General features: G+C 42.1%; 2 protein-coding genes across 4 annotated transcripts; one reads left to right on the forward strand and one right to left on the reverse strand.

Moving 5' to 3' along the window:
- The first annotated feature begins 795 nt into the window (after positions 1-795).
- Positions 796-14,576, forward strand: LOC111152337 (glutathione S-transferase-like). Its single transcript, XM_022510837.1, has 6 exons — positions 796-894; positions 5,655-5,706; positions 7,958-8,090; positions 10,737-10,878; positions 12,770-12,901; positions 14,253-14,576. Exons 1-6 carry the CDS (start codon positions 808-810, stop codon positions 14,421-14,423), a joined length of 717 nt encoding a protein of 238 aa, XP_022366545.1. The 5' UTR covers positions 796-807; the 3' UTR covers positions 14,424-14,576.
- A 1,523-nt stretch (positions 14,577-16,099) lies between these two features.
- On the reverse strand, positions 16,100-27,758 carry LOC111152398 (transmembrane protein 14A). Of its 3 annotated transcripts, none has more exons than XM_022510927.1 (5): positions 27,698-27,758; positions 24,298-24,389; positions 19,478-19,579; positions 17,886-17,973; positions 16,100-16,388 (listed from the first exon to the last, which is right to left on the reverse strand). In XM_022510927.1, exons 2-5 carry the CDS (start codon positions 24,365-24,367, stop codon positions 16,349-16,351), a joined length of 300 nt encoding a protein of 99 aa, XP_022366635.1. In that variant the 5' UTR covers positions 24,368-24,389; positions 27,698-27,758; the 3' UTR covers positions 16,100-16,348. The 3 variants fall into 3 exon arrangements, with proteins under 3 accessions (XP_022366635.1, XP_022366636.1, XP_022366634.1); XM_022510928.1 differs by having other exon boundaries at positions 24,298-24,386; positions 27,698-27,720; XM_022510926.1 differs by lacking the exon at positions 27,698-27,758 and adding an exon at positions 27,286-27,403.
- Positions 27,759-71,849: the final 44,091 nt, after the last annotated feature.

Genomic DNA, 71,849 nt, shown 5'->3' on the forward strand with positions numbered 1-71,849 from the left:
GCCTCCCGTGCTCCCAGGGACCCACCTCTCCAGGGACCCCAAGCTACTTTTGAATGTCCAGAGCCTGTCTCCCCACCAAGGCCACTCCCTCATGTCCCACAAGCCTCACAGGTGATCCTGGGGGTGACGTGGATGGGCTTTTAATTTCTGTACTACTTCACCTTTTTTAAGCAAGCGACGGTTTTCTTCTAAAAAAGCTATTTTCATTTTCGGAGGAAAAAGAAAGTGTGAAAAAACCCACCGTGCCTAACTCTGCACTTTTGCCTTAAATCCTAATGAGTCATCGAAAATCCTCTCGAATCCTGTCTCCAGGTTCCGGAGGACACCTGAATTAAAGTCCCAAGATTAATTTGGAAAGGGAAAAGCATCAGCCTCCCCTAATCTCACCCAGTTTTGCCAGTCTGGGCTGTGCTGGCAAGAGGAGGGAGGAGGATCTGTCTGGATAAAAAGGGAAAGGATTGGAAAGCTAGAAGGTCATCACATGCTACAGGAGGAAAAGCTGGTCAGAGTCTTCTTTTTGAATTCTTTCTATCTGGCTTCCTCACTTATCCTCTCTCTATATTTAAAAATGTATTGGTTATTCCATTCGGTGTTGAGAACTCCAATGTGTGACGATAAACTCCATTTGTGAGACGGAACACGGAACATGGGCAGCCTTGGGGATGAGGAACAGCTGTGATTTGGGGCACAAGTCCAAAGCACGACTTCGCACTGCTCTGTCCGGTTGCATTTCTCTCCCCTCGCTCGCTGTCTGTGAAGAAGAGTCTTCATCAGTCTTTCTCTGTCGGTTCGCAGGAAGCCGTAAGCATGGCGGGGAAACCCAAGCTTCACTACTTCAATGGCCAAGGCCGAATGGAGTCCATCCGGTGGCTCTTGGCTGCAGCAGGAATAGAGGTAAGACGCTGGATTTATTCGTATTATTTTCATCATGGGGTCGTTGAGCACTTCCTTGGGGAGCAGGTGTAGGAAACGCCTATGATTCCTGACCAAAAAGCCAATTTTGCCACCTGCCCTTTAGATACTAGGCTGTGAGTGAATGAGTTAGTTCTTTTAAGTACGCACTCACATATCGTGGAAACTGGTTGTGGGGACTGAGCGGACCCACGGTGAAGTAATCATGACTAATAAAGAAAGGAAGGGAGGGAGGAAGGAGACAAGGAAGGAAGGAAGGAAGGAAGGGACTCGTTCTAGCAAACAGCCTCTTTTCATTTCATCCTTGTCAGCCAAGTGTTGGATTTATTTAACTACATTTGTCTCATGAATATTGAGAAACAGGTAGTTTTCTTTAAATGCACAGAAGGGTCTCAGAGATACTGATGTAAGAACATATCATTCATTACCAAAAATATAACCATCCTATACTTTAATGAATTTTAAAAAGACTATTTTCAGGGTGCCTGGGTGGCTCAGTGGGTTAAAGCCTGTGCCTTCAGCTCAGGTCATGATCTCAGGATCCTGGGATCGAGCCCTGCGTCAGGCTCTCTGCTCAGCAGGGAGCCTGCTTCCCCCTCTCTCTGCCTGCCTCTCTGCCTACTTGTGATCTCTGTCTATGTGTTAAATAAATAAATAAAATCTTTTAAAAAAATTCTATTCTCAACGTACTTCAAAGCTGCTATTGAAGTTTATACTGACCTTTCAAAGATAAATATTTGTATCTGTATACACATTCACTGTGAATATAAAACAATTAGCCTCTTCTGTAACCCATGCAGAATTTTTTTTTTCTAGTCACTCCTAAGTGGTTTCTTAGACCCAAAGATGAAAGAACAGGGAGTTTTCTTCACACTCAGTGGTTTAACGTGCAAATAGCATGTAATCCCACTCACTTGGTACTTGTTAGGATGCTCTGTGTTCTGTTTGGGCCCTGACAGTAGACATAACATTCATTTGTTCACTAGGAGTGCAGATACCGTATATGAACGCAGCTTAGGACACAGTTTATTATTTAAATATTTTATGAAACATACCATTTTATGGTATCTGGTGGTACAGAGGAATGAAGACATTTTAGGAGAAGAGAACAGATGTTTTATACTAGAATCTGAAGAAAGCCATGAAGCTGCTTCCCAGGAAAACGCCCCATGTGCATATAATTGTAGGGACTCCAAGAAGCCACAAAATACACAACTGTATCCTAGGCCCCCAGGTTAAGAATTTCGGCTATAATAAAGCAGCAAATCCTTGTGAAAAGCTCATTATTACTTTTTTCAAAAATTATTTTGTTAGGAATTTTCTTAAACTTTAAATTAAAATTTTGAAAATATGTAAAGTATAAAGAATGTTATAATAAACAAACATGATGCCATTATGTGGAATGAGAAATTACTGTTATTTTGTCATATTTGCCTTCAGTCTTTTTTTTTTTTTAAAGATTTTTATTTATTTGACAGAGAGAGAGACAGGGAGAGAGGGATACACAAGCAGGGGGAGTTGGAGAGGGAGAAGCAGGCTTACCACCTATCAAGGAGCCTGATGTGGGGCTCCACTCCAGCACCCTGGGATCATGACCTGAGCCAAAGGCAGATGCTTAATGACTGAGCCACCCAGGTGCCCATTGCCTTCAGTCTTAAAAAAAAGGGGGGGGTAATATATTCATATACTCTTAACAGATAAAGCTAAAATTCGTTCATTCATTCTTTTTTTTTTTTTTAAGATTTTATTTATTCATTTGACAGACAGAGATCACAAGCAGGCAGAGAGGCAGGCAGAGAGAGAGGAAGGGAAGCAGGCTCCCCGCTGGGCAGAGAGCCCGATGCGGTGCTTGCTCCCAAGACCCCGAGATCATGACCTGAGCTGAAGGCAGAGGCTTTAACCCACTGAGCCACCCAGGCGCCCCCAGATAAAGCTAAAATTCAGTCCAGCCATCACACCCATGTCCACTTAAATAACCGCTATCCAGTTAGTCCAGCCTTTATATTTTTACATTTATGTGTGTCCTCACCAAACACTGACTTCTGTGCCTTTTGAAAGAATTTATGTGTTTCCCTTTGTGAATTCTATATTTTCCTCCTTGCACTCAATATTATGTCTTTGAGATCCATCCATACTGAGATGGATAAAAGAGAGAGGAATAAATGATGGCAGCGGGGAATAAGGGTCATTCCTTGATAATTATTTTATAAATCCCAATTTTTTTTTATAAATCCCAATTTTTATGTATTGTTGCATTAGCATTAGATCTGGATAAAATATTGCAAAGTACACAGGAGACAACGTGAACTCAAAACCCACCTATCAAAAACATTCTAATTTCTCCAGAGGGCGCACTATTTTTTAGTATATAATAATTTAAAAAAATTTTTGAACTTGTCATTTCTTCAAAACAATAAAAGGACAATTCTTTCTGAACCATATGAAGGTCCTTCCTGGATCTTCTGACTCCTCACAGTTTTTATATTCAGAGTTGATATTGTAGCTGGTCATAATTAGAAGAAAATTCTATAGTCAATATTGACCTTCCGTGCCTGATTTTTCCTTTTGATGTGAGTCATGGCAAATTTTCAAAAGTGAAATCCACATGCTCTCACATACACAACTTTGTTAAAATGGCCCTGCTTCATTTACTCTTAGAGCCCAGGGCCCCTCTTACAGTAAGCTTTCCAGCAAAAGCTATCGCTGAGGAAGACACACCCTTCAAAACAAAAACATTCAGGGGCGCCTGGGTGGCTCAGTGGGTTAAAGCCTCTGCCTTCAGCTCAGGTCATGATCCCAGGGTCCTGGGATTGAGCCCTCTGTCCAGCTCTCTGCTCCGCAGGGAGCCTACCTCCTCCCCTCTCTCTCTCTGCCTGCCTCTCTGCCTACTTGTGATCTCTCTCTGTCAAATAAATAAAATCTTTAAAAAACAAAACAAAACAAAACAAAATTCAGGTGGGAAACCTTTGCTGTGTGATCTGGTCAAACTCAGTCTAAACCTACCAGAAAATTCCCCGGATGGTATGTGGTCTGTGGAGCTTTGCTGTATCCCATGCTGGTCCATGGCCGCACCCAGATTATGAGTTCCTGGGTGCGGCCCTCTCCCCGGCCTTCTCTCAGGGATTGACCTGGTAACGCCTGGCTTGGAATTGGAGTTTGGGCTCCAAGTCCTGATCTTTTACAGCTTGGCCAAAGCAGATGGTAAAAGTTACCCTGGAGCACCTGACATGAGGTATTCGAGGAGAAATTGAAACCATAAAGTTATACTCCCCCCCCCATCACACTATATGAAAGTCGTAAGTAATATTCAAATTTAGGAAAAATGCTTTTTGGGAAGGTTTTATACCCTTGTTATCCCTATCTGTATTCTCATATTTGCTGTCAACTTTGGGGTGACTTTTTCCTATAAAAATTATCGAAATACAAATTACACAGTTAGCAAAATGATGCTATCTTTAAAATGTAGTGGGTTTGGAGGGAAGGGATTCTAGCCCTGGTTCTTCCACCTTTTAGCTGAGGGACTTTAGGGAAGTCACTTAACCTCTCTGGGCTTCATAAGCATCATGTGAAGGCTTGGAAAAGAAGAGCACCAAGAGTTATAGTTAATGCTGGTCTTCAAGGTTTAGGAATGAGGGTGATCTGCTATCTTGGTTTAATTTTAAATATCCAGGAACACCACCAGGGAACCACATTATCAATATCTTTTCTTAATATTTTTTCATCATTCCAAATTATACATGTAAAATTTAAAAATTATTTTTGTGACAATAGGGGTAGAATAGAATCTTTGGGGGAAAAAACTGTTTTCCAAGTACATGTTGGGTTTTCCATCTCTAATAATGATGACAGAAAGAATACAGAAAACTCATTTCATTTAAATTTTCTATTAAAATTATACTGTACAAAATGCACATGTCCAATCTATGGATGTGTTTTAAAGATAGATTTTAAAGTATCCAGAAGTTAACTGGTAATAATTTAACAAAACAGACATCTAAGACAAGATGTTGAAAGCAACAAGATACAAACTACACCTCGATTTTTGTTTCCTTAATGCCACAAAGTGTCTTTTGAGTTTACTCAGTACTATTGTTCCATTGCCACCACGTAGTTCCTGAGATTTGAGGCAATTTTATTTTTCTGTGTCTAAGCCTCTTGGGTTTAAAAAGAGAATATAGAATAGAATGATCAAACTAACACTTGCTTGTTCTCGAACCCTGGAAATGAGGGACAACAAACACCACCCAAGGGAAAGTTCTGAGGCAAACAGTAACAACGTTCAATATTGAGCCAAAGGTGAGAGTTAGTCTTCCTTAGATAGGATCTCTTTTAGCCATCATGACAACATCATGCGTAGGCAGTAGCTTCATTTTCACACATTAGGAAACTGAAATTAGAAGAGAGTAACTTATCTGAGCCAATGAAGGGGAGTAGTAGCCTGCTTTCAGATTGTGATCTGGGAAGTCTACCTGAAAGGCTCCGGCCACACAACAGGTGGTATCAGTATTACTCAGTCACCTGAATTCAGTAAACCCTTCACTTTGGTTTTATATAAAAACATCCTTAGGTCCATCGAACCCGGAAAAGGCCAGTATGCATTCAATAATTACTTGAAACATTGGTTTCCTTGGTGGTTAGACCTTTTACTTCTACTCAACTCTTTTTCCATGATATCAAAAGTAAGAATAACAATAAAAATGATAGTAGCAACATATTCTTATATTCTTTCTTTCGTTCTTTAGTTTGAAGAAGAACTTTTTGAAACACGTGAAGAATTTGAGAGATTAATCCAAGGTGAGGGAAAAAAAGGCTTGCATGTTAGCTACATTTGACCAAGGATGAGATCTCTGAGAGGCATGTGCGCACCCACACACACACACACACACACTCTAAGAGTGGAGAAAATTAGGCAGACAATATCTACGATATCTGTCAGGAAGGCAGCACTTGGGTCTTGAAACAAGCAAATGGGTGTTCACAGCAGGAGGAGCCCTGCCCCCAAGCTAAATTGTAATAATTTCAGCACCATCTCCTTGTTTCCTTAGCCCTAGGGATGATACTTTCTGCAGCTGTCACCATCATGATACTGTACTGTCCCTTTGTTGCCTCTCAGGTCTCCAGGACCTAGTCATCTTCTTTGTAACTCGGTATGCTTCAAGTAACTTCTGCCTCCCCCTGGGTCCTGGCTGATGTAATTTGGGGGCAGGAAGTGTCCTGATAGTGAAACCTGGAGGCAATTGCAGAAAAACCAGAATGTTCTTGCCATGGATTCAGTCCAGAGAACTGGCTCAACTTAAGGAAAAGTGGGAAAAGTGCTATCTTTACTGTTGCCTTTCTGAGGAAGCGTCAGACAGACTCAGACGGACGGAGGGAGGGAAGGATGGGGCAGAGAGTGGAATTCTTTTAAATTAAACCACTGCCCTTTTAAGTTGCCATTGTTGTGTAATGCAAGGATTCCCTGGAAGACTGAACAAGAAAGACAAAACAAAGAGCTGTCTCTCTGATGGGAGGCCGCTGGGACTCAGGTTCATGTAGGAGAGTTGGCATGGAACAACATGAGAAAAGTACATGGAGGGAAATGTCAAGGAGTGCTTTGAATTCCAGGTTGAGGTTAAATGTTATTGTCTTCTAAGTGAAGAGGAGTAATGGAAAGGCTTAAGCCGGTGTTATGACTCCAGGAAAACAAGCAGGCAGTGCATGTGGGAGAGATAAGAAGGGCCCATCTGCTCAGCATCACTCGTCATCTGGAAATGCAAATCAAAACCACAATGAGGGGTCACCTCACACCTGTCAGAATGGCTAAAACCAGTACCACGAGAAAAGACAAGTGTTGGTGAGGATGTGGAGAAAAAGGAACCCTCGTGCACTGTTGGAGGGAATGCAAGCTCCTGCAGCCACTATGGAAAACAGACTGGAGGTTCCTCAAAAAGTTAAAAATAGAGCTACCCTCTGATCGAGGAATCCCACTCTTTGGGTATTGACCCAAAGAATATGAAAACAGTAATCCGAAGAGATATATGCACTCTATGTTTATCGCAGCACTATTTGCAATAGCCAAATGATGGCAGCGGTCCAAGTGTCCACCAGTAGATGAATAGATAAAGAAGATGTGGTATCTGTATACCACGGAATATAACTCAGCGAAAAAAGGAATGAAATCTTGTCATTTGCAACGACATGGACCGACCTAGAGGGTACAATGCTAAGCAAAACAAGCCAGCCAGAGAAAGACAAATATGATATGACTTCACTCGTACGTGGAATTCAAGAAACAAGACCAATGAACAATGAAAACAAGAGACAAGCCAAAAAACAAAAACAAAAACCAAGCACAAAAAAAACCCCACCAGACTCTTAACTATAGAGAACAAACTGGGAGGAGGGTGGGGGATGGGTGAAATAGGTGAAGGGGGTTAAAGAGCGCACTCACCTTGGTGAGCGTGGAGGAATGCACAGAATTGGTGAATCCTTATATTGTATGCCTGGAACTAATAGAACACCGTATGTTAACTGTCCTGGAATTAAAATTAAAAAGCTTAATTAAAAAAAAAAAAGGGACATGGGAGCACTGGGTGTAGGGCATAAACAATGAATTTTGGAACACACACACACACAATTAAATTAAATTAAATTAAATTAAATTAAATTTAATTTAATTTAATTTAATTAAAAAAAAAAGAGGGCCCTGTGAGGGTTGAGTTAACAGCTAGGACATTATTAACAATGGTTTGGAGGGAAAGAGAGTCTCACCAGCAGGGTGGCCACAGGAATGGAGAATAAGTGATGAGAAAGGGACATTCTTGGCTAGAGAGAAAGCTTCTCTGCACTTTGTTGTATCTCCCAGAGGACTCAGCCATAAGTCTTGCCCTCCGCATGTCTTTCTGTGAATAAATGCATAAATATTTCTCCTTTTGGAGAAGTCTCTAATATATTTTAATCCTATTCAATTACGTAGTCCCATCTGTAGCACCTTAAGAGTTAAAGAAGACTCCGTTGCTTCCATCAGGGACAGTAAAGAGCCCAACTTTCCTTTGTACCTTTAAAGGTGGAACCCTGATGTATGAACAAGTGCCCATGGTCCAAATGGATGGAATGAATTTGGTAGAAACCAGAGCTATCCTACGATACCTAGCTGCAAAATACAACTTGTACGGAAGGAACCTACAGGAACAAGCCTGGTAACAACAACTACTTCTTACTTAAAACGAAATTTAAAAAAAAAAAAAAAGGAAATTCTAACCTTTAGTCATGTTAGCAATCCTATGTAGCTCTTGATGGAATGAAAATTCTTTTCTTGTTTTTTAATATCTTATTATGGAAAACTCTAACACATCAAAGGAGAGATAATGGTGAAATAAACTGTATGAACACATTTACTTTAAACAATTATCGATTTATGGCCAATTACCCAGTTTATTTCATTTTCTGATTCTGTATTGAGAACAAAGCAAGGACAAAAACCAGTGAAGGAAGTCTGCCTCTTCCTGTTGCAATCTTTGTTTCTCTCCACTAGGTGGGAGTAAAGCACAGGGTAAATCACAAGAACAAACTCAAAATTTGGAGTGGGAAGTTGGGAAACTGATTCAGGAAGTAGCCTTTGGAAACCACCTCCTTAGTCTCTGGTTCACCAGATAGCCCCCCTGCCCCCGCCGGCCCCCCAGTGTCCCACACATTCTTAATTTTCACATGTACACACTTGTCCCTTTGCAATGGGCAGACCTGTCTACAAACCAGCAAACAGTCTTGTCTTAACTGAATTTTAAAACAGCAACACTCAATTACAAATTATTGCACAGAATTAGAAAACTATTAGTTGGTAAACAACAAATAGTCCATTTTTACCAAAGGGGGTGTGTTTTAAATAAATTTCTCATGGTTTTAAAGAATATATATATATCTTCAGAAACAACTTTAAAATGCTTAAAGCAGTAAAATTTTTGAAATAGATCTTGTATTTTTAAATTTTAACATAAGCTTTCTCTTGCTTTCTAACCGAATCTAATTGCCAAATTTCTGCTGATTGCATCCCAGCAGTGTAGTTTAACCCATTCTTCTGTCTCTGTGTTTCCTGTCATTTGGTCGTTAGATATAGAGGTCTTATCAGACTCAAGTTCTAGTGGTTTTTGCAGCACTATTTCATAGGTATTGGTGCATTCCCCAATCAGGAAGCAAAAAATGTCTGCTTGTCCTTTCTTTATGATAGTAACAGCCATTGGTGTTCAGTGCTATCATTCCTTCTGCATTTATTATCTGGGATACTTCTACAAAGAAAAACTTTCCTTCATCTACCATCTGGTTATCTGGAATACAATTTCCTCTAGGAAAGACATGGTAGACTTTTGTTTACCAGTTTTCCAGATGAGTTGGTTCATCTGTGTCCTACCAATTAATTGTTATTGTTCTAGTGTCACTATGGGCTCTTCATTTTATGTATCTTTGATGCGTTTCAATTCACTTCAGTTGTTACTCTTATTTATGCTCAAATTGTCCTACCCCTGGCCAGTGGGAGCGAAGTGGCTCCTGGAATGTTTGACCTTTAGTGGTCTCTGATACTCCTTATTACCTCTTGGATAACCCAGATTAACCCGCTACATCTCTTTCCTTTTCTTTTTTTAAAAATTTAATTATTTGACAGAGGGAGAGAGAGATCACAAGTAGGCAGAGAGGCAGGGGGAAGCAAGCTCCCTGATGAGCAGAGAGCCCGATGTGGGGCCCGATCCCAGGACCCTGAGATCATGACCTGAGCTATTTGCTGCAGATACCACATCTGAGGGTTCTGTGAGCTAACAGGAATCAGCTGGATGGCACCCTTTCAGGGTCTCTCAGGCAGTTCTTCTCTCAGATGTCTGGTGCCTAGGTTGGGAGAGCTGGAACAAATGGGCCTGGCAGGGTATGTCTCTTCCTCCACATGACTTGACCAGCTTGAGCTTCTTCGATGAGGTGGCTGACTTCCCTCAGAGTGAAATTTTGGAGACTGCCAGGTGGAAGCTTAAGGCGTCTTATGACCTAGTCTTGGAAGTCTCAGAAATTACTTCCCCACATTCTGTTGGTCAAGCATGTCCCCGAGGCCCATTCAGATTCAAAGAGAGAATGAGACTTATTCTCAATGGCAGAAGTAGCAAAGAATTTCAGGCCATTTCAAGATACTCATTGCTATTCTAGGTTAAAGTTAAAAGAACTATGGATCCAAAAGATTAGGAGACTCACTTTGGACCAGGGCAGTGGTTTCCCAGTGCCCAGACCAGTAGTCTTTTCACTATGCCACGGTACCTTGTCTAACATGAAATCTATTTTTTGATTCATTCTGGCACAGAGATGTGAGTGGTGACAAGGGGGAACTTGTCCTGTCAGTCCTGTGCCTTCTTGAATTGTTCTACTAAGTTTGAGAACCTTCAATCCAGACAGAGAAGTTGTTGGCAGCATAGAGGTCCCTGGTGATCTATTCCTCAACATTTATAGACAGGGGTCATTTCACTGTTATTATAACTTTAAAATAGTCAAATATGATTTTTGCCTCATTTATGACTTTAGGATTATTTTAATACTTTGTGTGTGTTTTAATTAGCACTTACATCACACAGTTGATATTCACACTCACATAATTGCTCCCACACTTTAGTCCTATTATTTTTCTATTTCTCAAATTGATCTTAAGATCTCAGAGGAAGAGCAGGCAGGCAGAAATACTTGATTTTAACTCATGGGTCACTGAGATACCAGCCACGAGGCAGGAGGCACTCCAGCATTCGTTAACTTGTTTCTTTGGCTACTGAAATGATGGTTCCTTTATCTGCAACTCTTTTGAATTATGGACCCTTCTCTAGGATTGACACGTATGTAGAGGGCTTGAGGGACCTGAGCGACATGATTATGTTCTTTCCACTCTCCCTGCCTGGAGAAAAGGAGATGAATCTTGAATACATCCTTGAAAAAGCCACTACAAGATTCTTCCCTGTCTATGAGAAGGTAAGTGACAAACTTCTGTCTTGCCCTGTGACTTGGATCAAGGGGGAGAAAAAGCAATAAACTCTGAGTAGAGAACTTCAATAACCTCAAAGTAAAGAACTTCAGTGGATGAAAGATCCCAAAAACACTTTGTGAAAGCAAAACTTTTCCCTCCATTGCAGTTACAAAACAAGTCTGCCCTCCTTCCTCGCACCCCGGTCTTCTACATTTTGTTCTTTTTCTAAAGGATTTCATGAATAACTTCAGCAAAATTTGTGGTTCTAGTGCTGACAGAATTTCAGTTGCTTGATTTAATTCTGGAGTAAAAACCGGGTCTTATCAAGATGATTCTACGGGGGAAAAAAAAAAAACCCACACTAATTAGAGAGGGAGAGTGAGGGGAAAGGATGGATATTATTTATAAAATACACTTCATAGTACCAAGGCTCAGGGGACTTTATAAGGCTTATCAGAATTCTACACAATACTGAAAATGTTAAGAAAACAATTTTTCCCCAAATAGTACTACTCTTCACTGTCTCTGCATTTTCTTTGAAGATTTTATTTATTTATTTGACAAACAGAGATCACAAGTAGGCAGAGAGGCAGGCAGAGAGAGAGGAGGAAGCAGGCTCCCCGCTGAGCAGAGAGCCCGACTCGGGGCTTGATCCCAGGACCCTGGGATCATGACCTGAGCCGAAGGCAGAGGCTTAACCCACTGAGCCACCCAGGCGCCACTTAAGCGATTTTTATCTTGTAGTTTTACCAGTATCGACAATGGAATGAATGTTTAACATCACTATTCCCAATGGCTTAAGTTTTTGTTGTGAGATACTATGAAGTACAGAGAGTTCTCTTGTGGCTAAAAACAGTTATCATCATCATCGTCATCATCACCACAACAGAGCTAATCACCTGATGGTTCACTTCTGCTAAGTGCTTACTCTGTGCTAAGCACCGTGCCATACATTTTGCATGCATGACTCCGTGTCATCTTTTAACTCCAGGAAAGATGTGTCAATGTTATCCCCATTTTGCAGACGAAGCAAGGTTTGCCTGATGGCACACAACTCACCACACTGGGGCCTCTACTCAGGTCTCTCTACCTCCTCATCCCACGTCCAAGTGCCACAAAGTCACAGAGTTTGAGGGCTAGACAATACCGTAGTGACCTTCTACTCCAATCTTTTACATTCAATTGATTGTGACTCAAGGCGACCTCTAACTCAGAGCCCTATTAGAAGAAAATCTGCTTACAGAAATGAGGCGTGGGTCCCTGTGAGCAGGATGTTCTCCCACAAAAAGCAGCACCCTACTAAGAATCCTGACCTCAGATGGTGTGAGTAGAGAATCATCACCCCAGACCTGGGAGGACCATCAATCCTGGCTGTGGGGGTAAAATTATTCTATAAAGTTTCATAGAATAGGTACAGGGGATGTAATGAAAAGAAGACATAGGTGTGTGGAATTAGGCTGTTTCTGGGGTTCAGAAAACTCAGGAGGATTCAGGCTGTCCCACATCTTTTTTTTTTTTTTTTTTTTTAAAGATTTTATTTATTTGTCAGAGAGAGGGCACAAGCAGGGAGAGCGGCAGGCAGAGGGAGGAGCAGGCTCCCCGCCGAACAAGGAGCCCGATGAGGGACCTGATCCCAGGACCCTGGGACCATGACCTGAGCAGAAAGCAGGCGCTTCACCGCCTGAGCCACCCAAGTGCCCTTATCCCACCTCTTTTGATGAACAAGCTGAAGCCCTCAGAGATGGGATTCATATGTGCTCACACAGCTAGCCAGCGGCCAAGATTAGGAGCCAGGTCTCTAAACGTCCAGAAGACTTTCTGCCAAATCACCCTGACTTTAAGTCATCTGCTAGGTGTGCTCCTAAATCCTCTACCTTCTTCTCGACTATCCTGTAGTCACTCAGAGACCATGGGCAAGATTTCCTCGTGGGTGATCGGCTGAGCTGGGCTGATATACAGCTCCTAGAGGTCATCTTAATGGCGGAAGAGTGCAAAGCCAGTGTCCTAGCAGGCTTCCCTCTGCTACAGGTAGTGCTACCCAAATAACTCCCAAGAACTGCAGGAAGGGTGAATTTGTATCATTCACTTATCCCTTCATTCAGTCATTCATTATGACTGAAGAACCCACTAACTGCTTTATGCCAAGACCTGCCCGACAGATACAAAGATGCCCTCAAGGAACACACCTAGTGGGTGAGACAAGCACATACATGATAACCTTGATATAAGGTAGCAAGTTTAAAAGTAAAGTGGAATAGGAAAGCTGATGAGGGCCATCTGGGCCAGCATGGGGATCTGAGGCTGACTTCTGACAGGCTTTCAGTCTCGAAGGTTTTGCCCTGATGTAGCAGAACCTTGATAAGATGACAGAAAACATTTAGGATATTACCATCCTAACACAGTCACTATTTAACAATAACCATAACCATCAACTACACTCTTATGTGGCGGGCGTTGTAACAAGCACTAAAGGCACAGTATCTCACTGATGTTATTCCATTCTCAAAATGGATAGGAAACAAGACTCCAGGAGGTGCAATAACTTTGCCTCAAGCGATACGGTCAGCAGATGATGGGACCCGGACGCTACCCTCGGCCCGATCCCAGGGCTGTGTTGATGGATTCCTTTCTAACCTTTTAAAAATATGCTTCTTTAAAATAGTTGTTGCCCAAGTTGGGGTAATTCTGCAGCCACAATTTCCCACTTTACCTTATGCTGTAAGCATGCTTTGGTATTTTTATGTAGTCTGCCTCATTTGGATACAACATGGTCTACTATTGTTTAAAAATTTCATGATTATATAAAATTCTATGTGCTGTGTTCAGAATAACCTTATTTTAAATGCTGAAAATCATAAACAGTTGAAATATTCAGTACTTGAAAAGGGTCTACATAAATGAAGACACATCCATTGGGTAGAATTTTATGCAACCACCTAAAGGTGTATTTTCCAAGATTACAGAATGACATGGAAAAATCCTCATGACATAAGGACTTCTATTTATTAGTTATACATTAGGATACTCTGGAATATTTACGTTTATGAATAATGTTACAACAGCACCTTCATGGGTATACATTTTTCCACATTTAAGATGGTATCGTTAGGATGCAGTCTGAAAAATGGGGTCACGTGATTACAGTCTATGAACATTTTTGTGGTTCTTGAGAAATATTGCTAACTTGGTTTGTTATGAGGGTAGCATTGCTTCACAAAGCCACACGATGAATGAAAACTCCATTTTATCCCCTGCTCCTACCAGCTATAAGGAATATAATTTTTACACACTTTCTGTCACATGCAAAAATATGCATCATTTATATTTTGTCTGTTTTGCCATATTCTCTTCTCATGGATAGCATACTTCTGCATTTTAGGAATTCAAGGCCAGAATCAGCTACATTCCCACAATTCACAAATTTCTGCAGCCTGGAAGCCAAAGAAAGCCTCCGCTAGATGAAGTTTCCACTGAGACCGTGAAGAACATCTTTAAATTTGAACGTGGCATGTTTCTCAAAAACATGGGCACTATAGTAGCTGAGTATTAGCAAGCAAAGAGTTCTCAAAAACTCGTAAATGTTTCACTTTGCTTTCACAGCAGTGCCTAGAGTGATACCATCAGGCCACTTTAATAAAGTAATAAGCAAAAGCAAATAAACTACCAAATACTTTGCAAACCGGACAACTCTTTTCCATAAATCAATAGAACACCAATAAATCGGAATCATCCAAATAAAGATTCTTCTGCATTCTACTTTTTGCAAAAGAGTAAAATCGTAAGTAAGTCAATAGATCTCAAGGGCTTCTTTAAAAAACAAAACACCCCACAAATACAAATACTGTCACTCACTTCCACATCCTTTTGGAAAAAGTCCAGAACAGGGCATAGCTTCAAGCTAGTTTCTTACTTTTTTTTTTTTTTAGATTTTATTTAATTTTTTTTTAAAGATTTTATTTATTAGCAGGAGAGAGAAAGAGAGAGAGAAAAGACATGAGTTGGGGTGAGAGGCAGAAGCAGAAGGAGAAGCAGGCTCCCTGCTGAGCAGCCCCTGTGGGACTCTATCCCAGGACCCTGAGATCATGACCTGAGCCAAAGGCAGAGGCTTAACCCACTGAGCCACCCAGGCACCCCTAGTTTCTAACTTTCAATCACTAGAGTATTTTACAGATATGGCATATATTTTTATAATCAATTTCACATTTAGTTTCTACTTTTATACTTTTTTCAAACTATAATCATAGTCTGGGGTTTCTATTTGGTTAAACTGGTAGGTTCTTTCTTTCTTCCTTCCTTCCCTTAATTGAATTACGTATCACTGGAAGCCTAATGCTATCCTTGAAAGTGCGCTGGGAAAGGGAACTGAACACAATAGTACCAGTTGGGGCTCCACCCACCACTTCATATAAAGAATGGGTTTGTAATCTGACACCGTGGGGTAGAGGCAACGGGATCAACATGGCAGCTTTTTAGAGCTTTAAGGGATCTCATCAAACCGTTTACTCCCAATTCCTCCTTAAGGATGAGAAACTGAGACCCAGAAAGAATAAAGGACCTTCCAAAGAACCTATAACCAGTCAGTGGGAGAACTGGGCTCGAAGTCAGGTCTCTTGACGTTTAGTCTGGGGCCTAAAAGTAAATGCCGTGGACAGTGTCCTAACTCTACCTAAAAATGAAGTGGTGATTTGTGACAAAATGGACAAAATCATTTTTGTTTCAGAATTCTTACTGTTCCAGCAAGGGAGGATACCTGCTGTGGAGGAAGAGCTCCCAGTCTCTTTCTTGAATAATCGAACATCTAAATGTTGAACATGATTCGAGTATAGAGAGAGGACACTAAAATGAGAGAAACAGGTTTAAAACAGAATGCATTTTATTTGAATACTGAATAGATTGTTAGTACGTAGACAGCGCTGAGAATAGAGGTTTTTTTAAAGGGGAAAATAAAACTGGCAGCAATAAAATTAAAATGCAAGAACTATAATTTCTAATATAACACAAAGGACAAGCAGTTACATCAGCATCTTTTGTGAAGGTCACTTTTGGCATTCCATTATCTGGGAACTTACAGTTTCATTTAAACTTCAGAAAGGTTACAACTATTTAGATACTTGGTTTCTTTCATAAAGTTTGCCTCATGTAAAATAAACTTCAGAAAGGAGTATTTGGAATTGTTAAAAAAAAAAAAAACCAAACCCTTACATATATAAAAGTAGACATGGTAACTGAAAGCATGTATAACGATTTATTGAATATCTTTAACGAGACCATTATCTGACAAGTAGAAAACAGTTGAGTTTTCAGTTTAAAAAAAAATCCCTCAAACTGGTGTTCATTTTGGAGCGTTTCTGTTGTTTGTAATGTAAAATAAGACACGTAATATTCCACCTTGAAGTTTATCTTTTAAATCCAAAGTGTATGCTCTGCCCGTTACAGTAGAATCATATGAATTTAGTCTTCAGTTTCTCTGGATTCTCAGAGCAGCAGTAAGATAAGTCTCAAAATCATCATGAGGCTGGATTAAAATAAAAGGCAAAGAGCGGGTCATGCTTATGTGGCATAAGACAGAGGTTCATATATTCACCTAACCCGTACTGTTACTAAACTTTGGCTTCCAAGATGCTCGCTTCTCCTGGAGCAGGGGTGATCTCCGTAATTATCCCTGTACTGGAACTTCCCAGACTGGTTAAAAATGCTGATTGACTGAGCAAAATCAGAACTCATGATTCTGAAAATCCGAGGTGAACCTTTATAAGAGAAAGGTCTGGAGAGGAACACAAACCTTTCATAAGCTAGTAAGGGCAAGTGGCTTAAAAATAAGAAGCAAGGAACAGTTCTGGGGTGTTATTATTATAATCTCAGCTACTTTCCACGGCCTGAGGTCTTGTTCTTCTTGACCCATAAAACCTACCTCTGATTCCTTCTATCACCAAGATCATTTTTAGAACACAGCCATAACTGGAAAACAGTCCTTGGTAGTCACAGTCCTCCCTGACCCTCATGCCCCCTCCCACCAAGTCATAAACGTAATACACAGCCACATGAGAAAATTCTAAAGGAAAGTAGAATGGAGAAATTTACTCATTGCATTATCAACCAGTGATAAACACTATTAAAGTTTGAAGCATCTCTTTCCTATCTTGGTTTTTTATACACAAACTTCTGAGATCACACTCAGATTTGGTTATTTGCTTTTATCTCCCACTATATCATTAAGATGTTCTAATGTCACTAAATGGTTTTTGAAAATGTGTCATGTAATTGCTGTTCAATATTTCATTAAGTGGACAAAAGCCTTATTGAAACGTTTCCTTACTGATGAGTTTTTAGGTTGTTTCTAATATTTCAGTTTATCATGTGTTCCATTAGAAATAAAGTTGCAATAAACATCAGCCTTTCTATACATTTCATTATTTCTTTGGAATACATTCCAAAAAGTAAAAATGTGTAGCAAAGGAAGTAAACAACATTAAGGCTTTCAACATATAAAGGCTGCCTCCAGGAAGAATTAAAAATGTCACTATAAATTTGTACGTGGTAATATGTTTAATCTCATGGATAGAATTACTGGGATCAAATTAAGAGAAATCGGAGGCTCCCTCTTTATTTTTTTAAAAAATATTAACTGTCCTCCCTTGAAAACTCAAAGAAGTGTAGCAGGCTATCACTTTGTCCAATGCTCTAAGAGAGACTGAGTATCAGATTTAAATGAATACATTTACTGTTTCAGATGAGTAAATCTTGAGGAAAAAAGGCTGAATTCAGTTCTTTATTCTAAAAAATATGAGTACGTGCAGTCAGATACTATAGCAACACTCCATGTATTCCACAAAAATATTCCTGGGGACATCGATACCAAAGATGGACCGCAGGCATGATACTTTAAGGTTTTATAGTCATGCTTACTCTAACAAAAATCACGTTGACCTTTTCAAGTTAAAATGGACTCTTGCCAAAAAGTCCACATTAAATGATGGCAGAAGAAGAAGTACAGAAAAATAGTGTTTCTTACCTTAAACCTGCAACCAGCCCAGCTGGCATGATTTTCTTAGATCTCTTATACCTCACACCCATTATGGTGGCCAGGAAGAAAGCTGTAACTAAAAACCCAACCAATGCATGAACCAGAGTTTCAAACACATTATCAATGCTTGCTCATGAAAAAAAAAAAAAAAAGAGCAAGAGAGAGAGAGAGACATTGTTTCAGCTTTCTAATATAACAGCTATTATGTATAAGTATTAAATTGCTATCTTCTTAAAAAGATAAAATGCTCTCTTAAAAGACTTTATAAACTAGCTTATCAAAAAGGTTTCTGAGTAAGCAACATGTTAAAATCCACTCCTGAAATATCTTCAGAAGAAAAAAATCTTTGTCTAACTTAAATTTCTGTTTGTAGAAACTCCTGGAAGGCTAGGACTGTGTCTTCTTCAGCTTTCCTCACAAACTCTGGGGAGTTTGACTGGACCCACAGGAGACAGCCAATAAATGCTCATTTAAGTGAAAGTAAAGAAAATAATCAGAGTCTTTTAAGTAAGACCTGATGAGTAAAAAAATACTAGGAAAAAAGGCTGATTGATTGTAATTTGCAGTACTGCATTTTGGGAAATGGATGCCTGGAGGCTAAGTAAGAACAGTCTGGGCAATAATATTACACTCAGAAGCATCCCGCCAGCCTTTGAGGAGCTGACCCAGTATGGAGAGAGAATGTTTTATGGAAGAGATGCGGATGGCGATGTCGCAATTTCAGAACAGCTTTCAAGGAAAAATCACTTGCTGATATAAAGAACAAAATGACAGACAATAAACACACGTGAACTACTTAAATGCATGTGAATAAAAAGCCCAAATATCCACATCTTGCTGATATGTTTCTTCTTTTGACACAATTTCATTATTAAAAACTATCCCTAGCTCCTATTTCAAACTAGTCAAGGGAAAAAAATACAACACTAAGTCTCTTTCTCTCCCTTGAAGACCGAACTGATATAATTTGTCTTTATTTGTCCTGTCTTCCATACCACCAGGGCACTCTGAATAATAATCTAATTAAATGGAAACAATTCCCAAACCTTCACGGGATCTCAAGCTAGACTACAGAGAGCCAAGCATCCTGGGCCTACACAAACAGGTTTCCATTTTTACTGTGGACATTCCCCTGCTAAGCCCGATAAGGGAAGAAGCTAAAAAAAAAAGGTCAGCCTTGGTTTTCTAGATCGAGTCCTAGGGTAAAACAGGATCTAAAAGCTGCTTGTGAATTAAATAAAATAACGCGAGGCTGTCTTGTTTGGTATTTTAATACCAACACAAAAACTATGCTAATAGGCACTTAAGGGTATTAGCAGAAAATCTGGACATAATTCCTTAATTTTATTTTTCTAGTAATAAGTTTCATAGAAACATGCTTCTGTGTCTGAAGGCCTGGGAGCAATATCCTTGTTTTTGAGTGGGTCAGTCTAGAAAGGAACAAGAATTATGTTCAGTCTCCACACACGCTTATCTACTTACCACATGACTGCACGTTTTCCAGTATACCTAGTACAGAGTATCAAAAAAGTCACTCCCAAGGTTCGACCCTTTATAACTGGAAAAAATGTCTTACTTACACAATGACAGTTTGACATCTCGCTTGTCATTGGAGACACGGTAGGCTCCATAGCCAGCCAAAAATCCAACAAAAAGACCAGCGATCAAAGATGGAACACCACCTGGGGGGAATAAAAAGGGCTCAGAGAGAAAATCCCCAAATGAAAGGAATTCCTTCCTTTCTTTCAAGAATGATACATGCACCTTCAAATGCGTATCTAAGTGGGCACTATAACTAGACAAAGCCAAATTACATATCTGCCTCTTCATGGACAGTTTCTAATATGACTGGTCCCTGCTGAACCCCGAATGCATGGCAATGCCAGGGTTAGATATGGCTTGAGTGAATATGAAAGCCTGCCTGGTGGTAGCGGTTCTGACCTTGATTGCATGACCCTAGACAATCGGTTGACTTCTTTACACCTGTCTCTGTCCTTTTCTTCCCCCCTCTTCTCCTTGCCTCCCTCTTTTTACTCAGGCTGTGATAATAATAGGATGCAATGGTATTCTAGCTCATAGAGGTAGAAAGAGAAGTCCCATGCAAAGCAAGCGATGGTTCTGTCCTGAATAATTAACAAAGCTTCCAGCCTCGGGATGTCAGGACTCAGGGATGAATGGGGACTGTACTGAGAAATGGGAAGAGCCAGTAGCCTCCCACCCAGTGCTCTCCTGCCCTCAGTCCATTCGTCCACTGCCCCAGGGGTCGGTGACCAACACCAAGCACTTCCGGCCCACCGGCAATGGGCCTCATGCCAGGGACACTGTGCACAAGAAAGACAGACAGACAGACAGACACACACACACACACACACACACACACACACACACGCACACACACACACACACAGTCGGTGCTTCATGGAGCTCACTCTATTTAGAATCTATCAGATTGGAATCCCTCAGGGTAGGGCCAAGGCATCCCTATGTTTTAAATATCTATAGGAAATTCAGATGGTAACCAGGGTTAAAAACCATTGCAGCAATGTGCGCGCACACACACAGCAGCATTCTGAATGAGAAGACACACAAGCTGGGTTCTAGTCCTAATTCTTCCATTTGTTGCCCGAAGGACTTTGGCTAAGGCACTTAGTCTCTGAGTTTTGTCAGTTGCAAAACAGTGTTAGTAATCCCATCCACGTCAAATACACAAAGGCTTAGAATGTTACAGTTGGAGAGAACGTTAAATTCCTCGTTGTTCCTCCCTCCCCCCAAATCTATTCTGCAAACACGGCAACACGGTCTTCTAAAATCATACGTCCAGACTGGTCACTCCGCTAGTTAAAAACTGTCCGTGCTTCCTACTGCACTTAGAGAAAAACCCAAGTCCACTCGATTACAGGAGCCTTGGCCTTCGATCAGGTCCCTGAAGTCTTTATTCTTCATGGCTTCTAGACATGCTGTTCCCTGCCTGGACTGCTCTTCCCTGCCCTGTCCGCCTGGCCAACTGCAGCGCACCTGTCTCTGTAAGGGTCAGCTCCTAGAGACATCTTCTCTGACACACCACTCTGAATGAGGGGCCCCATCAGAGCCTCCCACGATTCGCCATCCTGTATTTGCGCACCTGTCCACGTATTTAAGGTCAGCCCTCCGACTTGCTTGCAAGCACCATCTCTTTTTGCTCACTGCTGTCTTCCAGGGCCTGACCCAGTGCTGGGCACTTATCAGCACTTGATAAACGCTGACAAAATGCAGGCCCGGGCACTCCCTGTTAAATGGGTCATGTTTAGCAGAAGATGGCAGATTAGAAAACAGCCAAGGGGATTGAAGCATTTTCTGGAACGCATGACTAGGTCACCTTAATTAAGGTGTCTTCTCACTCAGGGACCTCGGACTCTTTTCTGTACACCCTGATGAGTTCTGCAATGCTGGGACCCTCCCCACCTGACAGATGTGCAGGCAGGGGAAGCAGCTGCACCCCAAGTCTTGCCAAGGTCAGACAGCAAACAGTGAGGATGGGCAGGCTCTACGTTGTAAGAAGGCTATGGCTCGTGGAAGGGAGCCAGATCCTGCAAAAAAGCTCAGTCTATAGTGGGGCTACCAAAAAAGAAAAAAGAAGTGCCAAGCTGTGCCCCGAAACCCCTCCTTCAAGTGCCAACCTGGCTGGGCCAGTGTCAAGGAGTTTCAACGGGGTTTTCAAAGGAGTTGGGAGGTGCACAGGAGGGCCTCTCTCCCTCAGAGCAAGACACCTGCTCTCCTGTTCCCCTCTTCCTCTCCGGAGGGGCTGCTGTGCCCTGACCTTGAACTAGAGTAGAAGGTAGGTAGCCAGGTTCAGCCCTGGTACAGGAGAAGGCCAAGAGAGCTTTCTGCCCATCTTGGGCTTTGGGCACTGGCTACTTGGCTCAGAAGAAGCCTCAAAATCATAGTGTCTACTTGGGTACGCACTTTTCTGGGGACCTGTGTGGGAGAGGGGTGAACTTAGAACTTGGTGCCGCTGTGCCGCCTCTCTTCCCTTTGCTCCCAGCAAGAGAAGAAATCTCTCAGCCCCTCACTCTGACCCAGCTATGTCCGGCGCTTAGTCTTGGTCTTGTACAGGATTCAGATATACTTGTCCTCTTACCAAACACCATCCTGACATCACATCTTCAACCTACTCAACACTGTTCTCAGTAACTGTCCCGTGAAGGGTCTCTGGGCCGAACTCTAGGGGATTCATGTCTAGGGAAGTTTTAAGTAAAAACAGAAAGAACTGATTCACTTTATACAAAAGCTCTAAGACACTGGGGCCACAAGCAGCTAAGAATATAGAATACAAAACCAGAAAAAGGTATTTTGCCTCACTGGCCCACAGACTCTCCCCCTGGCGGGGAGTAGCAGCAGAAACAAGAATATCAAGACCTTCTTCCAGCCAGGCACTATGTGAAATGTGTTACATGCATTATCTTATTTAATCCTAACTGATCAACATACAAATGAGGAATTGGAGCCCAGAAATTAAAACAACTCACATGAGTACCCGAGCTAGTAAGGAGTAATGTAACGAGCAGAATTTAGGAAAGCCTGATGCTGTGGCTTGTGCTCTTAACCCACATTACACGGAAGTGGGCTTCTTTGCGAACACATGCCCCCAGGGGCTTCCAGGATCACATAGTTGGGGGCTCCTGTAGGAGGCCAAGGGACCATATTGTGCAGCTGAGCCATCATATATTTTGGTACCATCAAAATATATGATGGCACCAAAATATATGATGGCACGATGGTGCCTTCCATTGAATACATATGCTACACCCATTGAGAAAGAACATAAGAGCAACAAACAAAAGTCCAAGTGAATTAGAGGTTCTCAGGAATCTTAGAAAATACTCTGTTTTAACCATAAGAGACTCTTAATCTCACAAAACAAACTGAGGGTTGTGGGGGAAGGTGGGGGGGATTTATGGACATCTGGGAAGGTATGTGCTATGGTGAGTGCTGTGAAGTATGTAAACCTGGCGATTCACAGACCTGTACCCCTGGGGCTAATAATACATTATATGCTTATAAAAATAAAAAATTATAAAAAAAAAGTAAAAGAAGTAAACATTGTAGAATGAAAAAAAATACTCTGTTTTAAAATGCCACCCCTCAGTCCCTACAGAGACCTGTGTTTCTGGCCTTGGACTTCTTAGCAATCGCTAAATAAGGGGTCCCTCTAATACCTATGTAGACCTGGCTTTTTCACTCAAGTTGCAGCCTACCAATGTCACAAATAGAACCTTTCATTTTTTTGCATGAAAACTTATCAACTGTTTTTTTTTTCTCCCCTCTTTTGGATATAGATGAAGAGACAATCTCTGAGAAGATATCTAAGTATTTAACAAATTTTCCTTTGCAAAACACAGTATCAACATAATTCAGTTTTTGATACTAGGAGTATGTAAACAAACAAAAATCCTCATTTGATAATAGGCGAGTAGCCCTGAGGAGGTTAAGTCAATTAATTACACAGTTGATAATGACAGGTGAAGAGAGACCCAGACAGCTGGGTTGGGTTGCTCTGTCATACCCAGCCCCCTACCCTCTACAACTCCCTTCCATGCAAGACATGCTGGTCCTCAGTTACTCTAGGACCTCTTCAGCTTCCTGTCTTATTTACAAACCCTCAGATGATCTTTTTTTTTTTTTTACATTTTTTTAAAATTAAATTTATTTATTTTTTTCAGATGATCTTCCAAGTGTTCCAAGACTCATTGTTTATACACCACACCCAATGCTCCATGCAATAAGTTCCCTCCATAATACCCACCACCAGAATCACCCAACCCCCCCACCCCTCTCCTCTCCAAAACCTTCAGCTTGTTTCTCAGAGTCCACAGTCTCTCATGGTTCTTCTTCCCCTCCAATTTCCCCCAACTCACTTCTCCTCTCTTTCTCCCATGTCCTCCATGTTATTCCTTATACTCCATAAATAAGTAAAACCATACAATAATTGACTCTCTCTCTCTGCTTGACTTATCTCACTCAGCATAATCTCCTCCAGTCCCGTCCATGTTGATACAAAAGTTGGGTATTCATCCTTTCTGATGGAGGCATCATACTCCATTGTATATATGGACCATATCTTCTTTATCCATTCGTCTGTTGAAGGGCATCTGGGCTCTTTCCACAACTTAGTGATTGTGGCCATTGCTGCTATGAACACTGGGGTACAGATGGCCCTTCTGTTCACTACATCTGTATCTTTGGGGGTAAATACCCAGCAGTGCAATTGCAGAGTCATAGGGTAGCTCTATTTTTAATTTTTTAAGGAATCTCCACACTGTTTTCCAAAGTGGCTGCACCAACTTGAAACCCTCAGATGATCTTAGCACAACCACCAATCCCCTACCAAGGCCCTTGGATGAAAAACACAGTTAAGGCTTACCTCTCCGCTTATATCCCAAGATGCTTCCAAACGTCACAAGGGCCGCATAACCAAAACCGATCAGGTCCATTGGCAAGGTTGCAATTCTACTACTGGATGAAGGGACAAGTTTTACAACATAAAAAGAACTGGGGGGAGCATAGGTAATACAAAAATGGTATGTATTCCACGGAATTACAGAGATTAATTTCAAGCTCAGCCAGAAACATGCATGCTTAATCAATGGCAAATCACTGACGAATATAATGAAGCTCCTGGCATAAAATCATGTGAGTGATGAGAATATCCTATGTGTCTCATAGCAGCAGTTGAAACATAGACCTAGGGGTGAGAAGTTCCATGAAAATCCTACCCAGGAATCCGTAAGATGCAGGAGAAAGTGTGCTGGCTACAGGCTGGAGACATGGGTACCGGTCAGTGGCAGGCTGTTGGGCCTTGACTCATGCCCCATCCCTGACACTGACTCCCCCCTAAAGTGAGGGGAGTAGATGAGATGAACCCTAAAGTTCCTTGCAGCTTTCTAATTCTTTTAATTTCTGATTCCCAGTGCCACTTCTATATCTATATGCAGATAAAACTCATGTCTTTCAGATCTGTAAAGTTCTAGATCAGTCACCTCCATTGGTCTCACAGCTTCAAGCTGTGATCACACTGCATGCCTTCCATCTTCAGCCCTGTCAACTTCTCATGGTCCGTCTGACCTACTGTTGTTCCCAAAGACTTAATCGAATTCCACAGTGTATGCTGGGCTCCAAGCCTGCTGCCACTGCCTGCTAGCTACGTAACATTGTGCGTGGTCCCTAATCTCTCTGCAACTCAGTCTCTCCATCTGTAAAATACGGATAATGATAAAGTTGCCTCACAGGGTTGTGGTGATTAAATGAGGTAATACTGAAGAGCGCTTACAACAGGGCCTGCATGTACTGGGCACTCATCAAATACTAGCTGCTTGAATAATGATTGTTCTTCTCTTTTACCCTATACCCATTTTTAAGCTTGACATGTGTGAGGCCATAACTGTGCCAGCTTGCTGAGAAAACAACAGAGATGGAGTGAATTTATGACTCAGGCACTCAGTGAATCAAACCATAATGTTACAGCTTATGCTCAACTCCACTTAACAACTATTTATTGAATGTCTTCTTTTTTAGGAAAATATTTTATTTAATTCTTTGACACAGAGAGAGAGCACAAGCGGGGGAGTGGCAGGGAGAAGCAGGCTGCCTGCTCAGCAGGAAGCCCGATGTGGGGCTTGATCCCAGGATCCCGGGATCATGACCTGAACAGAAGGCAGATGCTTAACCAACGAAGCCACCCAGGTGCCCCTGCACGTCTTCTTTGTGCAAGGCAGCAGGAAGGCATGGAAAGTCCTTGGACTTGGCTTTGGCCTTTTAATATAGCACAGCAGAGGAGAAAGATGTGTGGATGAGCCCTATGAGGAGATGCACAGGCACCATATCAAGAAGTGGAGTCTACGGTGACTTGTGAACCTAAGGGAGGATTCCTAGAGCAGACAGGGTCCCGGCTGGGATCTTGGGGAGAGGAGGAGTAAGCCGAGCGAAGAGGGTGGCCGGGAAGGATGTGTTTTAGGCAGCAGGGAGAACGTGTGCAAAAGCCTACTGGCATGAGAAAGCATGGCCTGTTCTCAAAATGGACAGGCGAGCAGGGCAGCTGTGAAGATACGGGCCTGGGGAAAAAGACAGGGCCAGGACACTTCTGAGTGCTGTAAAGGGAGGATGGGTTCTGTCTCAAGGGTAGTAGGGAGGACCGAAGGGAGTCTCTCCACCAGATTTAATTCCAGCCAGTGCTTCCTTGCAGTGGTAGCGGGAGATGGGACAAAGTGAAGCAGGAAGCTGAGCTAAGCCAGAGCCGGTGGTGGCCTGGCCTGGAGCAACGGCAAGGAGGGTGGGTCAGCTCTGAGAGACGTTTAGGAAACAGAATCAATAAGCCTGGATGTGGGGAGTTCAGGGGAGGGATGAGTCAGAGATGACTCACGTCTAGGTCTCTGGATTGGCGCACCAGGAAGAAGAGGTGGGAGGCGGGGGGCATTGATGCTCCTCCCGGAGATAGGGAGCACTGGACCAGCAGGCATGTGGTAGCAGGCGGAGGGAGGAATCCAGGAATGGTGGGACCTACCTGAGACCTAGTCTAAGATGCCTGACACACAGTGAGGAAAACACCTCTACACACAGATCGGAAGCTTATGAGATCACTCATCATCAGGTAGTAATTTGGGAACCTAATTTTCTCCTTAAGCTGGCCACCTGATGTAAGAGGCTGATTCTTCTTTGTCCTCTGAGCTCCCAGTCTTCTTCTGACCCTCTCCTGGGGCCTCACCCCTTCTACCTGGCATCGAGTTACTTACATTGAGCTCCCATCCCTACCTCCCATCCCTGCCATGCTCCTCCGGGGCTAAGCTCAAATTCAGCTCACCTTTGTCCTCCCCACATCACCAAGCTCACGGCCATGCACAAGGCAGAGTGTGCAGAAATACTTGTTGAATGAACCAAAGGAACAACTTTTGCCTGAAGGAAGACATTCTGTAACTGGTCAACCCTCAGTATAGTTCTACTGCCAGGCAACAGTCTGTTCCCTTAATCTCCTTACTGAGCTGAGTATTCTAAGGAGGCAAAATACATACACCTATTCCCAATCCTTGCAAGAAGTTTCTGAATACAGAGAGAAATTGCAGACAAAAAGCAAACATCCCTCTTGCTCCATGTCCATGGCAGGACCACATGACCAGAACCACACAGGGAAGTGATGGAAGTAGGCGCTGATGGGCGCCTTGCTTCACAGGCTCTCACTGAAAACACTACCTCAGTGCTTGGAGAGGCCAGAAAGCGTCTCGGGTGCAATGCAGCAAAAGTGATTTACTGCACCGCGTATGAAACCAGGTGACAGGGCCCTGCCTTGCCCCGAGCCCTCCAAAATTTGGGGGACCCACTAAGAGATTTTCCGTAAGCTACTGTATAATAAACTACCTACCTTTGTACTCCTTGAGGGCTCGAAAGACCATTTTCGAATGAAGTCTGGGTGGTACTAGCAAGGTTAAACTGCCAAGCGTTTTTGCCATGGTCAGAGAACCCCATCCCTTCCCCGCCTCTCCCCAGTTCCAGGAAGGTCGGAAGGAGGACAGGGGGGAGATTCAGGGCCGCGGAAGGAAGACATTCCGGGAATTCCCAGGAGACGGAGAGAAGCGATGCTTGGAAGAAGCAGCCCCCATCTCCTGCAAAATCCTCCCCAGGTCATTAGCATCTTTGCTCAGATCTGTGCCTTTACAAGAAAATTCAGGAGAGGAAGTTCTCGACTGCGTGGTTTACAGCTCACCTGCAGCCCCGAGCCCTCCCCGCGGCTTAAAAGAGAAAAATCGGGAGCCAGCCTAGGGCTAGCCTCGTACCTGGTGTCCGGAAGCGGTCCCCGCTGCCAGCACCTCCTGATTCTGCGCGCTACCTCCCCGCCCTGGCAGAGCCTGCTGGTTCGGGGCGGTGCCGGTCCCGCGGTGCGCATGCGCCAAGGCTTGCCCGTTCCTCCGCCCGGCGTGCCCGGCACAGGCTGCGGACCCCGAGGCCATTCGGTTCCTCCGCCGCTCGCTCTTTCTGCCCGGCTTTCCGCTCTGGCTCTACAGCCGTGCTGGGGTCTGCTGCCTCCTGCCGGATCCGGCGGGACTGGGAAGCCCCCGCAGAGAATAGGTCTGGGTGTAGCCAGGATCCCAGAAGGCGGAGTTTTAACCTTGAGGTTCGTCCACCACTCAGAGGACAGCAATCAGGCCTTTTAGATTCTCGCCAGCGACTGTCCCCATTTTCAGTGCGGGGAGCTAAGGTTCAGACAGATGGGGTGATTGGGTTGTCCACGGTCTCAGGTCCTAAGTGGGGTACAAAAGTTAGAGCCCAAGTTTGTCTGGTTTCTAAGCTGGAGCTCCCTTCATTATATCACACACATTATATCACTCCCTTCATTATATCTCCACTCGAGATGTGGAGGGGAGCTCAGGATCCCGGTTTTATACTCCACGCCCAGGATTTGCTGGGCCTAATTACGTGAAGGGAAAGGTAGAGACTGACAGACGTGCAATGCGCTTTAAGCCATGGCTAGTCCCAGGATCATCCGATCCCGGAAATGAATTCAGTGGATTTGGAATTGTTCCTCCTGGCAACAAATGCGCATTTCATGCCACTTTTGCCTTCCAAACCACATACTAGAACTCCAACCAGACTCCTTACCCATCCTTACCCTAGCCTCCCCCAACCCTCTCTTCAGACTTCCAGGACTTGCCCTATCCAGAATAAAACTAAAAACCCTCTTGGAATGCTTCCCTTATCTTTACCTGATAGGACCTCCAGTAAATAACTTGTCCCTGACTTCAGACGTCAGTGCCTGGATTTATAAGATGCTGCTCAGAGATCCCTTTGACCCTGTCACTGAGGTATGGGAAGCTGGAAACAGTCCCATGATATTCCTACTCAAGGCATTTTCACCTAAACCTAAAAGATTAACTTTCTATGATGGGAAATTCCATATTCTTGGACATGTGGGTTCACAAACGTTCTTAGACAAAGGGGTCGCTGTCCTCTCAACTCATATGCCAGCTAATAATAAGGTTAGAGCGCAAGGCAAGGGTGCCTTGCCAAGCATATTTGTCTCTACCTATTTGTCAAACTGTCTGTTCATGATCCCAGCAGAGACAGATGGCCCTATGATGAGCCATCAGTTGCCTTTGGCAGTCTGGAAAAACACACGAACAATAAAAAACAGGATTTCCAAGGAAGCCAATTTTATTGAAATACAGTTATGAAATTATTAAAAATTTATATCTGCGATCTAATAAATGTGCTTCTTTATCATATTATAGGATCTCAGAGTGGGGATAATAATACCATAATTCCCAAGTGGTGCTGCACCTAAACAATATTTTCGGGTATCTGGAACATGCAAATATCTGCTCGTGATGACAGAGTCACAGGTACTGATACTGTGGTGGTTTGTGGCCTATGAAGCAAATGCTAGACTTTAGAGGTTAGTGAGGATAGAAATTTCTTTTCTCCATCCCTGTTCTCAGATCTCCTGATTTCCATCCTCAGGCCCCTTTGGATTTGCAGAACTCCCAATGTATAGTAACACAGGCTTTCCTAAGTGGTGTATGGGTGGAACTGGAAAAGAGGAGAGTACAGTTGAGAGCCCGACTGACTGACAGACTGGCCGCTCGCTCAGGCAGGACCTCACAGGATGTTTAGCCCTCAGTGAGTGCTCTGTGGATCCCGAGCCTAATCCTCGTTTTTAAACAATGTTCCCAAACTCAGTCTGTATCAGCTCTTCTGTGGGCACCCTGGGTTTGGGAGATTAATTCATAAAAACCAAAGTCACGGGGCACCTTCAGTTCAGGTCGTGATCCTGGGGTCCTGGGATCCAGCCCCGTGCTGGGCTCTCTGCTCAGTGGGGAATTTGCTTCTTCCTCTGCCCCTCCCCTGCTCATGTTCTCTCTGTCTCTCTTAAATAGATAAATAAAATTTTAAAAAAAATTTTATTTGACAGAGAGAGGGGGAGCACAAGCAGGGGGAGGGGCAGAGGGACAGGGAGAAGCAGGCTCCCTGCTGAGCAGGGAGCCTTATGCAGGGCTTGATCCTAGATCCTGGGATCATGACCTGAGACAAAGGTAGACGCTTAACTGAATAAGCCACCCAGGTGCCCCAAGATAAAGAAAACCTTAAAAAAAAAAAAAAAATAGAAGTCACAAGAGACTTACTGATTTTTAAGCAAATAAAAAAAGTCTGCTTCAGGTCCGTGATCCTTCTCTTCTTCTAGATACCACAGGGTTACTGATCATTTAGGCCTCTGCTCATCAGTAAAAGAATTTTTTTAAAGATTTATTTGAAAGAGAGAGAGAGGGCACAAGTGGGAAGAGGGTCAGAGGGAGAAGGAGAAGCAGACTCTTCACTGAGCAGGGAGCCCTATGTAAGGCTCAATCCCAGGACCCTGGGATCATGACCGGAGCCAAAGGCAGACACTTAACGACTGAGCCACCCAGGAGCCCCAGTAAAAGAAATTTTGAACAAGCATCCCAATATATGTATATTATTTCTAAATTAGACACCTACTGCTGTGCTAATATGCTGTGCATATTTTTAAATACAAATATATAAATCAAAATAAGATACATAATGCAAGACTTTAAAAGGAGAACATGAATAGGATGAAACAGAGATTTCCTATGCTTAATTAAAAATGACATATTTCTGTTCCATGGTACAGTAGACTATTTTTATTCTTTCTGTCTTCTTTCCCAATAATACTTTTCTGAACTGTTTGCAGTCTTTAGGACATCCTTCTTTTTTTTCATGTAGTGGTAAAACTGAATACTGTCAAATGTAAAATTCACTCTGACCTGCAGCTCTGCTCTCCTCAAGCCCATGTGACACGGATTCCTTGCATCAGCCCAGTGTGATGACGTTAGGCTAAATATCCTTTCAATAAAAGTGTGTTAGCATGGAATAGTTAGGATTTTACTTACTAGCAACAGCAGGCTTTTAAATTTGTAGGCATTTGCTTTCATTTCTCCAAAAAGGTCCACCCACTTTGTGTCCACAGGCTTGTTAAGGTCAGCAGTTTGTTAATCAGGTCCTTTGTATCTGTAAATTCATCATATAGGCTGTCATTTTTTAAAAAGATTAATTTATTTGAAAGAGAGCACAAGTGTGCACATGAGCAGGGGGAGGGGGAGAGGGAGAGAGAGAGAATTTCAAGCAGACTCCCTGCTGCGTACAGAGCCCAGCACAGAGGCCAATGTCACGACCCTGAGATCATGACCTGAGCCCATTGGATCAGTTGGATCCATAACCAACTGAACCTCCCAGGCACCCCAATATCCATAATTTTTAAGCACTCTGAAGCACACTGTAAGCCATCATAAGGTGAACATCTCCTTCTCAGGGAAAATGGTTTTGAGGCATAGAGATAATTTGAACTGGTAAAATTGAAGTTGGGTTCCAAATAAGCTACTGTCTTAGTAAAGAAATTAAGAAGGTCCTGTTTAACTTGATTACCTTTTTCTGGAGACTTTTTTTTTTTTTTTTTAAGTTCTGAAGCAGTCTTATTTCCAAAAAATGAATAATTTTTCTGCTGTATGAATTTTTGTCTCAACTTATACATAACATCAGACAGTTCAGGTGTGGTCTGTTGATCCTTTTCTAGGCTTCCTATAGCCTCTTCAAAGACCATCAGTTGTGGAGACACAGCATATAAATTTTTGTTTTACCATACACCTCTTATCCATTTCCATCTTCAATATATTTCCAAATCAAAGAAGAACAGTCTTCTTGTCCCAAATGTTGAAACTATGATTTTATGGTAGGCTGACACTTTACAATCTTTTCTGTGACTGGGAGCAATGAGGTCCATTTTGTAGGCACATATCTAACAAGGCTATCTTCTTCCACTTCTTTAAAGTCAAAAACCTCATTAAGAGATTTTGACGAAACTGAAAAGTGACCAAAAACTTTCCTTATGAAAGTCTCAATATCATATATAAACAAATCACAACCCTTCCCTTTTTTTTTTTTTAAAGATTTCATTTATGTGAGAGAGAGAGAGAGAGAGAAGGAGCAGGGGGAGGGAAGAGGAAGAGAGACAAGCAGACTTCCCGCTGAGCAGGGAGCCTGATGTGGGGGTTCGATCGCAGGACTCTGGGATCATGATCTCAGCTGAAGGCAGATGCTTAACTGACTGAGCCATCCAGGCACCCCAAACCACAACCCTTTTTAGGAGTGTCATATACAAGATGTGCAGGGCATTGAATAGGTAAGATCTTTTCATTTTCTCTGGTGAGACACTTATAGACTGAGTGGGATTTGCCCAAATTTACATGGGCACTGTCTGATGAATGTGGAGATAGATGAGCTAAGTCTAGTTTGTATTTGGGCAAAATATCAACAAGTCTTCTGCTTTGTGATTCCAGCAGTTCCATTAAAATCCTCTAGAAATCGGGAAGGTAATATGAAATCCCATTTTTCAAGTCAAGGGACCTAAGAACTAGAGGGAACATTTTTTTGTTGCCGTGGTTCAGTGCATAGACTGTAGAAAGCACAATGGCTGGTGAGAAAGGACCAAATCAGCTCTACACTGTAAGGGGCCAACAGCTCTATCAGAGTTTCTCCTTTTGATCACCCACAGGGTATTTTAGTTGCAATCCCTAAGTCAAGAAAAGTAACTTCTTCAGTTTCACAGAGCAGTCAAGGGAACCATAGGATGATACCGTTGGTTTGTGTGGTATCCCCAAGCTCATTCAACAGCTGCTATTTTTGACTGAACATTGATTATCTTCTTGGGGGAATAAAAATACTTTTGATTGGTTTAGAGTCACTTGCCTGTCTTATTCTGGACTGGTGAGATTCAGTCTCCACATGTGTTTTCACATCCCCTTCTCCACTATGTCCAATCCCAAAGTCTTTCCTGCATATTGTGCAGTATTCTCTGTTTTGGTTTTCTACCTCCCTGATCCAGTTCTAGATCTCCTTCCATTTGTCACTAAAATAACACAGCCCACTTAGTCTTCTTTCTAGATGAAGGGATCATGCTTGTGTTGGTGGTATAATTGTTCTCATTTTCATGAACTGATTTCTTAGAAAACAATATGCACAAGTTTAAAAATTTAAACTAGCCTGTCCTGATACACATCACAACAATTCATCCACAGGAAAAGTCAAGGACAGACTATAATCTTCCTAATTATCACACACTGAAGTCACTCTCCGGCAAGCAACCGTGGATGGGTCAACTGTTAATGTCAACTGCAAACTGTGGGTGACAACATCAGTGGTCAGGGAGGAAGTGGGCAACTATATTCATTTGACACTTAAGACAATGTTGCTCTCAGCCCCTCTTTTAGGGTCACTGTATGGGCTTTGTTCATTTCCTCCAGTCTTCCACACTCATTACCCAGACCAGGACCTTTCATACTCCAGGGAAGGTCTCCCAGGACATGATACTTTCAGTGTGAAATTGGGATGATCGCTTCCCTTACTGGGTCTCCAGTAATCCAAAGGCTACCTCGCCAGAGGTGCGAAGGCAGGCCCAAGGAGCCAGAGACTCCTCACCTTGCTTCCACTGATGGAGTGAAACTTCTCTAGAATATTTCTCAAGTTTCTCTTCTTTAAAGGTGATGAAAACAGAACCTTGTCTTTTCTTGGACTCTGAATCCAATGAAAACTCAGTAGCCTTGGTGCGCCTGGGTGGCTCAGTCGGTTAAGCATCTGACTCTTGGTTTTGGCTCAGGTTGTGGTCTTGTGGGTCCTGAGATGGAGCCCCTCATTGGGCCCTGTGCTCAGTGGGAAATCTGCTTGAGAACTCTCTCCTTTTGCCTGCCCCCCTCTTTAAAATAAATATGTGTTTTTTAAAGTCCCTAAAGACAACAACAACAACAACAAAACCCACATACAACTCAATGGCCTTGATCTGGAAACATAGGCAAAGCTCAGGGCTGGTGACTTCTCTAGCTTAGGACCTAAAGGGAACTCATAGGAGATAAGACACAACAACGCCAGAGGAGGAGAAAGAAGCCTTGCTTCTTTCCCCCAGTCAGGGAAGCAAGGAAGGTAGGAAGGAAGGAAAGAAAGAAGGAAGGGAGGAGGTTGATTAAATTGTCCAGGTTTGCCCAGGACTAAGGGAATGGGGAACTTTCAGTGCTAAGTGAGGGATTTCCCTGTTGAGGGAATTACTAAGACTGGAGACTCTGGGGTTTCCTGGGATGTGGGACTTTCAGTGCTAAAACCCAGACAATGACTTCTGAGACGGGAATCAGACAGATGCCGGTTCTAATTCTCACTGGCAGTTCCTAGCAATATTACCCTGCGCTACTCCCTTTCCTTTGAGCCACAAGACTCCACCGCTGGTTCACAAAACATTTCCTCTCTTCCAAACACACCACACACTACCTAAACCTAACTCCCCCATTTTCTCTAAACCTGAAATCCGGCTGGTTTATCTAAACACATAAATCAGACCTTAGTCCAGTGGAGTCTCTGTGCTTGCTGCATGCCTTCTTCCTGTCCTGGTAGTCTCAACCTAAGACTTGTTTTTCCAGAGGTAAAGCAGCAGGAATTCGGAGCACAGGCTGTAGCTGGGCTGCTGGGCACGGAATCTTCACTGTGCTAACCCTCTATACATTGTGCAATGTGTTTTACTTACCAAATCTTCTTAGGGCCTTAATCTCTTCCTTTGTAAAATGGCACTTAAATAATGCCTATTTTACAGCATATGTGGTTTCTTTACTTTTTCTTTTCTTTTTTTTTTTAAGATTTTATTTTTCTATTTGACAGAGAGAGACACAGCCAGAGAGGGAACACAAGCAGGGAAAGTGGGAGAGGGAGAAGCAGACTCCCGCTGAGCAGGGAGCCCGATGCGGGGCTCCATTCCATGACCCCAGGATCATGACCTGAGCTGAAGGCAGACCCTTGATTACTGAGCCACCCAGGCGCCCCAACCCATATACTTCTTATTCTCCCTGAAATCTGTACAGAAATAAGTCCCTAAATTCTGCTTCCCTCAGAACCTTGGCTACAGATAGCTCAGACACAGTGATTGTGATACAGGAGTGCTATCCTTTCAGAGATCAAATCCCGTGCACAAGGGCCTTTGAAGGACTTCATAGCTTACCCTCTCCATGCTAGTTGCATCTCTAAAGAGGATCGGCCCCACCCTCTGATCTTCCAGTGTTGGGGTCCATTTTTATAGTATGGTCAACAACCTCTCCACATTTGGCAAAAGAGTCTTTTGAGTCCTTTTTGCTGGTGTCCCAGCTCAGGCCATTAACAAACAATTTTCTGAAATGGTAGGGCAAGACACAGGGCAACAAGAAGTCTTACAAGGAAGCCATGAGCTTGGAATGTCTTCAAGAAATCCGTGAACTAAGGAAGAACTAGACCTCCCAAAGCTTTCGTTGGAAGGATTATAAATAAATCCACCACCCACAGCTAAGGTGTACACCTACCCATCCTATCTGTAAACATTCTACCTCTGACAGATGTTAACAAATCTACACTACCTCCTTACTGAGATCCCAACTCCACACTCACACTAACGAAACCGAAGACCACGGCACCCCGGGACTGGGAAGGGGAAAGAAAGGGCAACCCGGCCGGGGTGTAGGCCCTGGGCACTCATCACAACTGGAAGTTAGTTTGGTCTTTAAAAACCCTCTTCTCAAAGTGCCATCATCTATCTCTGTCTTCCCTCTGTGCCCAGAGATGGCTCTCAAGGAACTTTGCCATCCTGGGAAAGAGACTTTGGTCGTACAGGATGGAGAGAGGGAGGATGCAGGCCCAGGCCTGGTACGCGGAGGCGTCCAGACCCTGGATCGGCCCGGGTCGGAGCGCACACTTGACTCCCGGCCACCTACCCTCTCCGCGGGACGCACCGAAGTCCATTCAACAACTCCCGCCAACACCAGGGCACCTAACCTCGCGTCCTCCTGGTTCTTGCCCGGCTCATCCTGGGCCATCATCTGGTCGGCTCGACGGGGTCCTGGCTTCCCTGGGGGGGGGGGGGGCTCCCCGCTGGAAGGTCACTTTGGCGGGTGGCCTTTTCTCGGTTCTCCGCCCTACCGGGGGTTCCCATGGGCGACGCGCCCTCACTTGCTTCGGACACCCTGCACGGACAGCTAGCCGCGGTGGACGCAGCGCAGCCGGCTCGCTCGCCCTCCCTCAGCCACAGTAAAGGTGGCTGGGCGGGAGCCTCCACCCGACTCCGTAACGCCCAAGTTGGGAGAACCCGGGGCGGGGCATGGAGGGCGTCGGCCAGGGCAAGGGGGGCGGGGTGCGTGGGAAGTGTGGGGGCGGGCCCACCTCTCCCACAGCGCCTGCTCATTGGCTGAACCCGCCCGACAATCCAGCGCCGGCGTCCCATTGGCCTCAACCGCGCGCTCTCGGAATCCGAGGGAAATTGTGGTCGCAGAGGGCGGGAGAGCCAGGCCCGGGCAGAGCGCCGCGAGGTCCAGCCGCGCGATTGCTCGTCTGTCCCGGGCCGCGGAAAGGCCGGAGGCGCACCTTCCGCCGGCTGCACCGCAGCCTCTCGTCCCCGCGCGCCGGTCTCCGGGCTCCACGAAAGTGAAAACAGCCGAGTAAGACGGCAAATCCAGTTTAATTCCCTAAAGCAAGACCCCGACCTGCCAGTTCAAGGAAGACCTAAGACTGAGAAAAGTGTAATTAAGCAAATATCGGTTTTTGCAAAGGCAAAGCAAACAACTGGAATCCAAGGGTGGGAATTTAAGAAAAGATAAAACGTGAGTCTAATTTCAAATTTGTACCGGGGTCTGTGTAGACCTGGATATATAGGCAACATTCACGACCAATGATGAATCAGGCTCTTCTTATTTAATTGCCTTTCCTGTGAAGAGGCAGCAGGGGGCGCTAGACGCTCTAGTTTCATCGAACTTTTAGCCTTGTCCGTTTTTCCCGAACATCAAATAAATAGTTCGCTCTTAGAAAACAGGGATGGTTATAAAACGACAGTAAATGGGGCAAACAGGGCGATGGGCTACGTGGAAGACAAAAAAGATACGCGATTTCGGCGCTGCAGCCCGTTGGCTCTGGAGCAGTTTCCTTAATGTCCTTGATGTGTGGGGAGGGGCGGTCCATTACAGGACTTAGGGGGAGTTTTGAGGTGGGCTCCAAAAGAGAGGCAGGCAGTGGAGAGTGACCACAGGGCATCCGCCAACTTCCTGTCCTCAGCCTACCATTTGGACACATTTTGAACCTTTGCCAAGGACATGGGACTTGCCGTGCAAAAAACGGGACTGAGGGCTTTCCCGGAACTGGGTACTTTCCCATAAACAATAATAATAACAACTAACATTTAATGAGTACCTGCTGTGTGCCAGCCACCTTCCACTTTACGGTATCAACTTTGTTTAATCTTCACTAAGACCCTCTGAGGTAGTACTATGTCATCCCCATTTTACAGAGGAGGAAACGGAGGCAATTCGCCAAAGGTCATGTAAACAACTGAGCAGTGTCAGATCCAGGTTTCAGAAAGGAAGGTGCATGCAGGCTCTGTGGTCTTTCTGTCCGGGGTTCGAGTCTCGACTCCCACTGTGTGTATTATTAATGCAGGAAAGCACATAACATTATGACGAGCACCTAGGAAATACTCAAGTATTTGCTATTATTATTAAAAGAGTGCTCCTTGTTTTCCAAGAGCTTAAAATATACTTTAAGAGGTTGCTAAGGTTCCTAAAGCAGAGACACCTATTGAATGGATGAATGGGACAGATAATGGATGCAAGTGAAGTGTTAGAGGAGGGAACAGCGGTGAAATAGTGGTCAGGTCTGGGTCACAGGTTGCTGGGGAGAGTACCTGCTTAAAGGTCTACCCAAGCAACCGGCATCAGCCTCTGATCCTCAGCCACTTGAGCTAATCTTTACATCCTTTGTTTTTGATGATCATGGAGGGTGTGTGTGTGTGCATGTTTAAAAGTACAATCAAGGGTTGCCTGGGTGGCTCAGTGGGTTAGAGCCCTGCATCGGGCTCTCTGCTCAGCCGGGAGCGTGCTTCCCCGCCCCCCTGCCTGCCTCTCTGCCTACTTGTGATTTCTCTCTCTGTCAAATAAATAAAATCTTTAAAAAAATACAATCAATTTTTACTAGTCATGAAACTTCTCTTAAGGAATGCTGTGATAGCTGCTTTTTTCAGCTGGAGGAAGCATTTATTAATTTTGCAAATGGTTATCTGTTTGATGTCAAGTCGTGGAGTCGGACTCAAAAACGAACAGGTCCGAGTCCAAGACTGACTCTGGAGTGGGAGTGAGGAGAGGGAAGGGATATTATCTTAACTGAAACATGAAGTCTGAGAGGGCGCCAGTGGGCAAGGAGTCAGGAGAACCACACTGGGGGCAGCAGGAATGGTCTGAGCAAAGACCAGAGTGGGGATGGGGGAGTGGGCTCTGTGCCTTGTGATCTGTGCCTTCTGAGAGCCAAGGGAGGGTACTTGGTTGGGGCTGGAGAATTGTCATTTAGAAGCAGAGTGAACTGGTTCATCAACTATTCTCAAAGAGCCAGGGCTAAGCATGCTTTCCTGCCTCTGAGTCTTCTATTTAAATCATCTGGACTGTGCAGCCTGCAGATGTTGCTGTGTGGAAACCTCATGGGGTGAGAGGTCATCTTTGTGCACAGCTTGGTTTTCATCGGTTGTCCTCAGCTGACTTTAATGCCCTGTCTCTGCGTACACTTAAATCCGGAATTTGTCTCGAATGAAATGACTCCTCACTTTCGTGCTTTGCTGAACCATAAAAGAATTATGTTTGTGTCTATGGTAAAATGGATTTACATACATTCACTAGCATACATGCCTAACTTGATCTTAGCCCAAAGAGATTTCTTGGAAATAAAACAAGGCAAAAATTAAAGATAGCTCCATTTTTCCTGTTCTGTGGGTCTCGGTGGAGCTACTATTGTGCTTGTGATACTCAGAGTGGAAAAATCAAACAGAAAATTGGATTCTTGAGAAAGAGGACTTGATGTATGGGGTTAATCCATTTGGCTTCTTCAGATCTTTTTGAGCAAACAGTGCTTAATGGAATAAAAATAGCATCTTTGAGGAAAAGCAGGTTATCTGATAAGGCTGCTTTTTCTCATTACATTAATGTTGCTTTGATAACACATTTTAAAGTGTTTTTTTATTGAAAAGGAAAAGTCCCAAGAGAAAGTGTAGACTGAAAAATAGGGCATGATAATACTTGAAAACCTACAACTGAAGAACATTCTCAAAGTCCTCTCAGCAGGGCAGTGCGGCTGACTGTAAAGGTGAAACTGGGTCCAAATTTAATGAGAGGGAAGATTCCATCCCTTTCTCTCTCCTAATGGTTGGGTCTCAGAGGCTAATTGCTATGGCAAGTTTAGGTATTATTTCCCAACAAATTTCTTGGAAAGAAGGACAACGACTATTAGAAGAGCTAAAATTGAAATCAGGTGTGGATAGAGTGTTAATTTAATTTACCTTTTTTATAAAATCTTAAAAAAAGATTTTATTTATTTATTTGACAGAGAGAGAGAGATCACAAGCAGGCAGAGAGGCAGGCAGAGAGAGAGGGGGAAGCAGGCTCCTTGCCCAGCAGAGAGAATGTGGGGCTCGATGTGGGGCTCAATCCCAGGATCTTGAGATCATAACCTGAGCTGAATGCAGTGGCTCAACCCTCTGAGCCACCCAGGTGCCTCTAGAATGTTACTTTTAAAACAACAACACACCTGTAATACCGTGGGCAGGCTCTGGAACACTTAGTAGGATTTGTATATCTCACTGGCTCAGGTGAGATTTAATGAAGTTTTTTTTCAAAGATTTTATTTTATTTTTGAGAGAGAGAGAGAGCGAGCAAGCATGAGAAGGGGGGAGGGTCAGAGGGAGAAGCAGATTCCCTGCTGAGTGGGGAGACTGATATAGGGCGATCCTGGGACTCCAGGATCATGCCCTGAGCGGAAGGCAGACACTTAACAGATTGAGCCACCCACGTGCCTTAAGAGATTAAATGAAGATTATCAGGATAAAGGTGGAGAGGAAGAAATAGCGTTGTTTATGAAATGACATTTATAAAAATTTTTGGTAAATTATTCCCATTAGCAAAGTGGTTAATAAGGTTGGCTTTTAGGTTTAAATTCAGTTAGTGAAGTGTCCAGGTCAGGAGCTTGCCAGATGAATAAGAAATGTGTAAGTCTCTCCCACACACTGACTGAGCCTATCGTCAAAATGTTATAGGTTGTTTCTGGGTCATTCCCTTTTGCAAAGATGTATCTACAGACAGAAATTTAACAAAACTTTTTCTCTCTCTTTTTCTTAAATATCCCCTTGGAGGCTTCTGAGATGTTTCATTTAGTGGTTCCCAAATCTGCTGCCCACTGGGACCACCTGAGTATTTTAAAAACGACCAATGCCTGGCTCCCACCTCCAGCTATTGTAATTTACCTGGGATAAGCTGCAGAATGGGGAATGTTTCTAAAAATCTTTTCAAAAAATCTAACCTTTCCATAATTTGTAAGCATTTGTAAGAAATAATATAGAGAGATTCCTTTTATTTATTTATTTTTTTACCCAGTTTCCCCTTAGGGGACCATCTTCCATAATTGTAGTAGAATATCACGACTAGGTATTGATATCGATATAGTCAAGATACAGAACATGTTCATCACCACAAGGGCCCCCCCCTCTCATGTTGGCCGCTTATAATCAAACCCACTTCCCTGCCCACTCCAACTCCTGGTAACTTCTGGCAACCACTCAATCTGTACTCCATTTCTATAATTTTGCCATTTCAAGAATATTATATAAATGGAATCCTATGGTTTGTAACCTTTGGGGATTAATTTTTTTCGCTCAGTCTAATTATCTGGAGATTGACCCTGGTTGTTGCCTGTATCAATGGTTAGTTCCCTCTTATTCCTGAGTAGTAGTACCTGGTATGGATATACCACAGTTTGTTAACCATCAGGATGGCTTTCAGGTTTTGATTATTAGAAATAAGCTGATCTGATAATTCACTATTATTATTATGTAAGCATATATTGTCACTTCTCTAGGATAAACATCCAGGAATAGAATTGTTGGGCTGTATGGCAAGTGCATGTTTAGCTTTTAAAAAAAACCTTTTTTTGGAACGGCTGTGCCATTTACATTCCTACCATCGGTGTATGAATGATCCAGTTTCTCTGCAACCCTGTGAGCATTTGACAGTCTTTCCTTCATATGTTAGCTCTTCAGAGAGATGTGCAGTGATAGCACACTGTGGTTTTAACTTGCATTGCCCTACAGGTGAATGATGTTAGACATCTTTCATGAGTTTATTTGCCACCATTTGGCAAAATGTCTCTTCATGTCTTTCACCTATTTTCTACTTGGATTGCTTTTTTTTTTTTTTTTTTCACTTTTTTTTTTTTTGATTTTTTTTTTTTTTTTTTTTTGACTGTTGCATTTGAGAATTCCTTATATGTTCTAGAGACTCGTTCTTTGTCACATATGTGGTTTGCAAATCTTTTCTTCCACTCTGTAAAGAACATGTCTTTTCATGCCTCCAGTAGAGTCACAGAGCAAAAGTTTTAAATTTTGATGCAGTCCAGTTTATCAGTTTTTCCTTTTATGGATTGTTCTTCACGTTGATCAAGGACCGTCCAGCATTATGAACCAAGCAGAACTTGCACTGAAGAAAATAGAGTGCCTCACTACAGAAACCGTTCATGTTAAAATTTCCATCCAGATGAGGATGTTCATTTCTGTTTTCTTGTTTAGCTGTATTGACTTTTTTTTTTGAAAGATTTTATTTATTTATTTGACACAGAAATCACAAATAGGCAGAGAGGCAGGCAGAAAGAGAGGAGGAAGCAGGCTCCCTGCTGAGCAGAGAGCCCAATGCGGGGCTTGATCCTAGGACCCTGAGATCATGACTGAGCCGAAGGCAGAGGCTTTAACCCACTGAGCCACCCAGGCACCCCTGTACTGACTTTTTTAGAGATGTCATAGTTTCAGAGAAACCACATGGACATAAAGGTAAACTTACAGCTTCTAAAGATTTGAACTGCAAAACTGCTACTGCTTATCAGATCTTGTCTGTAACATTACAGACAAGATCCTCTCAAAGAAAGAGCTCTCGGTGTGGTACATAAACAATGAATCTTGGAACACTGAAAAAAATAAAATTAAGATGTTAAAAAAAAAAAAAGAAAGAGCTCTCTACTCGTGGGCACATGGAATTGATGAATATAAGGATAATTTCTGGACTGTCATGCACAGACCATACAACATCACCAAATAAATAGTTCATTGTTTAGGGAAAAAAAGATTTATTGCCATGATGGGAAGAGGCCAGGAACAGGCTCACATGGCACAAGAATTATAACTCATTCATTTGAGTAGAGTTACTTCTCGTTCATTTAAAGAGTAAAGTGAGGAGATTAAGCACAGTCCATTGGGATTATGAATTAAGGGCAGTGAATTTCTTAGAATGTAGGGGGAGGAAGAATGTTTATATAGTCAGAGCAGTGAATTTCCAGTTACTGGAAGTTTTCAACCAGACCCTGGACCACCACGTACCAGGACCATTGGAAAGGTGAATCAGGTACTAGGAAATTACAATAGTGAGTTTTGAGAGTCTATCCAAATCTGAGTGTCTCTGGCATCATGACCCTTCTCCAAGGTAAGATACAGAAGTGTCCTAGAGACGAAGAACATAAGCAGGACTGATCCCAAAAATTTGGGCAAAGATGGTTGGAGGAGGACCTTCTCTAGATAAAGTTAGATTTATGGAGCTGAGAAAGACTTTGGAGAGAGGTTTATCACGCTCTTGGTAAAGAGATGGAGAACTTGTATTAGGCTAGAATATGAAATCCCAGTGGCTTCACACAAGAAAAGCTTATTGTTCTCTTGTGCAAACTCCTTCCTGGATGTTCTTGAAGTGATTCTCCTCCAAGTGATGACCCAGGGACCCAAGTTCCTTCCATCTTATTGCATGTCCCTCAAGCACATGGCCTCTAAGATCTACATGAAAGTGGGGGGGGGGAGTACAGGAAAGGCACCTGGGTGCTTGAGACCTCTGAGCCCTGAGTGTTTCATGCATCACTTTCACTCACACTCATTAGGCAGAATTGGTCACAGCCAACTTAATTTCAAGGGAGGCTGGGAAACAGAAGACCAGACTGGTCATCGGTGCACATTATATTTTCAGCCACAAGAAGCCAAGACCCAGAGGATACCATGATTTCCACGATTTCATTATGACCACTGTTTTATGTCGTGTTAATGTGTTTGTGTTGCCAGAACTCAAATCAGGTGGGATGACCGATAAGGTTAACTGTGATAGATGATGGTATTTGAACCCTTCCATGGCCCGGGCCTGGGCATTCCACTATCCAGCTAGTGTCCCATCAAAACAGAACTATTTGTAGCCCCCCATGCCCACCTGGTCTGCTCTCTTTTCTCTTGCTGCCCCTTTCATAGATGTGAATACTTCCTCTTTTGGGGGGGACATGGTAGAGGGAGAGAGAGAATCCTAAACAGACTCCACACCCAGCGAGGAGCCTGATGACCCTGAGATCACGACCCAAGTTGAAATCAAGAGTCTAACTGACTGAGCCGTCCAGGTGCCCTGTGAATACTTTCTGCTTCACCTAACTCCTTCTTGCCTACTTACTCTCTCAGACTTAACTATAACGTCTGTCCTTGCAGGAAGCTGATCCAATTTCCTGATTCTACTCCCCAGGTACTGTGCTCCCACATTGTCTGATCCGTATTTCTCACAGCATCAGTACTAAAGGTTATGTCATTATCCATTTATGATTCTGTCTCCTGCACTACACTCTGTACTTGTAAGCAACTCTACTTATTAGAGTTGAGATTTTCCTAGTCCTTGGCGTGCTGAATAATTTTGGGTTGTATCCTAGACAGTTGGAAGATTATGTTATGAGACTCTGGGTCTTGTTTAAATCCGATGGAATGCTGACTTTTGTTTTGTTTTGTTTTAGCAGTCAATCGACCCACTTGGCTTTAGACTGCAGCCTCTGAGCAGCCTCCTGTGGGTTATGGTTTTAAAGTCCGCTGTTTTCAAAGCCTTTGCAGGGCAACTGGGATCAATTTGATGTGTGCGCCACCTAGTGGCCAGTCCGACCCCAGGGCTATGATCTCTCCAATGGTTCATCTCCATCTAGGATACACTTCATGGTCAGATTCGTGCCTGCACAGCCTGGGAATAAGCCCGGGTTCTTAAACAGTTTGACCAGTGCCTCCCCGCTGCCTCCTCTCTGAGATTTCCCCGGTGATTTCTGGTTCTCTAAAGAGTCCCTTTTTGGTCCTCATCTGCTGTGCATTTCCAATGAACTATGCCCATATCTGGGGATGTTATTCTCATTCAGCAGAAATGGGATGGACCTCCCCCACTGCACTGTGCCAGTTTTTTCTTTTTTTAATTTGCAAAGTAAGATCAATGAGCCATACATCCACAAGGAAGTATGGAAAGGTTTATTACTTACTTCATGGAACTCTCTGGAGAGAGCAAAGAGGGCTCCCAAGCTGGTCTGAAAATGGCTTGAAAGAGCCAGGAATGGGGACGGGCTGGAGCTCCATGGTGGGGACTTCCCACTGGTGGCAAAGGAGCAATTGAGCCTTCTTATCAGCTTTGTCCAGATGTCGGACAGGAAGGGAAGGAGGAGTGGTGAGGCTTGAGAGCTGTCTGCAATCAAACATCGAAAATCGAGTCAGACTCTTCATTACAGTGGCCAAGAGGTGGGAAGACAGAGACGGGGGAACAAAAAGCAGCAGGCATTTGTGCCCCTCTCACTGTTCTTAGGATCAGAGAGGATGTTCCTTCCATCCCTCAGAGTTTTAGGGACCTGCAGGCTATCACAGGCAGGGGGTTTGAAAGATTAAGGAAAAGAAAAAGGAAAATGGGAAATTTCCTCCATTGTCTCTGAATGTGGGGAGATCCTTTTCCTGCTGCTCATATCAAAACAACAGGGCCTTTCCTGAAGTTCTCTCTGTCCTTGTCAATGCTCCCTTCCAGGTTTTAGGCTGCCTTGAATCCAGGGCAGGGGACCAGGGGGGAGAAAAGTGGTGAGCTTACCACCAGCTTAGTGGTCCTTCAAATTTCCATTTTTTCCACAAGACACCTGCTACTATTTACTTTTCTTAGTAAATACCTGCTCCTTGTGTTCTGTCCAGGTTTTATAGCTGCATTCAGTGGGAGAGACAATGTGAGTTAGTCCAGCTTAGTCCATTTTACATGGAACCCTGAAATTTATCTTATGCCATTTTGTTCACCCCATGCCTAGTACAGTGCCTTATACATGGAAGGGACTTAACAGATGGTCATTGAATGAACAAAGTGAATGAGTGAACAAATTGAAGTCATATGATTTACTTACAAATAATACAGAAATTCACATTTCCAAAGAAAAGTTTCTGATATTCATGCCATGGCCAATGTTCCTCGATTCTCTTGCTGGGAGAGTATGGGATCCTTTACAGAGAGGATCTAGCCTCAGTTCATAAAAAAAATAATTTTTTCTTATTTTTTAAAATATTTATTTGAGAGCAAGACAGTGAGAGGGAGAGAGTGTAAGCAGAGAGGAGGGGCAGAGAGAGAGGGAGAAACAGACTCCCCACTGAGCAGGGAGCCTGACTTGGGGCTCAATCCCAGGACCCTGAGATCATGACCTGAGCCAAAGGCAGACACTTAACCAATTGAGCCACCCAGGTGTCCCCCCAAAATAATTTTTCTTGTTGAATCTTTGAATCAGTAATGTATTTTAAAAACCCAAAATTGCTATGTCTCTGGAAAGGCTTTTGATTGTATAGGTTTGAGAATGTACTTTCTTAAATTCTGTTCCTCCCTTGCCTATTCCAGAATTAAAATAAAACAATGCAAACTGGCCAAATACCTCCTTTAGTGGCATTTCTTAAGGTTGAGTTCCCACGCAAACAGGCAGCACTCTATGTTTAAAAAGAACTCTGCGGAGCTCTGCTGTTCATTCTTCTCCTTTCTAAATAGTCTGCATGTGAATTATGGGATCCATTTACACTCAGAAGGCTAGAAACCCCCAAGTATTTGAATGGCAGGCTCTTTAATCTTAAACTGCTGTGACCCCCACCACCCTGCCCCCCGTGACAGGACTCAGCCAATGTGTCCAACATGAAATCGACTCCAGCTCATCTTTTCCATTCTTGAATTCGCCTTTGACAGGGACCCCAGGAGTCAATGGGACCTCTGTGTGTGGATGGGATTCCCAGGAGAGTCAGGAAGGGCCTGATGATTCATGATAGAAAACATCCTAAAGGGACTCTGCTTCCCTTTTAATTTTGTGTCAGTGGGGGGAGTTTTGGAAACCAATGCTGATGAGGACAGAATTCTCATTGGGAGCTAAACAGGATCTCTAACAGAAAAGAAACACAAGCTTCTGAGAACCAGGTCTAATTCTCTTGTCACGGAGGCCCCACCAGTGAAGGACAGCCCACCAAAGAGGGTGTGCATCCTTTAAATGTGTCGGGGACTTGACCCCCTTCTGCAGAAGACTTTTTCACTGATTCCATAGGAACAAATCAGTTATCTGCTCTGAGTCATTGAATGCCGTTTCTCTCAGCGTCTGCTTTTTTCTGCTCCCTTTTTGTTCTCTCTGGGTGCCTTGGCTTTTTCTGTCCTGGTTTATCCCAGGTATGAATTGCATCCATATTGGGAGTTCTCTCTTATGGAAGAATTGGCACCAAGTGGACAAGTTAAAACCTTCCAAATAGAATCTTTAAAAACTCTAAACAAATAAAGGGAGTATCTGGCTGGCTCAGTCAGTTGAGCATGCGACTCTTGGTCCTGGGTTGTGAGTTCAAGCCCTACATTGGGTGTAGAGATTACTTAAAAATAAAATCTTCCCTTTTAAAAAAAAAAAAAAGACTTTATTTATTTGACAGAGAGAGAGAGAGCACAAGCGGGGGGAACTGCAGGCAGATGGAGAAGCAGGCTCCCCACTGAACAAGGAGCCCAACGTGGGACTCTATCCCAGGACCCCGGCATCATGACCTGAGCCGAAGGCAGTTGCTTAACCAACTGAGCCACCCAGGCGCCCCAAAATAAAAATCTAATATAAATCTAAAATAAAATAACCACCCCCCCCCAACCTTCTATAAGTCAAATCCAGTTCCAAGGGGCTCCAGGGAACTATTCATCTACTTTTGACACAATGGTTTCGGTTTTATCTGAGCTTTGTATTATTTATTACAAATTGGAACATCTTTAGTTATAGAAGAATTTCTGTTGACTGGAACTAGTTTGGCCACAGAATCTGTTCCCTGCCCCACCAGCACCACCCCAGAGGCCCAGTAACCTGCTGGGGTACATCGTCTAGGTCAGCGAAGATTTGGTCTGAGCTATCTCCTGGGGGAGGAATCCTGGGGTCCTCGAAAGACCTGGCCTCCTGTGGGGGACCTCCCTGCCCCTACTCCCTTCTGGTTGTTCCCTGGGAATGTTTGTTTTCTCATTTATGTCTAGATTCAACTAATAGGAAAGAGAATGAAACTAGCTACTTGGGGTTTTTTTCCCCCTCCTTTATTCCTTGTCTCCTCCCAAATGCAGAGAAAGGCAAATGAGAATCATAAATGCATCTTCACTACAAGTATTATGAATTCCCCACATTTTCTTTCATTTTAGGGGACTCCCCTTTGTAAAAACTGTACAAGTAAAGGATGTGTCTTGTAGAAAAACTAGAAGAGAGAGATTTAAAGGGAGAGAGAGAGAGAGAAACCTCCAAAAATACCTTCCCAATAAAAAAAAATCAGGCTTCTCAATGGCTTCACTCTTTCCATTTTCACTCTTCCTGAGACTCAGTTCCTGCTGATTTTCATCAAGTCTTGTTCTTCTGATTACCACCCTGTATCTGGATGGTGCCCCGAGCCCCCAGCATTTCCCCCCACCACTTTAGCTAAGTTGCTTTGAAGAAAATAAAGTACACAAGGGACATGTATCCATAATAGAACAAAATATCCTCATGGACAATTTCAGCAACTCTCTTATAAGGAAGCGATGCCTTGATACTGTTCCTTAGGTCGGCTTCCCCTGATCAGCCTCAGTCCTTATGCTTCTTGCCCCTGGGCAATTTGGCCTTTGTGGGTGACTTTCAGACTTTCCTTCTTAGATCCTCTGAACAGTGGTCGTTCCTTGCCAGGCCTGACCAGTCTCTCCCAGCTCTCAGCCCTCTAAGTGGTTTCTTTCCTTGCGTGTTCTTAACGCTGTGCCTCTACAAACGCCTTTGGCCATTCTGGGGGCAAGTGTGGCATATGTGAACATCAGTCTGCACATTCAGGAATGCAAGAGATTTATTTTTTTTCTGCAAGCCACTTATTTTCTACTTCAAGCCTCCATTTCATTGGATGGAAGGAGTTTAATATGTCAGTGTGAGATTTATACACACACGCACATGCACACACATACACATACACACATCTAGTCTAGGTCACTGTCTCTCCTTGCTAGCCTCCCCTGAGCGTTGCCTGTTCCTGTTTGGCCTCTGGGCTGTGTGGGTCGCAGCTAAGTCATCCTTGACCCGAGTTCTCTTCCAGCCCCAGCTTGCTCTCAGGCGGACTCTTCACTACTTTGAGCTGCAGGGGATGGGTCTTCTCTTCCCATACAATGCTGGGAAAAGTGAAAACCTCCATGGAGCTCCCAGCGGCCTTCATCACATCTCCGGTGTTCCGGGGTGTAAAGGTGTGTGGGGCATGTTTCAAAGCCCGAGTGCTGGCTGATTACATCATTTACTGGGCCCCATGCAAGATGAAAACATAAAGTTGGGGAGGGGTTGGGGAAAGTCAACCTCCCCCTGTCATGGGCCCCCAGCAGATGATCCTGAGGTGATTGTGGCCTTCATGCCATACACATGTGCCGTACACATATCCATACGTATGCCTCCATGTCTGGACTGGGGGTAGACCACAGAGTCCACTGCTTTTTTTTTTTTTTTTCCTTTTTTAAAGATTTGATTTATTTATTTGACAGACAGAGATCACAAGTAGGCAGAGAGGCAGGCAGAGAGAGAAAGAGAGAGAGGAGGAAGCAGACTCCCCATAGAGCAGAGAGCCTGATATGGGGCTCGATCCCAGGACCCTGGGATCATGACCTGAGCCGAAGGCAGAGGCTTTAAACCACTGAGCCACCAAGGTGCCCCCACAGAGTCCACTGCTTTGCCCACCCAATGGCTGTGGCACCTGCCACCTGAGGTGCAAAGGCACCTGCCTTGGTCTCACCCCCAGATGCCTTGAAGCCTGTGCACCATCTCCTCCTCTCTGCACCTATGCCAGGTGTGGAAGGAAGCCAGGAGGCCCATGGCACCAGGGAACCAGGGGGCCAGAGGTGGGGAACTCACCCCAGGAGAGAGCTGGGGGCGGGATTCTCTGTGAGCCAAGGCTCAAAGCCCTAGGGACTTGCTCCATTGCCCTGTCACAGTCTACTCTACAAATCATACATTCCAAGTTAAAACTTTAAGAATTTCAAGACGGCCATTGCAGAGTATTAAATCCCAATGCCAGGCCCTTCTGAGCACCTTGCCATGCGCACCAGCACTGGCCGCATTAACCTGATTTTCCTCTGTACCTGGATACAGAAAAGCCAGGAAATAGGTTTTTTTTCTGTATGACATCATCCCTTGGGGCCATGGGAATACAACGGTTCTGGCTATTGCCTGGAACGGGGTGAGGGAGGGGTGAGAAGAGTAGGGAGGGGAAGATCCTGAGAGTAATAGGAATTATCAGAAAGAGAAAGAGAACACCCAAACTCGCATTTCAAAAACTCTTTTCCCAGCACGTATCTGCCGATCCTAGCACTCATGGACTTCCGGCTATCGTCCTTCATCTGAGTCACCAGTAGACTCACCCGCCGGGAACCAGGGTCCGCCCACCCCCCATCACGCAGGTTCCCACCCCCCATCACGCAGGTTGCACCTCAAAACAGTAGCCTGTATCTCTGCTGGGGTGGGAGGGGGCCTTAATTTCTAGGACTAGGGCAGAGCGCTGCTGAGGTTTTAGGCCACCAGGGCCAAGCCCTCTCAGAGTTGTGTTTTAAAATCGGAACATGTTCTTCTAAGTATGGCGCCCTCCAGACCTGCAGTGTCAGCATCGCTGGGGAACTTGTTAGAAATGCAAATTTCTCAGGCTTGCCCCACATCCTCTAAAGCTGAAGGTCTGGGGGTGGGACTCACAGAGGGTTTTAACAAGTGTCTAGTGATTTAATGCACGATAAACTTTGAGAACCGCTGCTCTAAACGTATATTACATGGGAGATATTTTTCAGAGGTCTTCAGTGCGTTTTCATTCGCAATCTTATAAAAGAAAATATTGGACCTAGTGTTCATTGTTGACGGTTCAGAAAATTGTAAGAAGGTTCAGCAACTGTAAAGTATGTTCTCTACCCACATGCTATGATATTTGGAATTCCTACATTAGACATGTATTCCTTCCAGTTCGTTTTACTGTTCTCTTTTAAAAGATAAAGTTTCTGTTCGGTAAGTTCACATAAAAGTGTCTGTGATATCTGTTGTATTCTGCTTACCATGACTAGGAAGGGAGAGAAACATAGGAAGGGGCTTGAGTTAGCAGAACAAAGGGAAGCACTGCTTAGGGCTGGTGCTTATAGATCTTGTGAAATCACATGAGTAAAGACATTTACTGGAAATGGTCCCTAGAACTTAATTTTTTTTCTATAACTTAATTTTATAATAAGGGGGAGAGAATGAAAGAGTGAGTTCATTGGGGTACAAAGTGGATGAGACCTTTCTTCATATGCTGCCACTAACTAGCTAAAGTCATAGATAAGTTAAACTCAGTTTTTGGAGAATGTGGCAATATTGATTTATCTCTAAGAAATTATATCACTAGGATGTGGTTGCAAGTGACAGGAAATTTAATTCAAACTGTTTTAAACTTTTAAAGAAAAAGATGATCTATTAGCTTTTGTAAAAAAAAAAAAAAGTCTAGAAGTAATTCTGACTTCAGAACAGCTTGATCAGTGCTCAGAAGAGGCCACAAGACCCAGTTGTTCCTCTTTTTACTCTTTGCTGCTATGGATGTTGGCTTCATTTTCAGACTATATAAGTTGGCAAGATAGTAGCCCCAGCTTCAGCCAGCATGGCTCCATGGTTCAAGTCTGGATCTGAGGGCAAACCCAGAAGCCCAGAAAGAAAACCCAAGTGAGACTGATTGGCTCTGATTTGCCTCCCTTGAGTTATGTGCCTGTCCCTGAACCAATCAGTGAAACCACAGGAGAAATTGATGCTCCGGGTCATACACTATCCCTGGATAGGAGATGGTGGGGAGGTACGGTCAATGCCACAAAACCCACAAGGACTGAAGGTGGGAAAGGGTGGCTCCCCCACAAATATTGGAGGCTTTTACTGGAAATGGGGTAAATGGATAGGGGCTGGCCGGGAAGCCACACGTGTCCACCACAAGGATCTCGGTTCCAACATTCTGTAGTTCTGTGAGGTCCTCCCGTGGCCTAGAGTGCTGGCATAGAAACCACATTCACCACACTGCCCTCCAGATGGAACAGAATTAGGCTTGGGAGGAAGGAATCCTGTTTCTATTTAGCATGACTAAACTCATACCCTCCAACAGCCCTGACTGGGAAGGCTGTCCCTTCTGGCAAACCAGTTGGCTTCTCATTTCTCCACAAGAATGTGTACAAAACCGTCCACACTCCTGCCTGGCTCTGCCCCTCTGCTCACCTCCATCTTCCTGTTCATCTTCTTCCGTCTTCTGTGCTCCTCTCAGCATGTCTGTCTCTTTCTTCCTTTCTTTCTTCATCTTTGTCTCCGGTCTGGTTTTCTCTGTTGCCTCTCTCTGTTTCTCTCTCTTTCCGTTTACTGACTGGCCATCTCTCTCTCTGCCTAGCTCTCTCTGAGTTTCCTTCTTGGCTTTTCTCTTTTCTCTCATTCTGGGTTTTCCCTGTCTCTGTCTCATTCATTCTGTGTCCTATACTGTCTGTTCTTCTTTCTCTCTGTCAAAGTCCTGTCATGTCCTCCACCTGCCAATTTATTTGAGAGAGAGAGAGAGAGCACGAGAGAGCACACATGAGCAGGGGAAGGGGCAGGGAGAGGGAGAGAGAGAGAGAGAGAATCTCAAGCAGACTCCTCGCTGACCATGGAGCTTGACACAGGGCTCCCTCTCACGACACTGAGATCATGACCTGAGCTGAAGTCAAAAGTCGGATGCTTAACTGACTGAGCCACCCAGGTGCCCCGAACTGCCAATTTCATTCTTTATGTCTACTTTTCCTTTCCTCTGTGCTTTTGTCTCTATGTTTCTTTCTTTCTGAAATAGATAGTTTTCACTACTCCAGACAGGACTCTCAAATGTTCACACAATCCTGCTTTTTCCCTATGTTTCTTAGCAAGTGGACAAATAGTTTGTAAGGCTGGAGGGGAGACTGTGAGGGAGGGAAATGTAGAGAGAAAAAGGAAGCAGTGATGGGACCCCTGAAGGTATATCACTGTGAGTAAGGGTTTGTTCAAGCCAAAAGATCACAGGGCACGCACAGACACACACGCATAGCAAAGTCACAAACCACCTTCGAGCAGGCGCTCAGCTTCTCCATCACAATTACGTTTGGGTTTGGTTGAAGTTGTGTTTTTCTTGGTTGGGCTTTTCCTGACCAAATAGCTGCTCCCTGAATTCCTAAGCGGTTTGAATATCTATAACTGAGACACAGTCTCAACACTGTGGCCGGCTACTACACAACAGGGGCAGTGAAGGAACTGACACAGCCGTAGTGTGCCTTTGTGTGTTCTCCTCTGTGCATGGCACAGCCCCAGCCCCTGTTTTCTTCCTGGGAGTCACCCAGCTCCTGCTTCTCAATGACTGAATAGTCTCTAATCCCAAATCGGTAAGGCCTGATATCAGGCCCTTCACATCCGTCTGCAATTTCCAACTCAACAGGAGACATTGTTGGGTTGTGAACGAAAGAACATGTCATTAGAAGGAAATATTGATCTGACAGGTTTTACACCCAGACTCTATTTCTATGTGGATTCAAAAACTTGCTTCACATAGCCTCCGGAGGACTGTCCTTTTCATCTTCAACGAAGTTAGTCTTCACTTAATCCCGCTTTCATTTTCAAAGGCCAATACATTGGCTTCTGCAGACACTAGAATATTCTTTACTACAACGTAAATGGCAAGAAGCGTGTGACGTCATAGGACTTTTTTTTTCTTTCCAACTTTACCACTTCACTGCTCTATGATGCTAAGCAGATAACGTCTCCAAGTCCTAGTTTTATTTGTAAAAGAAAGGATAACAGGTGCCTAGCATAGTGCCTGGTACTTAGTAGGTGCTGATTAATGGTGTTCATTCATTTAAGATGCTGATGCTCAGCTTTGGCTGTCTATTAGAATCTCCTAGGAAGCTTTTAGAATGCTGAAGCCCAGGCTCCAGATTACCATTTACATTTCTGAGTCCAGCAGCAGTATTTTTATTTTTTTAATTTTTATTTTGTTGTTTATTACATAATAATTTTTTTATTATTAACATATAATGTATTATTTGCTTCAGGGGTACAGGTCTGTGATTCATCTGGCTTACATGTTTCACAGCACTCACCATAGCACGTACCCTCCCCAGTGTCCATTACCCAGCCACCCCATCCATCCCCCCTGGCAGCACTATTTTAAAAAAATCCTACCACACATCCCACCCAACCTGTCTCCAGTATGCAGCCAAGCCTGGTATCATTGATTTCAGAGGAGGTTTACATTAGGTGTGGGCTTCTTTTATACTTAATAAAGGGTCAAAGACCCTGTTTTTAAAAGTGTGCTTGAGGACCCAGAATTTAAACTTGGACCACAGTCCTCGTGAATTGATTTAATTGACTCCCCCAATTTCCAAATATTACCTATTCCTGTAACTTCATCTAAAATGAAGTGTGGGGACACCTGGCTGGCTCAGTTGGTTAAGCGGCTGCCTACGGCTCAGGTCATAATCCCAGCGTCCTGGGATCGAGTCCCACATCGGGCTCCTTGCTCAGCAGGGAGCCTGCTTCTCCCTCTGCCTCTGCCTGCCACTCTATCTGCCTGTGCTCACTCTTGCTCTCTCTGACAAATAAATAAATAAAATCTTTAAAAAAAATAAAATAAAATAAAATAAAATGAAGTGTGACCCATAAAATATTCTTCATTTGGTTAAGGGGAAGTACATGTTAAACATTCAGTTCAATAGCATGTACTAGTGAGAACTAAGCTAAACCAAAAGTCTTCTATCTTCAAAAAATAATCGGTAACTTCAGAAGGCACACCACAAGTAAAAAGCAGTGCTTTGTAAAACAAAACAAGACAAAAACTCCCTCCCCTTGGAAGTTGAGGTCTCTAAGCACACACCCTGACAAATTAATTTTCTGTTAAACATCAGCCCTCCTGCTGCTTGTAATGATGGACCTAAGAAAAGGAATAGCCGTTGGCAACAGGAAGTTTGCAATGATGTGGGAGGTTTACTGGAAAATTTCCTTTGAAGAAAATAATTTCTGTGGTCAACATTGTTAACAAAAATACATGGGGTGACCCAAAAAAAAAAAAAAAAAAGTCAAACAAGCTTTGTACTTGATGGGATAGAGTATTTTTTTTTAAGATTTTTATTTATTCATTTGACAGACCGAGATCACAAGTAGGCAGAGAGGCAGGCAGAGAGCGAAGAGGAAGCAGGCTCCCTGCCGAGCAGAGCGCCTGATGTGGGGCTCGATCCCAGACCCTGAGAGATCATGACCTGAGCCGAAGGCAGAGGTTTAACCCACTGAGCCACCCAGGTGCCCCGGGATAGAGTATTTTTAAACTAAAAAAAATCATGTAGTGTTCTCTGTGTATATACATGCATTTCTTTCTCATTTGGATGACTAGACACACTGTGGAAATGCTGTGTTTCTATTGTCCTTTGTCCTTCCCTCTGCATTGATTGTTCCCAAACTGGAACAGAGATGTAATCTCAGAAAGGGGATGTGTGAAAGGCGGTCCTACTCAAGAGCCTCTATCGGGGCATCCCTTGACTCAGTCCTACGAGAGTTTGCTGTGATATTCATGTATCGTATCTTGTGTGTGCCTCCTACTTTCCAACCTTCCCCGTCTCGTTCTCTGGACCTCCATAATCACAGTCTCTGCTTCAGGGAACACTGTCCCAAAGCTTGTTTTTGCTGGCCACATCAACTAGGACTACTCTCAGAGGAACTGAAACTGGTACCCAGCCTTGACAGCCCCTCTAGTGGGAAAGATTTGGAATGAGGAGGCCAGGATTCAGTACCTAATCTTACTCTACTGTCTGTATGCTTTTATCAAGCAAGCACATAACCTCTTTAAGCCTTTCTTTCCTCACTTGTAAAATGAGGGATACTAATTTTACCTGCCTGGTAAAGATTTTGTCAACCTCTAGACACACCTCAGAAATATCATGGGTTCAATTCCACTGAAATAAAAAGCACATATTGCAATCAAACGACTTTTTGGTTTCCCAGTGCACATAAAAGTTATGTTTACTTTATACTGTAGCCTATTAAGTGTCTGGTAGTATTATGTCTAAAAAAGCAATGTTAATTTAAAAATACTTTAGAGGTGCCTGGATGCCTCCATTGGTTAAGCATTTGACTCCTGATTTTGGCTCAAGTCATGATCTCAGGGTTCTAAGGTCTAGCCCTGTGCAGTGCTCTGCACTGGGCTGGAGCCTGCTTGAGACTCTTGCTCCCTCTGTGCACCTCCATAAATAAATAAATAAATAAATAATAAATAAATAAAACTTTATTGTTGAATAATGCTAACCCTCCTCTGAACTTTCAGCAAGTCATAACTTTTTTGCTGGTGGAGGGTCTTGCCTCCATGTTGGTGGCCGCTGACGGATCAGGGTGGTGGTTGCTGAAGGCCGGGGTGGCTGTGGCAATTCCTTCAAACAAGACAACAATGAAGTTTGCCTCATCAATGGACTCTTCCTTCCATGATTTCTCTGTAGCGTGTGATGCTGTCTGATGGCAATTTACCCACAGGAGAACTTCTTTCAAAATTGGACTCTGTCCTACCAAATACTGCTGCTGTTTAACAACTAAGTTTATGTAACATTCTAAATCCTTTGTGGTCATTTCAACAGTCTTCCCACTGTCTTTACTAGGAGTACATTCCATTTCAAGAAACCACGTTCTTTGTTCCTCCACAAGAAGCAACTCCTCATCCGTTCAAGTTTGATCACAAGATTGCAGCAACTCAGGCCCATCTTCAGGCTCCACTTCTAGTTCTTATTCTCTTGCCATTTCCACCCCATCAGCACTTACTTCCTCTGTGAAGTCTTGAACACCTCGAAGTCCTCCATGAGGGTTGGAGTCCACTTCTTCCAAACACCTGTTAATGTTGGAATTTTGATTTCTTCCCATGAATATTCTTTTTAAAAAAATTTTAATTCAATTAATCAACATATAATGTATTATTGGTTTCAGAGGAACAGGTCTGTGACTCATCAGTCTTATATAATACCCAGCGCTCATTATATCATGTGCCCTCCTTAATGTCTGTCACCCAGTTACCCCATCCTCCCACCCCCATCTCTTCCAGCAACACTCTGTTTGTTTCCTATGATTAAGAGTCTCTTATGGTTTGTTTCCCTCTCTGGTTTTGTCTTATTTTGTTTTTTTCTCTCTTCCCCTATGATCCTCTGTTTTGTTTCTTAAATTCCACGTATCAGTGAGATCATATGATAATTGCCTTTCTCTACTGACTGATTTTGCTTAGCATAATACCCTCTAGTTCCAACCACATTGTTATAAATCCCATGAATGTTCTTAATGACATCTGGAATCATGAATCCTTTCCAGGACGTTTTCGGTTTACTTTGCCCAGAGCCATCAGAGGAATCACGATCTATGGCAGTTACAGCCTTATGCAATGTGAATTAAATAACATCAAATTTAATTTATATTATAAATTTTATGACTTAATTTATAACCAAGAGAAGTTAATTAAGAATTAAGTAATAAGACTTGAAAGTTGAAATTGATCCATGGGCTGCAGGATGGACACTGTGTTAGCCAGCATGAGAGCATTAACCTTCCTGTGTGCACTGTCAATGACCTGTCATTTCTGAAAGGAATCTTTTTTCCTGAACAGTTGGTCTCAACAGTGGGCTTAAAATATTTAGTAAATCGTGTTATAAATAGATGTGCTGTCATCTAGGCTTTGTGTTCCATGTACAGAGCACAGGGAAGGTAGATTGAGTGTCATTCTTAAGGGTTTTAGGACTTTCGGAATGGTCAGTGAGCACTGGCTTCAACTGAAAATCACTAGCTGCATTAGCTTCTAACAAGAGAGTCAGATTGTCCTTCGAAGCTTTGCAGGCAGGCACTGACTTCCCTGTAGCTACCCAAGTCCTAGATGGCATCTCCTTCCAATAGAAGCCTGTTTCATCTACATTGAAAATCTGTTGAAGGAAGGAAGGAAGGGCATTTCTTGTTCAGTGGAGCTGCCTTCATTAATTAGCTAGATCTTCTGGATAACTTGCTGCACCTTCTACATCAGCACTTTTATATTATCGAGATGGCTTCTTTCCTTAAACCTCGTGAACCAAACTCTATTTGTGAGCTTCAGACTTTTCCTCTGCAGCTTCTTCACTTCTCTCAGCCTTCACAGACTTGAAGAGAGTTAGGGCCGTGCTCTGGATTAGACTTTGGCTGAAGGGAATGTTGTGGCTGGTTTGTTCTTCTATCCAGACTGCTGAAACTTTCTCCACATTAACAATAAGGCTGTCCCACTTTCTTTTCATTTGTGTGTTCAATGGAGTAACACTTTTGATTTCCTTCAGGAACTTTTCCTTTGCATTCACAATTTGGCCAATTGCTTCAAGAGGCCTAGATTTTGGCCTGTCGGGCTTTTGCTATGCCTTCCTCACTAAACCGAATTATCTCTAGTTTTTTATTTAAAGTGAAAGATGTGTTTCACCCCAATGTTTATAGCACCAATGTCCACAATAGCCAAAATATGGAAAGAATCCAGATGTCCATCAACAGATGAATGGATAAAGATATGGCACATATATATATTATATGTATTATATATATATAATATATACATATATACATATATAACATATATAATATGTATATTATATATAATATATGTGCCATATCTTTATATTATATGTATTATATATATTTATATAATATATATAAAATATAAAACATTACTCAGCTATCAAAAAGAATGAAATCTTGCTAAGCGAAATCAGTCAGTTAGAGAAAGAAAAATATCATATGATTTCATTCCTATATGGAATTTAAGAAACAAAATGGAAGAACATGCGGGAAGGAAAGGAAAAATAAGATGAAAACAGAGAGGGAGACAAACCGTTAGAGACTCTTAGCTCTAAAAACAAACTGAAGGTTGCTGGAGGGGAGGTGGTGGGGAGGATGGGGTGACTGGGTGATGGGCATTAAGGAGGGCACGTGATGTGTTGAGCACTGGGTGTGCAACTGATGAACCGCTAAATTCTACCTCTAACACTAATAATATGCTATGTTAATTAAATCTAATTTAAATAAAATAAATTAAAGAAATAAGAGATCTGTGACTCTTCCTTTCACTTGAACAAATAGAGGCCATTGTAGGGTCTAATTAGGGTCTAAACTGGCCTAATTTCAATATTGTGTCTGAGGGAATAGGGAGACCTAAGGAGAGGGAGACAGGTGGGGAAACTGGTCAGTGGAGCAATCAGACACTTACAACATTTATCTATGAAGATCACCGTCTTATATGGGTATGGTTCATTGTGCCCCAGAACAATTACAACAGTGACATCAAAGGTCACTGATCACAGGTTATCATAACAAATATAATCATAATGAAAAAGCTTAAAATGTTGAGAGAATTAACCAAAAATATGACACAGAGACACAAGTGAGCAAACATTGGGAAAATGACACCTATAGACTTGGAGAATTCAGCGTCCCCACAAACCTTCAATTTGTAAAAAAAAAAAAAATGCATTATCTGTTAAGTATGATGAAGGAAAGTGCAATAAAACAGGGCATGCCCATATAGGCTTGTATCATTTCATACAACCTTTTTATATGCACTCTTTTGTAATGCTCTGGAGCTATTTTCCTTATCTTTTTTTTTTTTTTAAGTTTGGAAACATTTCACCTTGATACGACAAACTCGTAATGACTTAAATGAACCCACCAAACTTTTTCTACAAACTTTAGCCTGCAAACCTCCTAGCACAAACCTTAATTCAGTCTTGCCCCCCTTTGAATAGCTACTCCTGAATGCTCCAGGAAGAAAGTCAGATTTCAAAACACTTCACCTTGTTCTTTTCTCTTTTTTTCAGCCTTGGCATCCCAGGTAATTTATTACAGAAATCTGGCTGGGCTTCATAGTGGAATCTGGAGGCCTTGTAGGGGATGACAAAGAAGGAAACAGATCTTGTCTTTACACAAAGCTGAAGGAAGGGCAGAGAGCCAGTATTTGGCTATATGAGAGGCCTCCATATGCTGGCCCACCCTGCCCACACACTGGGGACCATTGTTCAGAATTTGAGAATCATCATTGCAGCCTGTACTGATCAGGGCAGGAAAAAACCAAAAAACAACAACAACAAAAAAAACCCACAAAAAAACAAACAAAACACCTCCACCACCACAAGAAATTGCCTTCCAAATACTCTCATAGAGAGAACTAGAAACTGCAAATAGTAAGCAATATTTCATCCTTAGTTATTATAAAATGTTCATGATATTCTTAGGAGATAAAAGGTGAGGCTCTCTCAGCCTTCCTGTTCCTGGTTACCTTGATCTACCCATCCCGAACTCCCCTGAAAAATAGTTCAAACCGGACTTGTGTACCTTACCCAAAGAACATCCAGATATCGGAGTGCACCTACCTGTGCAATAGGAAGGCAAACATGTTCTTCCTTCTTGTCTTCTGTTAAGGAGCTCAGGGAAGGCAGTGATATTTACTGAACTCCTGACATATATCAAGGCATTTTCACAGATGGTATTTAATTTCCATTATGAAACTTTGAGATAGGGATTCACATGCCTATTGATATGGAAACTGAGGGTCAGAATGATGAAGAGATGTATTCAAGGTCACAAAGCAAATAATTGGTAAGAACAGCATCATAACCTCAGTCTACCTCCTTCCTTCCATTGATTCCTCTTCCAAAACATGAATGGAGAGGAGTATAGCAGAAACTCTCACTGTAGTTCCTTAGCTGGTGAAATGGAAAAATATATTGAGCTTACTTTATTTTTCTAAAGATTTATTTATTGAGAGAGAGAGAGAACAGCTGGAGGAACAGAGGGAGAGGGAGAGAGAATCTCAAGCAGACTCCACACTGAGAAAGCCTCACGCAGGGTTTGCCTGAGATCATGACTGGAGCTGAAACCAAGAGTTGGAGGCTTAACTAACTGAGCCACCCAGGCACCCCCTGAGCTTATTTTAAAATCAATTAATCAGTCCTGGTTGTTTCCTCCTAAGAGACAACATTCATGGATAAAAAGCCTTAAAAAATGAAGCCTTGCGGGTATTAGAAAGTGACCACATTTTTTTTCAATAGGTGTCAGTGGATCAAATTTAGCCTTTCCATTGAAATCCCTGGGAAAGTAGGAAATACTACCATTTCTCAAATCATGAAACCTGTCAAAAACAAAAAAATCCCTGTCTTTTCTTTAGAAAGTAAACACAGTCATTCTTGGCTCACTGATACGTGAGGATCAGTTGAATTATGTGTCTTTTTTTTTTTTAAAGATATTATTTATTTGACAGAGAGAGATCACAAGTAGAGAGAGAGAGAGAGAGAGGAGGAAGCAGGCTCCCTGCCTAGCAGAGAGCCCGACGTGGGACTCGATCCCAGGACCCTGAGATCATGACCTGAGCTAAAGGCAGAGGCTTAACCCACTGAGCCACCCAGGCAGCCCTGAATTATGTGTCTTAAGCAATTTTTTGCCAGTAAGTGAAGTTAGCAAATGATCACTCAAGTATGATAGACTGCTCTTTATAGTGTACTTTCTGCTTTTCTTGTATGTTTGGAAATTTACATTAACAAAAAGATTTGTTTTAATTTTTTCCATTTTTATTGAAGTCTAATTTATATACAGTGAAATGACTTTCAGGAATTGCATTTGATGTACGTCAACCGAATCCTACAACAATATAGAATTCTGCCTGACCCTCAGAACATCCCATAAGCTTCATCCCAATCCTTGCCTGCCCCCACCTCTGCAGACAACTACTGCTCTGATTCCTTTTGCCATAGATTGACTTTGCCTATTTCAGAAATTCATATGAATGGAATCACACAGTATGTACCCTTTTGTCTCTGTCTTCTTTTATTCAGTATAATGATACTGAGGCCCAACCAGCTATCACAAGTTTTTTAGTGTTTGTTTTCATTGCTGAGTAGTTTTCCATTGTATGTACATACCAATTTCATTTATTCATTCTCCTGCTGATGGACATTTGGGTTGTTTGTTTGTTTGTTTGTTTCTTTCTTTCTTTCTCTCTCTTTTTTTTTTAAAGATTTTATATGTTTATTTGACAGAGAGAGAGACAGTGAGAGGGAACACATGGAGGGGGAGCGGGAGAGGGAGAAGGAGAAGCAGGCTTCCCACTGAGCAGGGTGCCCAATGCGGGGCTCAATCCCAGGACCCTGGGATCATGACCTGAGCTGAAGGCAGACACTTAACGACTGAGCTACCCAGGTACCCCGTAGGTTGTTTCTAGTTTGTTCCTCTTTTAGTTGTCAAGGCCAAGGCTGGAAAAAGAGAAAACAAGGTAAAATATTTTGAAATCTGATTTTCTTTGTGGAGTATTCAGGGTTAAGAGTAAAACTACTATGAACATCCAGGCACAAGTCTTTTCTGTGTCTAGTGTTTCCATTTCTTCTAGAAATATACTTGCTGAGTCATAGGGTAGATGTATGTTGGACTTACGAGAAACTGCCAAACTGATTTTCAAAGTGGCTGTACAATTTTACATTCCCACTAGTAATATATGAGAGTTCTTTTGCTCCACATTCTTCCCAACATTTAGGGCTATCAGTAGTGATATTTCATTGTAGCTTTCATTTGCATTTCCTTGATGATTAAGGATGTTGAGCAATTTTTTCATGTGTTTATCAGCATATCTTTTGTGAATTATCTGTTCCAGTCTTTTGCACACTTTACTTGGTTTTTACCTTAAAAATCCTATAATCTCAACCTCCAGGTATAACCATCATTAACATTTTGGACTTTTTTCTATGCATTTACTTATTTCCACAAATTGATTCTTTACAAAAAACATGTTCATATTTATAAACTGTTCTGTAACCTATTTTTTTCATTCAGCAATTGGTCATGAACATCTTTCCCTCTAATAAATACACTTCTATGCCATCTTTTTTTTTTAAAGATTTTATTTATTTATTTGACAGAAAGAGATCACAAGTAGGCAGAGAGGCAGGCAGAGAGAGAGGAAGGGAGGCAGGCTCCCTGCTGAGCAGAGAGCCTGATGAGGGGCTCGATCCCAGGACCCCAGGATCATGACCTGAGCCGAAGGCAGAGGTTTTAACCCACTGAGCCATCCAGGTGCCCCTCTATGCCATCATTTTTTTCACTGAATTTTCATTGTAGCTTTATGCACAATAGCCCAAACAGGAAACAACCTTTAACTTGGTGAGTGTAGAAACAAAATATGGCGTCTATCTATGCAATGGAATACTACTCAGCAATAAAAAGGAACACCCTATATAGATAAATGCAACCAACAGACAAAACCATTATGCTGAATTAAAGAAGCCAGGCATAAAAGTGTAAATATAAACTGTAATGAGAATGCAAATAAAGTGACTAAAAAAGTTGGGGCAGAGGGATGGACTGCCAAGAGGTAGGATGAAACTTTTGAGCGTGCTGAAAATATTCTCTATATTGATCGTAGCTACAGTTTTACTGGTATACTCACCAAATTATACATTTTAAATGGAAGCCTATTGCAGGCAAATTATAGCTCAGTAAAGTTTATTCCAACAAAAAAACGTTGTTGAGGAGCTGCATTATAGGATACAGGCTGGGCCCTGAAGGAAGTGGGGCAAGCATTGTCAACACAATTAGAGAAGAATTAAGTAGTAAGAACCCAGAAAGGATAGGGAGTTGAGACAAGAAAGTATATAGCAGAGTTTGGGGTGCAGAAAAAATAGTTTTAAGTTGAATTAGGGCTCTTAATTAAGCCTCATTAAAGTAGTTTAAGCTGAAAGGGCAATTCTTTGCCTTATAGAGTACAAAAAAAAATGAGAAACTGGAATCAGAGACTCAGTTAAAACCAGGACTTAGGGAGCCTGGGTAGCTCAGTTGGTTAAGCGACTGTCTTTGGTTCAAGCCATGATCCTGGAGTCCCAGGATCGAGTCCTGCATCGGGCTCCCCACTTGGCAGGGTCTGCTTCTCTGACTTCTGACCCTCTCCCCTCTCATGCTCTCTCTCTCTCAATCTCTCTCAAATAAACAAGTAAAATCTTCAAAAAAAAAAAAAAAAAAAGCCAGGACTTAATCTCTGACATCACCTTACTGGGAAGGTAGGGGAGTGGGTTGGGGTACCTGATTATAATCTCATGAGGATGGTGATTCAGGCTCCCTACTTGGGCTTGCTATTGAGGGTGGGGGTGGGGTTGCAGTTTTATCTGGAGTAGAGTTATTGTCTAACAGTTTTCTGTCTTCCTAGGCTGTTCCCTTTTAGTCCTTTGACTAGAGCTAACAGGTTTTTCTGGGGGGTGGAGGGTGCACACTCATTGGCCTTTTTAAAGGTTGTTGACTTCTCCACCATCTAGTCTGCGATTTATGAGACAAAAAGAAAACCCAGGAACTCACCACCTTGTTCCTCAGTTCCTGAGGTCTACCCCTGGTCTGCCTTCTCTCCATCTTTCAGCCCTTTTAGCTTTGTTTTATGTAGAATGTCCACAGTTTTTAGCTGTACTTATCAGCAGGAGGAGTAAGGGAAAAAATGCGTTTATTCCATATTTCTAGAAGCCGAAGTCTTTTTGACAACTATTTAAAAATCGAGATGTTCATTGAGTCACAGGAGTTATTCATATAATCTAGATAAAGATCCTCTGTCAGATATATGTATTGTGAATATTTTCTCCCATATGTAGCTTGCTTATTCAGTGTCTTAATAAAGAGTTTTGATGAATAGAAGTTTATAATTTTGATTAAGTTCATTTTACCTAGCTGTTTCTTTTGTGATTAGTGTTTTATAGGTTCTTGACAAAGAAATATTTACTGATCTCTAAGGTGCAAAAATAACCCCCATGTGTTTTTCTAGAAGCTTTATGATTTCAGCTTTTACATTAAGAGTTATAATCCATCTCAAATTAATTTTAGTGTTTGGTGTGAATATGAGTTGCAATTGATTTTTTTTTTCCTGTATACACTGCCAGTTGTTTCTGCACCATTTGATGAAAGTATTTACTTTCCTCATTTAATTTCTTTGGCATCTTGGTGAAAAAATCAATATATGTGAGTCTACTTTTGTACTATTTTCTAATCCAGTAATCTATTGTCTCTGTCTTTGTGCCAAGACTACATTATCTTGATTACCATAGCATTATAGCAATCTTGAAATCAGATAGTGTATGTCCTCTGAATTTTTTTTCTTTTTAGACTTACCTTATCTCTGTCAGGCTCTTCATATTTCTATAAAAATTTCATAGTCCATTTGTCAATTTTTACAAAAAAAAGTCTTCTGTGATTCTGACTGGGTTTGTGTTGGATCTTTAGATCAATTCTTGGAGAATTGACATCTTGATAAGAAATAGTATGTCGACTGTGGCCATTGCTGCTATGAACATTGGGGTACAGATGGCCCTTCTTTTCACTACATCTGTATCTTTGGGGGTAAATACCCAGTAGTGCAATTGCAGGGTCATAGGGAAGCTCTATTTTTAATTTCTTAAGGAATCTCCACACTGTTTTCCAAAGTGGCTGCATCAATTTGCATTCCCACCAACAGTGTGAGAGGGTTCCCCTTTCTCCACATCTTCTCCAACACACATCACCAAGCTGTGGAAAGAACCAAGATGCCCTTCAACGGACGAATGGATAAGGAAGATGTGGTCCATATATATTATAGAGTATTATGCCTCCATCAGAAAGGATGAATACCCAACTTTTGTATCAACATGGGCGGGACTAGAAGAGATTCTGCTGAGTGAAATAAGTCAAGCAGAGAGAGTCAATTATCATACGGTTTTGCTTATTTGTGGAGCATAAGAAATAACATGGAGGACATGGGGAGATGGAGAGGAGAAGAAAGTTAGGGGAAATTGGAGGGGGAGACGAACCCTGAGAGACTATGGACTCTGAAAAACAATCTGAGGGTTTTGGAGGGGTGGGGGATGGGAGATTGGGTGAGCCTTGTGGTGGATATTATGGAGGGCACATATTGATGGAGCACTGGGTGTGGTGCATAAATAATGAATCCTGGAAAACTGAAAAGAACTTTATTATTTTTTTGAAAGATTTTATTTATTTATTTGATAGACGGAGATCACAAGTAGGCAGAGAAGCAGGCAGAGAGAAAGGGGAAAGCAGGCTCCCTGCCGAGCAGAGAGCCCGATGCGGGGCTCAATCCCAGGACCCTGGGACCATGACCTGAGCTGAAGGCAGAGGCTTTAACCCACTGAGCCACCCAGGCGCTCCTGAAAAGAACTTAAAAAAAAATTAAAAGAATTACAAAAAGAGAGAGAGAGAGAGAGAGAGAGAGAGAGAGATGGTCCATATATACAATGGAATATTATGCAGCTATCAGAAGAGATGAATACCTAACTTTTGTATCAGTGTGGAGAACTGAAGGAGATTATGCTGAGGGAAATAAGTCAAACAGAGAAAGTCAATTATCATATGGCTTCACTTACTTGTGGTGCATAGGAAATTACATGGAGGACATTAGTAGAAGGAAAGGAAAAGTGAATTGGGGGAAATTGGAAGAGGAGACAAAGCATGAGAGATTGTGGCTCTGGGAAACAAACTGAGGGTTTTGGAGGGGAGGGGATGGGGGGTAGGCGAGCCTGGTGGTGGGTATTAAGGAGGACATGTATTGCACGGAGCACTGGGTGTTATGCATAAATAATTAATCTTGAACTCAGAAAAATTAAATTAAAAAAAAAAAAGAAATAGTATGTCTTGGGCGCCTGGGCGGCTCAGTGGGTTAGGCCGCTGCCTTCGGCTCAGGTCATGATCTCAGGGTCCTGGGATCGAGTCCCGCATCGGGCTCTCTGCTCAGCAGGGAGCCTGCTTCCCTCTCTCTCTCTCTGCCTGCCTCTCTACTTGTGATCTCTGTCTGTCAAATAAATAAATAAAATCTTAAAAAAAAAAAAAGAAATAGTATGTCTTTCTGTTTGTCTCCTTTGATTCTCTTAGCAATATTTTAAAGTTTTCAGGATATCTTCTCTATATTTTATTATGTGTATACCTAAGCTTTTGGGGTTTTTAAAGTTATTCTAAGTGGTATTATTTTAAGCTTACTTTTTCAAATGTTCATTTGCTAATATATCAATATATAACTCAGTTTTGTATCTTGGCCTTGTATCCAGCTTTTGTTAAGTTGCTTTAAGATTTTCTATATACATGATCATATCATCTACAAATAAGGACAGTTTTACTCATTCCTTTGCAGTTTAGTGCGTTTTATTTCTTTTTCTTATCTTATTACATTGTTGAAGACCTCTGGTAAAGGTATTTCAGACCTCTACTAGGAGTGGTGAGAGTGGACATACTCACCCTGATCTTCATCTTAGGTGGAAAATGTTTTGATTTTTCCCCCCACTAAGTATGTTGCTAGCTGTAGGTTTTTTAATAGAAATCCTTTATCAGGTTGAGGATGTTTCCTTTTATTTTGTGTTGAATTTTATTGAATGATTTTCCTGCATCTATAGAGATGATTGTATGATTTTCCTTTTTTATTCTTTAAATTACACCAATTTGTATTCAAATATTGGACTAAAATTGCATTCCTGGAATAAATCCCATTCAATCATGATGATTACTCTTTTTCTATGTTGCTGGGCTCAATTTACTAAAATTTCGTTAAGGACTTTTACATCTATGACAGTATTGGTCAGTGGTTTTCCTTTTCATAATGTCTTTTTTTTTAAATTTTATTTATTTATTTGACAGAGAGAGATCACAAGCAGGCAGAGAGGCAGGTAGAGAGAGAGGAGGAAGCAGGCTCCCTGCTGAGCAGAGAGCCCGATGCGGGGCTCGATCCCAGGACCCTGAGATCATGACCTGAGCTGAAGGCAGCGGCTTAACCCACTGAGCCACCCAGGCGCCCCTCATAATGTCTTTTTTAACTTTGATATCAGAATAACACTGGTCTTATACATCAGGTCTAAGTGTTCCCTCTCCTCTGTTTTCTAAAAGAAATTGTATAGGATTCATACTGTTTCTTCCTTAAATGTTTGAGGTAATTCACTAGTGAAGTCTTTTTTTGTGTTTATGTAACTTGTTCTATTTTCTTTCTTTCAGGAATTAAAATCCTCCATAACTATTGTCCAGTATCTGAAAACAATATTTTATATATTTTATCTAGTTCGGTGGGGGGTTATAGTGGGAGAGCTTTGTGGTACCAATTGCTTCATCATGGCTAGTAAGAAGTTTGTTTTAATTGATGCTGTTATTAAGATAATTTTAAATTCAATAGATTCAGTATTACCCCAGTATTGAACCTACCTCAACAGGTTGTATTAATAACATTTCTGTTGAATTTACCCCCAAATTAAGTACCAATATAATTTGTATAATTCATTATTAGCAAAGACTAGTACACTGAACAACAGACATGTACTCATCACCTAGTCAATAATTAAAATTATTTTTGCTCACTTCAATTTTGATATGCTTTCTTGTATGGGATTAAAAAATAGTAAAGTTACAGGTAGAGTTATTTTGCATTATTCTAATATGCTCCATGAGTGTTTTGCATTTCATCCATTATGCTTAATAATAGGAGATGAAAAGTTTGAAACCCATTATTTAGAGATATGTTTCAGAAAAGTTATTGCTTAAATGTGGAAAACTTTTTTAATAAAATGAATGTAAATGTGTGTATGATTCTGTTATCTTAGCAGAAACAAGTCGTTCCCCGGTTGAATATCTGAGAACTTTACCATTATATCTACATCTTCTGCTTGGCTTTGTCCCTGCTGATTCTCATCATGGGATTAGACTGTGTGGAAAGCAGTCCTTTTCCAAAATGATACATAATATCCAGGTTAATATCCATTAACGATCAAGCTGGAAACCTAATCCTTTGCTAATCAGGCCTGCTCCAGCTTAGATCGACTTTCTCAGACAATCAAATTACTTCAACTTCCTTTTGGAAATTAAGTGGGAATAGTAAAGAAATGATAAAGTAAAATTAAAAAACCACTGGGCAGTTGTGATTCTAGCCTTCACTTAGGGTAGGTGGAATCATTTAGCCTATACTGAGTTAAAGCACCCCACCCAACCCTTTGGACCACCTAAGATTTGCAGCCTGTACCCCACTGAGTCCAAAGGGAGAAGTCCTCAAAGCTAAGGATCACCATGGGTATTCCACTGTGAACTTGGAACCAAGAGTAGATTAAAAAAAAAACAAAACCAAAAACTTTCTGGCATTTATATTGTTATATTGCCACTGTAATTAAGGGTAATGTCATATCCTTTGAAAAATCTGAAATGATATTAAAGTGCAGAGAACATGTAAGAACATGCAGTTTTAGCACCGTGGAAAACTCATTTAAAAAGTACATTATATATGAAACAGTATGTTCATTGTTGATAGCACTGGTGAATAATTCTAGCACTGCTGAATTTTAGCAATCATTGCTCTAGACCTTCTCCCACCACTCTCCTCATCAAAATTAACCATTTTTAGAACAATGATGGGAGTGGGAGGCAGATCAAAAAATTTTGGTAATCTCTGCCAACTAATTTATAATAAAAAAGATTGATGGTCTATTTAAATGTAGTGGATTACAGGTCCCAGGTGCTTCAAAATTACCAGGAGACTTTAAAAATTCAAAGGCCCAGGCCTCATCCCGATATTAGGATTTGAATGATATGTCTTTATGAATTTACCTATTCTGGCCATTTCATGAAAGTGGAATCATACTCTCTGCCTGCCTCTCTGCCTACTTGTGATCTCTGTCTGTCAAATAAATAAATAAATAAATAAATAATCTTTAAAAAAATTTTTAAAAAGTAGAATCATACAATATATGACCTTTTGTGACTGACTTCTTTGACTTAGCATAATGCTTTCTAAGTCATATATACTGTAGCATGAATCAGTACATCATTCCTTTTTAGGACTAAATAATATTCCATGATATGGATATAACCCAGTTTGTTTATCCATTCATCAGCTGATGGACAATTGAATCATTTCCATTTTGGCTGTTAGAATAGTTCATACTGCTACTATGAACATTTATGTGGAAGTCTTTTTTTTTTTTTTAAGATTTTATTTATTTATTTGAGAGAGAGAGAGCGTAAGTGGAGAAAGGTCAGCGGGAGAAGCAGACTCCCCGTCAAGCAGGGAGTCTGAGGCGGGACTCGGGACTCGATGCCGGGACTCCGGGATCATGACCTGAGCTGAAGGCAATTGCCCAACCAACTGAGCCACCCAGGCGCCCGTATGTGGAAGTCTTTATGTGGATATATATTTTCAATTCTCTTGGGTATATATTTAAGGGTCAAATTATTGGGTCATATGGTAATTCCTTTTTAAAAAAATATTTTATTTATTTATGAGGGTGGCGGGAAGGAGAAGAGGGAGAGGGACAAGCAGACATAGACTCCGTGCTGAGCATGGAGATGGACATGGGGCTTGATCCCATGACCCTAAGATCAGAATATATATGTATTCTATATGTAACTTTTTGATGTACTGCTAAACTGTTTTCCAAAGTGGCTGCATCATTTTACATTCCCACCAGCAATGTATGAGGGATTCAATTTCCCCACTCTGTCCCCAATAACAATTGTTATTATCTGTCTTTTTTATTATAACCATCCTAGTGGTTATGAAGAAGTGATATCTTATAGGTTTTTAAAAAAAATTTTAATTATTATTTTAAAGTTTTAATTCTGGTATCATATTCGTTTCAGGTGTACAATATAGTGGTTCAACGATTCCATATATCACTCAGGGCTCATCAAGATAACTATTGTTAATGGCTCTCACCTGTTTCACTCATCACCCACCTCCACCCCTCTGATAACCATCAATTTGTTCTCTGTAGTTAAGAGTTATTTTTTTGGTTTCTTTTTGTCTTTGTTTGCTTTGTTTCTTATATTCCACATATGAGTGAAATCCTATGTCTTTCTCTGACTGACTGATTTCATTCAGCATTATACTCTCTAGCTCTATATATGTCATTGTAAACAGCAAGTTTTCATCCTTTTTATGGCTGACCAATATTCCAATGTATGTACATACCACTTCTTTATTCATCTATTGATGGACAGTGGGGCTGATTCCATAATTTGGCTGTTCTAAATAATGCTGTAATAAATATAGGTGTGCACATGTTCCTTCAAATTAATGTTTTCATATTCATATTCAAATTCACTAGTAGTACAATTACTGGATCATAGGGTAATTCTATTTTTAGTTTTTTTAGGAACCTCCATACTGTCACACTGGCTACGCCAGTTTGCATTCCTACTAACAGTGCATGAGAGCTCCTTTTTCTCTACATTCTTGATAACACTTGTTTCCTGAGGTTTTGATTTTAGCTATTCTTACAGGTGTGAGGTGATATCTCATTGTGATTTTGATTTGCATTTCCTTGATGATGAGTGATGTTGAGCATCTTTTTATGTGTCAGTTGGCCATCTGTATAACTTGGAGAAATATCTGTTCATGTCTTCTCCCCATATATAATTGGATTATTTGTTTTTTTTGATGTTGAGTTGTGTAAGTTCTTTATATATTTTAAATACTATCCCTTTATCAGATATATCATTTGCAAATATCTTTTCCCATTCAGTAGGTTGTCTTTTAGTTTTGTTGGTGCTTGCTTTGCTCCGCAGAAGCTTTTTATTTTTGATGCAGTCCTAATAGTTTATTTTTATTTTTTTTCCCCTTGCCACAGGAGACATATCTAGAAAGATGTTGCTATGACCATTGTCAGAGATATTACTACGTGTGCTCTCTTCTAGGATTTTTATGGTTTCTGGTCTCACATTTAGTTTCTTAATTCATTTTGAGTTTGTTCTTGTGTTTGGTTCAAGAAAGTGGTTCAGTTTCATTCTTTTGCATGTAGCTGTTCAGTTTTCCTAACACCGGTTGTAGAAGAGACTGTTTTTCCCATTGCATATTCTTTCCTCCTCATTGAAGATTAATTTACCATATAATTATGGGTTTATTTCTGGGCTTTCTTTTTGGTCCTATTGATATATGTGTCTATTTTTGTCCTAGAACTATACTGTTTTGATTATTACACCTTTGTGATATAACTTGAAGTCTGGAATTGTGGTACCTCCAGTTTTGTTTTTGTTTTGAGATTACTTTGGCTATTCAAGGTCTTTAGTGGTTCTTTCAAATTTTAAGATTTTGTTTTAGTTCAGTGAAAAATTTTGGTATTTTGATAGGGATTGCATTAAATCTGTAGATTGCTTTGGGTAGTATAGACATTTTAACAATATTTGGTTTCCAACCCATGGAATATCTTTCCATTTGTTTGTGTTATCAATATTATTTATCATGTTTTATAGTTTTCAGAGTAGAGATCTTTTGCCTCTTTGTCTAAGTTTATTCCTGGGCATTTTATTATTTTGATGTAATTTTAAATGGGACTATTTTCTTAATTTCTCTTTCTGTTGCTTCATTATTAATTTATAGAAATGCAACAGATTTCTGTACATTGATTTTATATCCTGTGACCTTGCTGAATTCATTGTCAGTTCTAATCAGGTTTTTGGTGGAATCTTCAGGGTTTTCTATATATAGTATCATGTCATCCTCAAATAGTGAGTTTTACTTCTTCCTTACCAATTCGGATGACTTTTTATTTCTTTTTCTTGTCTGAT

Source organism: Enhydra lutris, unplaced genomic scaffold, assembly GCF_002288905.1.
Source record: "Enhydra lutris kenyoni isolate GAN:26980312 unplaced genomic scaffold, ASM228890v2 scaffoldscaffold28, whole genome shotgun sequence".
Lineage (NCBI taxonomy): Eukaryota > Metazoa > Chordata > Mammalia > Carnivora > Mustelidae > Enhydra > Enhydra lutris.

Excerpts from the sequence above, each read along its gene's own strand:
- LOC111152337 (XM_022510837.1), top strand. The coding sequence starts at position 808 with ATGGCGGGGAAACCCAAGCTTCACTACTTCAATGGCCAAGGCCGAATG. Across the intron at positions 895-5,654 it reads TGGCTGCAGCAGGAATAGAG|TTTGAAGAAGAACTTTTTGA; the intron begins GTAAGACGCTGG and ends TTCGTTCTTTAG. Across the intron at positions 12,902-14,252 it reads CAGGCTTCCCTCTGCTACAG|GAATTCAAGGCCAGAATCAG; the intron begins GTAGTGCTACCC and ends TCTGCATTTTAG.
- LOC111152398 (XM_022510926.1), bottom strand. The coding sequence starts at position 27,389 with ATGGGGTTCTCTGACCATGGCAAAAACGCTTGGCAGTTTAACCTTGCT. Across the intron at positions 24,390-27,285 it reads AGCCCTCAAGGAGTACAAAG|TAGTAGAATTGCAACCTTGC; the intron begins GTAGGTAGTTTA and ends CCCTTCATCCAG. Across the intron at positions 19,580-24,297 it reads CTTGGGATATAAGCGGAGAG|GTGGTGTTCCATCTTTGATC; the intron begins GTAAGCCTTAAC and ends TATTCCCCCCAG.